Source organism: Pan paniscus, chromosome 14 (assembly GCF_029289425.2).
Source record: "Pan paniscus chromosome 14, NHGRI_mPanPan1-v2.0_pri, whole genome shotgun sequence".
In the NCBI taxonomy this organism is placed as follows: Eukaryota; Metazoa; Chordata; class Mammalia; order Primates; family Hominidae; genus Pan; species Pan paniscus.
Genome location: NC_073263.2, coordinates 62,425,495 through 62,497,583, shown reverse-complemented (window position 1 = coordinate 62,497,583; position 72,089 = coordinate 62,425,495). Strand labels below are relative to the sequence as shown.

General features: G+C 35.8%; 1 long non-coding RNA gene across 1 annotated transcript; it reads right to left on the bottom strand.

Moving 5' to 3' along the window:
* Positions 1 to 27,224: 27,224 nt before the first annotated feature.
* On the bottom strand, positions 27,225 to 56,323 carry LOC130540713 (uncharacterized). The gene is made up of 3 exons (XR_008954706.2): positions 55,840 to 56,323; positions 32,331 to 32,674; positions 27,225 to 27,782 (listed from the first exon to the last, which is right to left on the bottom strand). It is a non-coding gene; the product is annotated as an uncharacterized LOC130540713 (long non-coding RNA).
* Positions 56,324 to 72,089: the final 15,766 nt, after the last annotated feature.

The window sequence follows — 72,089 nt, the reverse complement described above, 5'->3', positions numbered from 1 at the left end:
GCACTTCTATCTCCTGCATTGTTCAAGGCTCAACTGTATCTCAAAGAGATAGAGAAAGAATTTGTAACTACACATTTTTCTAGGGTAAATGCTCTAAGAAAAGGCCAGGGGCCTGTCTAAAGTTTGATGCAGCTGAGAGAAACAACAAGGCTCTCTTGGTCAGTTGCTATTATCATCTCTGCCCCAAGTAATGACTACAAAAGAATGAAAATACTGACATTACCAAATTCTTTTGAGTGATCTGCATTTTATTCTCTACCTCAGCATGTCTTACTATGCTGAGATTTCAAGATTTTCGTTCTATTCAAATGTTGATTATTTTTCAAAGTTCTAGAACAGAGGCATTACCAAGTATAGCAATTAACTGAAATATAAGATCATTAACTTACAATAGTAATATGAAAATAATAATATAACAAGCTTAGGTATGTGTGTGTTTGCATGCATGGGTACAGATATATGTGTGTGTATATACCAATTTACCTTTGGAAGAAAAAAATGTTGGTAAAAAGAAATTAATCGTAGTGAATTTTTGACAGTTTATTCTATTAACATATTGTTAATATTAATTAAATCAAGCAAGGAATGACTCCTTATATTATGGACAAATTTTTTAAAAGTGGGTTTGGGCTTACCAAACATATAAATTAATGCCTCATTGTCACCTGAGAGACTGTTTCTTTTTTATGTTCAAAACAAGAAAACTAGGATGTTTGTTCACATGTTTCATCTCTGTCAAATAAGGTAATAAATCAACAGAAATTCATGCAGTATGAATTTGTAAAACTCAGCTAAATCTCTCTAGACTTTTGTCAAGTTATAAAGAAGCCACCTGCATCAAGTTCACAACCCAATGGCAATTGAGGATTGAGTCAGCTTTTAATATAAAGCTTTTGAAAATCTAGAAAACAGCATTAATTAATTCTATTTATAGAGAAATTGTTTGCAGGGTGACTTTTTTTTTTGAAAGCATACATTGAATTCATTCAAATGATATATTACCAGTAAGCCTAACTATCACTAATTTTCTCTGCCCTGAAAGTAAAAGGCAGCCATATTAACTTTAAAATAGTCAATAAGATGCAAAGTTACTGAGGTTAAAATATTGACCTTGCAAACTCATGTGAAATCTGAATGGAGGGATACTTGTGTAATTTAAGTAAAATATATACATATATATATATGTATATATTATATATATATATATAGAGAGAGAGAGAGAGAGAGAGAGAGTTGTATTAGTCAGCTTTTACACTGCTAATAAAGACTTACCCAAGACTGGGTAATTCGTAAAGGAAAAAGGTTTAATGAACTCACAGTTCCACATGGCTGGGGAGGCCTCACAATCATGGCAGAAGATGAAGGAAGAGCAAAGGAATGTCTCATATGGTGGCAGGCAAGAAAGAAGTGCCAAGTAAAAGGGGGAAAACCCCTTATGAAACCATCAGATCTTGTGAGAACTCACTCACTATCATGAGAACAGAAGGAAGGGTGGGGGTAACCACCCCCATGATTCAATTACCTCTCACTGGGTCCCTCCCAGGACATGTGGGGATTATGGGAACTACAATTCAAGATGAGATTCAGGTGGGAACACAGCCATATCATTCCATCCCTGGTCCGTCCCAAATCTCACGTCCTCACATTTCAACATGTAATCATGCTTTTCCAAAAATTTGGAGAGAAATTGGCCAAAATAAAGGGGTTACAGGCCCCATGCAAGTCCAAAATCCAACAGGGCAGTCAAAACTTAAAGCTCCAAAATGATCTCCTTTGATTCCATGTCTCACATTCAGGTCACAGTGATGCAAGGGGTAGGCTCCCACAACCTTGGGCAGCTCTGCCCCTGTGGCTTTGCAGGGTACAGCCCCTCTCCCAGCTGCTTTCATGGTCTGGTGTTGAATACCTGTAGCTTTTCCAGGTGTGTGGTGCAAGCTGTCTGTGGCTCTACCATTCTGGTGTCTGGAGGATGGTGGCCCTCTTCTCACAGCTCCACTAGTCAGTGCCCAGTAGGGACTCTGTGTGAGGGCTTCAACCCCACATTTCCCTTCTGCACTGTCCTAGCACAGGTTCTCCATGAGGGCCCCACCCCTAAAGCAAACTTCTGCCTAGTCATACAGGTGTTTCCATACATCCTTTGAAATCTAGGCAGAGGTTTCCGAGCCTCAATTCTTGACATCTGTGCACCTGCAGGCTCAACCACATGGAAACTGCCAAAGCTTGGGACTCGTACCCTTAGAAACTATGGCCCAAGCTGTACCTTGGCCTGGTTTTAGCCACAGCTAGAGCAGCTAGGACACAGGGCACCAAGTCCCCAGGCTGCACACAGCAGGGGGTGCCTCAGATCTGGCCCAGGAAACCATTTTTCCTTCCTAGGCCTTTGGGCTTGGGATGCGAAGGGCTCCCACGAATGTCTCTTACATGACCTGGAGGCATTTTCCCCATTGTCTTGGAGATTCACATTTGGCTCCTCGTTACTTATGCAAATTTCTGCAGCTGGCTTGTATTTCTCCTCAGAAAATGGGTTTTTCTTTTCTACTCCATAATCAGGCTGCAAATTTTTCAAATTTTTATGCTCTGCTTCCTCTTGGACACTTTGCCACTTAGAAATTTCTTATGCCAAATACCTAAATAATCTCTCTCACATTCAAAGTTCCACAAATCTCTAGGGCAGGGGCAAAATGCTACCAATCTTTTTGCATAGCAAGAGTGACCTTTACACCAGTTCCCAACAAGTTCCTCATCTCCATCTGAGACCAACTCAGCCTGGACTTTATTGTCCGTATCACTATCAGCATTTTGGCCAAAGCCATTCAACAAATCTCTAGCAAGTTCCAAACTTTCCCACATTTTCCAGTCTTCCTCTGAGCTCTCCAAACTGTTCCAGCCTCTGCCTGTTGCCTAAACTACTGATTTTTAGAGAACTAGCCCAAACTAAGATCCATTTGACTTGTAGTATTTTTGTATCTAAATGCCTGGTATAATATACCTGTAAACTTTATCCTTATCTAAATAGGACTGAGAAAAAAATACTTATTGTCCTCAGGGATGAAACAGAAATAAAATATTATCAACACAATTTCACTCTGTTAGTTTAAACATGTCAGGAAATATAATATCTTTCTGTAGTGTACAAACCTTGTTAATTACTTATATTATCTTGTTATCCAGGTTTCACAACAGATAGTAGATAAATTATAATTGGCACATCCCTAAAGACTGCAGATGAAGAATAAATACACTAGAAAAAATATATCTCCACTGATTACCTTCAAGATCCTTAATAAATGTTGTTAAGAAGTGATTTAAAAACCTTTTATCTGACCGTAATGAATCATTTGTCAATTGTTATTGTGAAGTGATGATAGTTATTGCATAGCAAAGTGTTTAGCAACCAATGCTGATGTTTTGGAGCTATTTATACTTTGGCAAACATTGGAGATAAGGACTGGGAATTGGCACCAAAACGGAACTCTCAGCTACTTCAGGAGAAAGCTATTTTATTCTGCAATTTTTCATTGAGCAGCACAACCCAACAGTAACTATTGGAAGCCAGAAACTCTGTGATAACATTCAGATCTAAAAATCGAAGACCTGGGTCAATTCCTGCTGCTTTCTTTTCAGGAACCACAACAAAGTAAAATAAGCTACAGAAATATACTAAGATACTTACCTTTGAAGCCATTTTTCATTTCAAGCAATATTTTATTTATTTTGCAAATACTGATACGTGAACCTGTAAGATCATAAATAAAGTTTGTTTTAAAAGTATGAAGATATTCAAAGTTTGTCCTTCAATAAGGAAGTAGTTATTATTTCTTTTATGTGTAGAAATTTATGACAGGGAAAATTGATATAGATTCGTTTGCATTGTGTTCATGTAATATTTCTTTATTTTATATATGTATATTATAATTTTAATTTTATTAATTTATTTCTCACATCTCAGAACAATCTTATCTCACAGTTAACAGCTTGATTTTTTTCCTGTGAGATGAGACTAACAGATTTGGAGTTCTGAAATAGAAGTTTTATGGCTTTTTAAATTTTGTGTTTTTGTTTTTGTACATCCCAAAACACAACTTAACCCCATAGATCAAAAGATTAACACATATATAATATGTATGGGTACATTCAGACCTTCCAACAAAATAGGTAATACCAATCTCAAACAGAATATAAGACGTTTTATGTCTAAACTGAGTCAAAATAGCAACATTTTAAAGTGGTTTAGGTAAAATGACAAAGCCAAACTCAACCAACACCTGTGTAAGCATTTCATTTCAACTATGGATTCCAATAGACTAGTGGTAGAAAAATATTTCAACAAATATTCAACATTTCACCTGACTTTTAAACACTAAAATTTTTAAGAAATATGGCAGTTGTTTCTCATGGCCAAAAATTATAGTAGAAAAAAATAGAAAACAAAATTCTAGGTAAAATGTTAACCCTTTGAGAATTCTCGAAGTCAAATCGACTTGTATTCCATTGTCTAAATAATTCACCTTTAGCCTCAGGGGTAACAAAAAAATAAAGACTGTCTTTGATATATACATGTCACCCAGAGGCAGAATCTCAGAATGTACAAAAGTTATTTCGCTCAATAATAAAAAATGGAAAACTTCCCAAATGATGTTATAAAGCTAACATGGCTTTGATATCCAAACTTGGCAAATACTGTACAAGAAAAAAAAAAAAAAACTGAAGCAATTTCATTAGTAAATACAGATACAAGTGCCAAATAAAATATCATGCAAATCAAATCTGACATTTTATTAAATAGATAACATACCAGAACAAATATGTGGTTTGAAAAGATAGAGAGATGCCTCAAAATTAGGAAATCAATTCAGAAAATATATGTTATCAATAGGTTAAAATTTCCAAAAACACACAATTATCTTAATAAATGTTAATAAATAAATAAATCGTGAAAGTTTAATATCAGCCCTGATTTTAAATTCTTAATAAAATAGAGAAGGAAGTTTCCTTACAATGATTATGACATATATCTGGCCAAAATCCAACAGTAGTCTTTACAAAGAAATGTTAAAGAAATTATAATAAATGGAATAAGGCAAGATTGCCAAGCAGTAACACTCTTTTTAAAATTTTTCTAGCCAAAGCAATAAATAAAAAGAGGGAGGTATAATAGAAGATATAACTATCTGAAAAGAAGACAAAACTTTCATTATCTGTAAATGATACTATTATCAACCTAAAAATGATTATCAACCCCCAAAATGATTGAATAATCAATTAAACTTATAAGTGTTTTCTATGTTTAGATTTTGAAAGAGTATATAGAAATCAGCTCTTCCATAAACCTCAAATAGCTCATTGAATTAATCACAAAGTAATAATAATGTCAAAATGACTTCACATATAAAATTATTTGCAATACTTTTAATAAGAAATATAAAATAACTTTAATAAGAAATATGAAAGAAAACTTTACTTAGTAATATAAGAAAAATAACAGATAAGGTTGCATTATTCCTGAATGGAAGTATACAATATTTTAAGGATTATAATTCTCATCAAAATAACTATATATATAATATACATGTTTACATATACATGTACCAGAATGAACAGAATATTTTTGAAACAGAAAACTGATGTTGGCTTCTGTATTTCAAATTACTAAAAGCACATTTTAAACACCAACAAGAAAAAAAAATGCCTGTCATCTACTACTGTCCAACATTCTATTGTCCCTCCTAGCCATGGCAAGAAGATAAGGAAAAAAGTGAGAAATAAACATTGGAAATAAAGAATCAAATATTTCACTGTTTGCATGTGTTATGAATGTTTTGCTATGAAATCCAAGACAATCATCTGAAAAACTATTACAACTGTTAGAATATTAGCAAGACACAAAAATGACAGAAAACATGTAATAGTTTTCTATACACACAAAAATCAACGTATGTAATGAGAAAAAAATTCACAACAGCAATAAAAACCCACAAATAATGAAAAATAGTACTTTCAAGAAAAGAGAAAATAGTAATACAGATTGAGTCCTTTCTGCCTAGAAAAAAAAGTATCATAAAAGTCCAGTAAATAAAGGAGCATTGTGTTAGCTCAGAATGAATAAATAGATAAATGAAATAAAATAGAGATTCCAGAATAAATCATGTATATAGGAGAATATGTTAGCGGTTGCAAATCCAAACAGGTCTGCGGCAACCTCAATTCTTGTGTCCTCAGAGGAAAAAAATCAACTGAGGAGCATAAGGCAGAAGGAGACTGAGGGAACTTTTAGAGCAAGTTTATTAAAAAGCTTTAGAGCAGTAATGAAAGGAAGAAAAATAAAAATACACTTGGAAGAGGGCCAAGCAGGCGACTTCAGAGATCAAGTACACAGTGTGACCTTTTGACTTGGGGTTTCACACAGTGGCATACTTCTGGGGTCTTGCATCACTTCTCCCAACTCCTGAGATCTTACCGGGGAGCTGCAGATCACCAGTTTCAGTTTTTTCCTATGTGTTTATTAGGAGACTGCCTTTTCCTAGCACAGGCTGTGACCAGTTACTTTAGAGACAGTTAACAACCACCTGACCATGACTTGATGGTTGCTGGACTCTCCTGGTGTGTGGGTGGGGGGAAGGAGCTCTCTGCTGCCCTGCTTATACCTGACTAGCTACCTACTGTAACAAATATAGTATACAACAAAGGTGAAATTTCAAGTCAATATGAAAAAATGGAGTTTTTAATAAACAGTGTTGGAGCATTTGGAAATCCATATGGAAAAATTAAATCAGAGCTTTACCTCACATCATGCACTCATGTAAATTATAGCTGAATCAAAATTTCCAATGTAAAATTATACAAAATACTGGAAAACTTATAGAAAAATATCTGTATAACGTTATAGAAGGAAAGATATGAAGCCTACGAATAACCAAAAAATTGGACGGATTCTACTACATATTTTAAACAACTGTATAATAAAATGGACCATTAATAAAGTTAAAAGACAAGTAATATTCTCGATCAGGTTGAAAATGGTGGCCCATGGACTGCCTGCTAGTTTTTGTGAATAAAATTTTACTGGTGCACACTCATACTCAATCATTTACATATTGTCTGTGGTTGCTTTTATACTCTGGGGAAGGCTGGACTATTGTGACAGACTCCATATGGCCAGCAAACTCTCAAATAACTTGCCAACCCCTGCTCTAGGAGAAAATATTTGCAACTTACATAATAGATAAAAGATTAATTTTCAAAATGGTCACCAGAATAAGATGTCGATCATGCCCGAGTCTACCACTCACAACACCAAAAGAAAATACTGCTTCAAAAGAGTCTCAGTAATGTCTCAGAAGTTGGTAGTGAAGAGTGGATATTAACAGCGTTTTGAAGTCTGGGTTCTAGTGCTTAAAGGCAAGTCTTTCAATGATGAAATCTGGTTGAAATTTTAAAAATATACTACTAATAAAAATGTTATTAAAGTATAACTGTCACATGATAAACTACATATATTTAAATATATAATTTGATGTTTAGACATATATATAAAACCCATGAAACTGTCCTCACAATCAAATAATGAACAGGTCAATCACCCCCAGAAGATTACTGATGGCCCTCCCTGCAACACTCTCCTTCCCCAGTCAACCACAATGGATGTTGCTATATTAATTTAGATCTACTGTGTTTTCTCATAGCAATGTTTTATAGCTTTCCATGTACATGTCTTGCACATCTTCTGTCAGATTTATCTCAAAGTATTTTGTAACTTTGATGTTGTGGGAAAACATATTATTTATTTAATTATAATTTCCAATTGTTCATTAGTAGTATATAGAAATATAATTAACTTTTCTACATTGATCTTGTACTCTAAAATCTTGCTAAAATTACGTATTAGTTCTAGCAGCTTTTTTTGTAAATTTCATTAGGTTTTTTTTGATACATGTGATCATGTCATCAGTAAATAAAGACCATATAATTTCTTCCTTTTCAAGGTGAACGCTTTTCTTTTTCTTGCCTATTCACTGCCTAGAAACTCCACTGTAATGTTGAATACAAGTGATATAAATGGATATCCTTATTTTATTCCTGATCTTATGGGAAAAGTATTCAGTCTTTCATCATTAGGTATGATGTCAGCTGTAGGTCTTTTGTAGATGCCCTTTATCACATTAGAAACACCCTTCTACTCTTAATTGGCTTAGAGTTTTTCATCAGGAATAGATGTTGGATTTTATCAAATTCATTTTTTCAGTGTCTATTCAGATGATCAAATGCTATATATAATACTTAAAAGAGCAATCCTGTTTTTCAGAAAGTCACTCTATTGACGATGATTTTTACAGAAGTGATAAAATGTAGATTTTTATATGTCTCAGTAACCAAAGCTCTATATTAAGTTCATACAGCTTAACTATGTCCTATTTTTGTTCAAAGTCTAAAACACAGGAAGCATACACTATAAATTATTTTCACTCTTCATCTTACTTGAATCATTCCTTTCAAATAACATTTCTAAACATGTTGAAGAGAGAGGGAAAGAGAATGAGAGAGAGGAGAAGACAGAGAGGTAGATAAAGTGGGAGAGGGAAGGAAAAAAGGAGATGAGTTAGATTAAAAACAATCTAATGAAATATAAGCAATGCACAGAAAAAAATAAAATGTCTAATTAACATATGAAAATGGACCCTATATGATTAAAATTTACCTTTCAGAATATTACTTTTCATTAGTATTTACCTGTGGAACCTGTATATAAATTTTGTATTATGTTCTATTAATCTATTCGGTCTCAGGCCAACATTGAAGTACTGTATTTGTTTTATCTTTAAAAAAAGTTTATGTTAATACAAAATAAAATAAATCCTTGGCCAGGCATGATGGCTTATGCCTGTAATCCCAGCACTTTGGGAGGCCGAGGTGGGCAGATCACCTGAGGTCAGGAGTTCAAGACCAGCCTGGCCAACATGGTGAAACCCTTTCTCTACAAAAAATACAAAAATTAGCTGGCCATGGTGGCGGGTGCCTGTAATCCCAGCTACTTGGGAGGCTGCAGTGAGAGAATCACTTGAACCTGGAAGACAGAGGTTGCAGTGAGCCAAGATTGCACCATTGGACTCCAGCCTGGGCAACAAGAATGAAACTCCATCTCAGAAAAATAATAAAATAAAATAAAATAAATCCCCTTTCATTATTCCTCCTTTAGGAAAGTCTTGTATTTTTGCTCGTTTATTTTTCTAAAAAAGCTTTTAAATGTTTAACTAATTATGCATTTTGCTATATTTTAATTTTGAAAATTTCACAAAGTTTGTGACATCCAATCACATGTTTATTATTCCTGCCAGTGTGGGAATTAAGTACCTATTGTTGGTGAATTAGATATCTAATCCCATTAGTCACTGTTATTCAATAAGTACTTCCCTGGTTTCTAGCTTAATTTTAAAATGTTGAAAATGTTCAATGATTTCTGTTGGTACTGATTTTCAGCTTGAGCAGAAGAGATAAAGAAATCCGTTGAGCAAGCAAAACAGCACACCTGCAACCTAAACAAAAAATCATTTTGGCAAGAGAATTCAAGAAAATATTCAACTGTGAGAAATGTATAAAACAAATCCCAAGTTAATTATACAAGTCATTCATAACTTACACATCTAATATATCTTAAATGTTAAATAAATGCAAAAGGAAAAAAATTAACATGGAGACTTACATGAAGACTCTTTGAACATTTGAACGAGTTTTGGAGATGCATGTAATCACAGACCTATTCATTTTCAATGATTTCACATTCTCTTGCCCTTGGCGGCCTCTAGAACCAACTGTGTTTCAGTTTTATATATGTTAATTAAATGATTTCTGAATCTACATATCTTTTATCTTATATTTCCTTGTATCTGTAGACCATAGTCTGCATTTATATATGCATAGTATGTATAGTCTGAATGCAGGAAATTTAGCATTACCCTGATACCAAAATGAGACAGTTACACAACACCAACAAAAAAGAGATTATAGGCCAATCTTCATGATAAACATCAATGCAAAATTACTCAACAAAATACTAACAAATCAAAGTTAACAACAAATTAAAAAGATTGTTTACCATATTCAAGTGGAATTCATACCAGAGATGAAAAGATGTTTCAACATTATCAAATCAAGAAATGTGATATATCACCTTAACAGGATCAAGGGCCAAAAAACAGGATCACGTCAATAGGCACAGAAAAAACATTTGATAAATTTCAACATGGCTTCATGATAACAACTCTCAACAAACTAGGTATAGAAGAAACATACATCAACACAGTAAAGGTCATATATGATAAACCCACAGCTAACATCATATTGAATGGCAGTTGAAAGCTTTTCTCTAAGAACTGGAATGAGACAAGGATTTCCACTCTTACCACTTCTATTCAACATGGTACTAGAAGTCTTTGCCAGAGCAATTAAACAAGAGAAAGAAATAAAGTACATCCAAATAGGAAGAGGAGAAGTCAAATTATCCCTCTTTGCAGAAAATATGATCTTATAGCTAGAAAACTCTAAAGACTCTACCAAAAGAATTGTTAGAACTAATAAACAAATTCAATAAAGGTGTAGGGTACAAAATCAACATACAAAAATTAGTAGTGTTTCTTTACACCAATAGTGAACAATCTAAAAAAGAAATCAAGAAATGAACCCCATTTACAATAGCTACAAAAATGAAGAGACCTAGGAATAAATTTAAGCAAGGAAATAAAAGATATCTACAATGAAAACTATAAAATGTTAGTGAAAGAAATTGAAGACACACACAAAAATGGAAAGATATCCAGTGTTCATGAGCTGGAGGAATTAACATTCTTAAAACGTTCCTACTACCAAAAGCAATCTACAGGTTAATTGTAACCCCTATTAAAATACCAGTGACTTTCTTCACAGAAATAGAAAAAATAATTCTAAATGCGTAAGAAACAAAAAAGATCCCAAAGAGCCAACATATTACCTGACTTCAAAATAAACTACAAAGATACGGTAACCAAAATAGCACAATACTGTCATAAAAATAGACACATAGACCAATGGAACAGAATAGAGAACCCAGAAATAAGTCCATGCACTTACATTCAACTGATTTTTGATTTGTGATAAGAACACAAATTAAGGAAAGGACAGCCTCTGTAATACATGGTACTGAGATAACTGGATACACACAGGCAGAAAATTCAAGCTATACCCTTATCTCTTACTATACAAAAATCAACCAAAAATGGATTAAAGACTTACAAGTAACACTTGAAAGGATAAAACTAGTAGAAGAAAACATAAGGGAAATGTTTCCTGGCATTGGTATGGGCAAGGATTTTTTTTGATATGACCTCAAAAGTACAGGCAAAAAAAGCAAAAACAGATAAATGGGGCTACCTCAAACTACAAAGCTCAGCACAACAAAGGAAACCATCAATAGAGTGAAGAAACAACCTACAGAATGGAAGAAAGTATTTGTAAACTACGCATCTGATACAGGTTTATTATTCAGAACACATAAAGAACTCAAACAACTTAATAGCAAATCATCATCATCATCAACTGATTTAAAATGGGCAAAAGACTTATAGACATTTCTCAAAAGGAGACATAGAAATGGCCAACAGGTATATGAAAAAATGCTCAACATACCTAACCATCAGGGAAATGCAAATTGAAACCACAATGAGATATCACCTCACATTTGTTAGGATGCTGATTATCAAAAAGACAGAGATAGCAAGTACTTGTGAGAGTGCGGAGGAAAAGGGAACTTTGTATTTCATTGGTGGGAGGACACATTGGTACAGCTGTCATGGAAAACAGTAGGAGATTCCTCAAAAAATTTAAAAAATAAAACTATCATATGATCCAGTAATCCCACTACTGGGTATATATGCAAAGGATATAAAATCAGTGTGTCAAAGAGATATCTGTATTCCCACATTTATTGCAGCTCTATTCACAATAACCAAGATATGAATATACCTAAGTGTCCATCAACAGATGAACAAATACAGAAAATGTAGCCTGTATTCACAATGGAGTACTATTCAGTCTTTAAAAAAGAATGCAATCCTGTCACTTATAACAACATGGATGAGCCTGGAGGACATTATGTTAAGTGAAATGAGCCAGGCACAGAAAGATAATGATCTCACTCATATGTGGAATCTAAAAGAATTGATTTCATAGTAGAAAGTAGAATAGTAGTTACCAGAGGCAGGGGAGGGAAGGAAGGAAAGGTAATAGGGAGAGATTAGTCAATGAGTACAAAGTTACAGTTAGGAAGAAAAAATGCTGATTTTCTATTGCACAGCAGGGTCACTATGATTAACGATACTATATTATATATTTTAAAATAGCTAGAAAATAGATTGTATTAGTTCGTTCTCACACTGCTAATAAAGACATACCCAAGACTGGGTAATTTATTAAGGAATGAGCTTTAATTGACTCACAGTTTAGCAGGGCTGGGGAGGCCTCAGGAAACTTACAGTCATGGTGGAAGGGGAAGCAAACACATCCTTCTTCACATGGTGGCAGGAGAGAGAATGAGAACTGAACAAAGTGGGGAGCCCCTTATAAAACCATCAGATTTCATGAGAACTTACCGTCATGAGAACAACATGGGGAAAACCACCCCCATGATTCAATTACCTCCCACCAGGTCCCTCCCATGATACATGGGGATTATGGGAACAACAATTCAAGATGAGATTTGGGTGGGGACATAGACAAACCATATCAGAAGTTTTGAATGTTATCACTACAAAGAGACATTAAATGCATGAGGTGATGGATATGCTAAATATCCTGATTTGATCTTTACGCAATGTATACATATACGGAAATATCACACCATACCACATAAACAAGTACAATTATTATGTGTCAATTCTAAAAACTCTCATTACTATATGCTTTTCATAGAATATTTATGATGAGCATTTTAAGCCTTGATGTCTTGATGTTTTCCATGAAGACTTGACTTTGACATGTTGATAGTCTCTTCTAGGTCTGAAATTGTGAATTTTACTACGGGTGATTTTAGAAATCATGAACCTCTTGCTAACTGATGTTTCAAATTTTTAATTTGCTTTATATAGGAAAAAGTCTCTAGTTGATTGCAATAGCTTCAGATACATCAAGGAACCCTTGTGAAAAAGGTTAAAAATTATACAAATCATTTAAAACTCAGAGACTTAACGTATCTTAAATATTAAATAAATGCAAAATGGATAAATTAACACAGTAACTTGTATAGAGTCTCTTGGAACACTTGAAAGAGATTTTAAGATGTCCTAACATAATGGAGGACCAATTCATTCCCTATCCCTCAATGATTTCACCATACATATTCTTGCCCTTGGAGCCTCTAGGACCAACTATGTTTCATTTCATATATTAATTAAATGATTTCTGAAACTATATATCTCCCATATCATATGTCCTGGTATCTACAAACCATAGTCTATGAAACTTAAACCATTGTTTTATCATCAAAACCTTTGTTTTCACTTGCCCAATATGCTTACTGTTACAGGATTACTCCATTTACACAGGATGAAACATGTGTCATACATATTTTTTAGCCACTTTCACTCTTCATTACCTTTTCAAGTCTTTGTTTTCTATCATTTTGGAAGCTATAAAAGTGAATCATAAGCTGACCTGCTTTTTAATCATAAAATACCTATGATTTGGATAGCATCAAACTGTTTCAAATTCCAACCTCACCCTAAAAAGTACACATTATCTTCTATTTAATTAAGATACTAAAACACATAGAATTTGTCACCCCTTCTCATGGGCCCCCTTCCCAAATTCTTTAGCTATTAAGTGGCTTAGCTGGGATTTGGACCAAGGTCTGTCCAACTCCACAGTCCCTGAGGTATCCAAAAGAACTGCCATCTATACATAAATACAACAATGACAAAAGTCATTTTCTCTAAGTGCTCTTGATATGATCATTCCCTGTCATAGTAATTCATTTTACTTTCAATCATCATTTACCTATGTTTTACTCTCCCCAAGTTGCACTACTCTTACTGAAGTGTGTTTATATAGTTTTGTAGTCTTTACTAGTATCAAGTAAACCTATTTCATTAATTGATTTAACAATGAGTATTAATCTATGTGCTGAGTTCATCCATTACTATTCTTGGTTTCTTTTATTCATAACTTGATTAAAGTTTTTATTTACCCTTTTATGAAACTTTTCTTAATATATTCTAACAAGCTTCAAGTTCATCTATTCTAAACACTCAAAAACCATTTAGATTCAGGAACATAATCTCTGTACAGTTGCAATTGTTGTATACATGTTTGTTCACTTGTATTAATTCTTCCTCCCTTGTTCTCCAATATTGCTATGTGCATGGAATTTTCCAGAGAACTTGGTGGAGTGGCCCATCAATGAATGCATATGCTTGACTCTTGCTATATGCTCTGAACATGGTAAAAATCAGGTGTACTAGTCAGGGTTCTCTAGAAGGACAGAACTAATAGGATATATGTATATATGAAGAGGAGTTTATTAAGGAGAATTGCCTCACATAATCACAAGGTAAAGTCCCATGATGGGCTGTCTGCAAGTTGAGGAGCAAGGAAGCCAGTAGTGAATTGGTCCAAGTCCCAAAACCTCAAAAGTAGAGAAGTCGAGAGTGCAGCTTTCAGTCTGTGGCCGAAGGCCTGAGAGTCCCTGGCAAACCACTGGTGTAAGTCCAAGAGCCCGAAGACGAAGAACTTAGAGTCTGATGTTCAACAGCAGGAAGCATCCATCACAGGACAAAGTTGAAGTCTGGAAGACTCAGCAAGTCTGCTGATGCCACCTTCTTCTGTCTGCTTTTTCTAGCCCTAGCCCTAGCGCAGAGTGGATGGTGCCCACCCAGATTAAGGGTGGGTCTGCCTCTCTTAGTCTACTGACTCAAATGTTAATCTCCTTTTGCAACATCCTCACAGACACACCCAGGAACAATGCTTTGCATCCTTCAATCCAATCAGGTTGACACTTAATATTAACCATAACATCAGGGAAGCCATAAATGCTGAGGATGGTTAAGCAAAGAAAAAAAAAATGGTTTATCTTCAAACTTTAATTACCTGTCCGAAGTGAGAAGGTAATATATCAGAATACAAAAAGATAGGGTCTCAAACAATTACAGTCTACCTTCTAGTAAGTCACAGATTGCACTGCACCCTTGAGGTGGGGTTGAAGGATTACAATACTAAAATTTAATTTCCTATAGTAATATCCTATAGTACACATGAGACAAAGAAAATTGGCACAGAATTAAAATATGACAAAGTCGGCTAACTCTTGGGAGGCTTTCAAAAAATGTTTATTTATTGAAAAAATGCCTAAAACATTGTTACTTTTTTAGTTTTAATGCTGTTATTCTATTTATACAGAAGTGAGATGGAGTTAAGGTGAAGGGAATTTTGTTCTCTGTAAACCATCCATCCACTTTATCACAAAGTTGTACTATGTAAATAAGTCAGAAATCCAAACTTAACAATTTGGTCATAAAAACCACCAAAAAAAATTTTTAATGTCATTGTTTTAGTTCATTTGGGCTGCTATAACCAAATACCTTAGACTGGGTAGCTTCTAAGCAACAGAAATTTATTTCTCACTATTCTGGAAGTTGGGAAGTCCAAAATTCAGGCACTGGCAGGTTCAGTACCTTGTGAGGTCCTAATTCTAGCTGTGTCTTGACAAGGTGAAAGGAAAAAGGCAGCTCTCTGGGGCCTCTTTTACAGAGCATGGATCCCATTAATGAGGGTTCCACTCTCATGATCTAATTGCCTCCCAATATTCCACCGCTAACACCATCACGTCGGCGATTAGGTTTCAACATACGAATTTTGGAAGGACACATTCAGACCATGGCAGACGTATAATAAAATAGCATATTCTATATATCTTCTTTATTAACATTGTATTTATTTACAAGGCAAATATAATATTCTGGTTTTATTAAATACTAGTGAATTCACCAAAATATCAATAAATTATATAATTGAAAGTAATAACTGATTTCCTCAATTTTATTGATAAGCATTGAAAATAAATATATTAATGCATTTTAAATATTAAAACTTCAGTAACTGTGTGGTGTTTTGCACAACCTGCAACAAATCTTTTTGTTATGTTACTTTTAAGCAAAGATTACAATTTCCAAAGACAAAAATCTTGTTACATATTGTTAAACCTGTTTCCTCCCAAAATTACCAAAAAATAAAACAATTTTAATGTGCAAAACTGAAAAGTAGCTACTTGTGCAGTTATTACAAAACTTTATTTCAAGCGAAAGTTTTATCCCTTTCTATTGCTAAAACTGATAATTTATTATGTGCTTCCTAATTTATTTTCCTTAGTGCACTCTTTAAAACTCAGCATAATATCTTTAACACAGTAATCATTTTTCTTTACAATGACAAAGCTAAAAGCTGCTCAAATGTAGGGCTAATTCTTTTATTTTTCTCTTTGGTGAATAATTAGTAAGCACCAGGCCCTGAGCTAGGCAAAATGGTTACAAAATTCACAGTCACCGAAGGATTCCATTTATCAAATAAAGTTTCTTGATTACAAACTGTCCTCTGATTGCAAACACTGACTTTTCTGAAATTTTATTACATTTAGTCAAAATAGTTTCAGATCAGAATCTATAACGTTCAAACAAGAATCATTCAAAATTCTCTTTAATGGGCATATCAGCTTGGATGGTTATAGATTCATCTACTCTTATTCTGTTGGCAAGTTGTATTAATAATTCTCTTAAAAATTGGTAATGATGACTGAGACCCTAAAATATGACCCATCCAATAGCCCTAATAATGCATTTCTTTAGACGGGACCTGCCTGTACCATGAGTGTATGGTCGAAAACAGGGATGCACCAGTAACCACAGTGGGAAAACTGCTAAAGGAATGATTAAAGGACCTTGTTCATCACAACTTGAGTAATTTATCATAGCAGTAGACAGTTTAGGAAGTATAGTCCAGGACAACAACCTTGCACACAGCAATTGGAAGTAGAATAGCATGAAGGAACTCAGAACATTTCGGTGAAGAAAAATGTGTAAAAGAAAACGTCTGAAGTGTTGACTTAAGTCATAATGACTGTGAATATACATATGAGATACCGAGGTCTAAACAAGGATGAACCTGCATTGACTTTGCCTTAGATAATCAAGTGTTCTTAACCACTGTTTTTAGACTTAGGAAAAATTAGAAATTCTAGTATTATAAAAAAGTCCTCCTCTTTAACTATGACACTTTTTTTGCTTGCTTATTGACTGATTAAAACGTCGTGCATTCACATGCCTCAAAATTCCAAAAGTGCAGAGAATAGAGTAATAAATTTTCCTTAACTCCTATCTTGCCACCTAGTTCTCCTTTTCAGAGGCAACTAATAACAATATCATATATAATGCTCAATGCATATATGAGCAAATATATTCCTTCGTTTTACACAAATGATATTCTATTTACCTGGGAGCTTATTTTCCAAGGAAAAAAATACCATGGAACTTATCCCCTAACAGCAATAAATTTACTTTCTCTTTTCAGTAGATAGTATTCTATTGAATGGATGTATCATAATTTATTTGACCAGCTCTATGTTGATAGACATTTAGTTTGTTTTCAGTCTTTTGCTATTTCAAACAATGCTGCAATGACTTGTATTATACATGTCATTTTGTACATAGGTAAGTAATCTCTAAGATAAATTCCCAGAAGTAGAGTTACTAATTTGAAGAGTATGTGTGTTTGTAACTTTGATAAATGTTGCTAAATTACCCTACATAGATTTTTTTAAATGCCTCTTTCACACACACTCACTAATGCTCAGTGTTACCAAGCTTTGTGATCTTTTCCAATTTAATGGGTCAATCAAGATATTTCAGTATAACTTTCATTTGTATTTCTCATTATGAATGAGATTTATACCTTTCCATGTATATTTTAGAGCCATTTATATTTCCTTTCATGTAAACTGGTCATAATCTTTGCTCATTTATCTTTTGGATTACTGGTCTATCTAGAGTTTTTTATATAAGATTCTTTATATTAAAAAATCTTATGTATCTGTTCCTTACAGATACATAAAAGTTGGCACTTTGTGATATGAATTGCAAATATTTTCCTAGTATTTTCAGAGTTAATGAACATTAAAAATTATTTACTGCTTTTATATTTGAATGAAAATTTGGATGATATAAGATACTTGGGTCATACTTTCTTTTCTTGAAAATTTTAGAGACATTTCTCCACTGTCATCTAGAATTAAATACTACTGTTGAGAAGTCTGATGTCAGCCTGTTTTGTTTTTACTCTCTAGAGATGAATTATTGCTTTTGCCTGATTGTCCAAAGGATTCTTTCTTTATCTTCAAAGTTCAGCAGTTGTATTAGGATATGTCTCTGTGTTGATCATAACATGTTAATTTTTCCTAAGACCTGACATGCCATTTCAAAGTTAATATTTTCTTCAATCATATTTCAAGTATTTATTCTCATCTATTATATAGGAATTTCCAATAAGCGTAGGTTAGATCTCCTTTGTCTGTCTCCCTAGATATCATTTTATCTCTAATCATTTTAAGTTATATTTATTTTCATTCATTTTGATTGCTTTCCTCATATTTAATCTCTATATTCCTTTTTGCATTCTCATCATGATGAATCTTTTTAAATTGCCATAAGCACTCTCTTATCTATCTGTACACTCTGAATTATTTTTCAAATATAGGACAAATCCAGGAAAATTTCAGCAAAAAGAGAGATAATGATGTAACGGTTTTTAATTCATGGAATAAAATAAGAATCTGCAAGTCCATAGAGATTTAAATAGGCAGAAAGATACTTATTTACAGCAAAATGCTAACTAATAAACATAGAAGGATTGCAGAAATAAGAAAATCACCTATGGCTTTCAAAGTTAATAGGTAAAAGTTTGGTGAGGAAGTGTATATTTACATGATCTCAAAATAATCTTGGCTTAAAATCTCCTGGGAAAGAGTTCTGGCTAAATGAAATGATATACTCATTTTTTTCTAAGGAAATTAGACCTAAGTGCCTTGACACCAAAGTAGAATGAGGTTTTCTTTGTTATTTCACATTTTTTCCTTCCTATCTCTTTCCCTACCATCACCATTTCCCTGCTTAAACCAACAGTCTTGATGGGATGAGAAAGTCAACTTGCTCCTTTTGCATTGTAGTAGAATAAAAAACTAATTCTTAAATACATTAATAAAGAAGACATAGAGCTTTGAGAGTTTCCAAAGCAATGAATATGGAATAATCGGGGTTCTTTGTCTATAGCTGGAAACTTTTGAAGGGGCATGTAATACAAAAAAGTTACAAGTATCAATTTCCAGAGTATCAAGTGTCTTTTGTATTTTTTTCTCAAACACTTGATAAACCAAAGAACTTATGATGTTGGTTCTCCTGTCCCAGTTGCCCTTCTCCCACTTGACAAAAAAAAAAAAAGACACATATTTCCTACATCCAGAAACTTGTTGTGGTGAGTTGCCCCAAGCTCTGAAAACCACCAAAGCAGCAAAGGGTAATTTCAATAGAGGATGCTGAAAAGGCAAAAGGCATTAGTAACTGGGAAACAAATCCATTTCCAAGACAGGTAATTACCAATTATTTGCTTAAGACAAAATTGAAAAACAAAAATGGCCTAAAGCTATTAATCGGTAGAGATCAAACATAATTTTTGATGACAGTTCAGTCTGTGATTTTTAACAAATAAGGTAGGAGTTCAAAGTAACTTATTTATTCGTATCTATTTCTATGTGTTTTTCAGCACTTAATAAAAAAGAAAAACAGCATAGAACTAGTGCTGAATTATCTCATTCTCACATCAATACATCAATTAACTTTTTAAAATCATATAAATATAAATTTTGATTATTTATCAACAATTTTAGGTTTCTGTTCTTATGGTCATTTTGAACTGATAATAATTATAACGATAACTCAATGAAGATGTTAACCACTTAGAACATTACTGATCACAAGAAATAACATTTTAATTTATATACATAGTTTTGTTGAATAAAATATATTACTCTGATCTATCAAGCAAAAACATATGTTACATTAATGTAAAATTCTGTTGAGTAAGAGGAATAAATATAAGATCACAGGGAAAAATGAAGTAAAAATTGTTAACTGTTGAAGAATATTCATGTGTGTTTTTTTCAACAGCTGATGATGAGTATCAAATTGCTCTGGCATTTATTTCCATTGAAAACTTTTTAAAAGGTAATTTGATGGTTTTGTTTTAAAATATAAACATATGCAATGTGATAAAAGTTACATCTTAAATGAAAGTTTAATATTGTAGGTGCGAATATACAGTTTTTCAACATCTTACAAGAGTTGCACAAAGAAAGTTTGAGAATAATCAACTCAAAAACTATTAAGTTGAAATTTGGAGAAACAGATTTTCCATTTAAGAATATGTGATAACTGTTGCCTAGAGCTCATCTAAAGAAACTCTTGTGGAATTAACTATGAGAGTTTGCAAGTATTTGTGCTCACTTCTCATGTCAATATTAAGATTGCATAGCATTTTGAAGTCTGGCATGACTTTTCATGAGTTGAATAAAGACAGCATTACAGCATTACAAAAAGTAGGACGGAAAAACCTTAATATCTACAAAATTTAGGAAAATTGTTAAAGACTTACAAAGATGAGCAAGCAACTTGTCAGTAATCAATATAGACCAATTTGATATCTGTTGTACTATCTGCACAGTAGGAACAATGTCTTTACACCTTTATTCATTATCGACTGTGATCACTGATTCTATAACCTTTCAATGAATTTATTAGAATTCCTGCTTTTAAAAAAAAGGAGGAGGGTGGAGGAGTGTCTAAATAATTTCACAGTACTTTACTTTTCTGATCATCTTTACAAAAACAAGAGATAGGATATCTAGCCTTCCAGTCCATTTAAGTGGAGAAGAGGTAAAAGCAAATCTCTTAATACTCTACTAGAACATTTTACAAAATATGTAAATAAAATGTACACATCATGAAGTCACTTGCATAACTGAAGAGATATTTGCTCCAATTTTAAACTTTATATTCATGTAATTTCATTTTCTCAATTGCATGTATGATCAAACTCTAGCAAGTTAATATTGCGTTGCAAATTAAATTGAAGAGTGGAATGGACTCTTTCCACCTGGTCTAAAATATTTATCTTATGATGGTCCAGTAGGCTATTTAAGAGTATTTTCCCTTGGCTTAACTTGTATCTTTTATTTCACACTAGTAGGTTGAGAGTATACATTTTTTTTCCTTTAGTTTAAATAGTGTTCCAGAGAAATAATCCATATGGAAATAATGTTTTGATCTCAAAGTTACTAATGTACTTAGTAAAAAGTACATTATGAAAATTCAAGTTCCTTAAATTATTGTTAGCTATTAAGTTAGCTACTAAAACAAAAACTGCTGAATGCTGTGAAACCACCTTCACAGGTGCCATAGGGTTTAAGGACCAAAATTAACCCTTTTTTTTTTTGAGACAGAGCTTTGCTCTTGTTGCCCAGGCTAGAGTGCAATGGCGTGATCTCGGCTCACTGCAACCTACGCCTCCTGGGTTCAAGTGATTCTCCTGCCTCAGGCTCCTGAGTAGCTGGAATTACAGGCGCCCACCACCATGCCTGGCTAATTTTTATATTTTTAGTAGAGACGGGGTTCACCACATTGGTCAGGCTGGTCTCGAACTCCTGACCTCAGGTAATCCACCTGCCTGGGCCTCCCAAAGTGCTGGGATTACAGGCTTAAGCCAACACACCCGGCCCAAAATTAACCTTTCTGAGAGAGACAGAGAGAGAGGGAGGAAGAGAGAGAGAGATGTAGTTTACATTGACAACAAGGTAAGTATTAACAGAAAAAAAGTTATTATGCATTTCAGGGAGATCAGAAGTTCAGCCTCTGATATTAATGCATTAATGAGGTTATTCTATCTTTGCCTTTATCAAAATTGTTTTGCTGGAAAATAAATAGGGAAAACGTATAAACCCTTGGAAAATGAAGCATTTAGTTCTTAAAATTCAATTCTTTTTAAATAATATGTCAGTAACCTCAGCCAGTAAGTTGAGGAATTTTTGTGTTTACTTTTCCATACGATCCCTTTGTAGTTCTTCTCTTGGAGAAATTTAATACCGTCAGAGGTGATGTGCTTCGAAGGCTAAAAGGATCTCTTCAGGGAGCAGAAAGTACTTTAAAAGGCAAGCTCTTAACTGGACTGTCTTTCCTAAACTAGGGATTATTTTTCTCCTTTTAAAAACAAAAAAGTTAATAAATTATTGACCAATATTATTAAAATACAAAAATATATATAATAGAAATATTTTTAAAGAGAGAGAAACACTCTCTTAGAAATATACTTTATTGCAATAAAAGGTTAAAAGCTGTTAACAATTCATCAGGCAATGTAGAAATAGAGCTATAATGCCCTTAATTTGAACCATGTTTTGATTTCTTGCCCAAATTCAAGTGGATCTTTTCAAGCTTCGCAAGGACTCTTCCTTCCTCAGGTAGGAGCCTGTTGGCTAATCTACTATATTCTTAGTAACTTTTTTTTCACTGCTCTTTCTATCAGTACTAACTTTAATTTCTGTCTACTAATTAAGATTGAGAAGAGTTCTTTCCACTATAGACCCAAATAAATATTTCGACATAAGTTATGTGAAAATGAATGGAAACCTGCAAAATTCTAATTTTAGTCAACAGATTTAAGCAGTTATCATTTTGCCTTTATCTATTTCTTGAGAACTATAGTTAGAAGAGTTACACACCAATAATTTGTTCCTGGGTTATAGATCAGCAATGAAAGCTTCCATGAATATTGATTTGCTCTGACCTAAAGGTAATGACATTTATTTTGCTTATCAGCAGAACTTTGAACTCTATTTCATGATTCTTCACCTGAAAATAGCTACCCACTTGTTCTACTTTGGAGATTCTCATCTTAACTCTATCTGAAATAGTTCTTTTCTGTATTGAATCTCAGACTCACCATTAAAATCACATTTGGAGACATTTTGGTCATTCAGTGTCCTAGCTCATTTTCTATTGCTATAAGTGAATACCACAGACTGCGTAATTTATTAATATAAGGAATAGAGGTTTATTTAGCTCACTGTTGTAGAGGCTGAGAAGTCCAAGAGCACCGCACCAGCATCTGGTGAGAGCCTTAGCTGATCCTAATTATCTCCTAAAGGCCTCATCTCCAATCAACATATGAATTTTAGGATTAGATTTCTAACACATGAAATTTGGAGAACACATTCAAACCATAGCACTCAGTATTCCAGCAAAGGCAAAAAGGTTTCAGCTATATTCTTATATAAACTGGTATTCAGATTGAGGTCACCTTTATGGGAGATTATTCCTTGTAAGTGAGCAAACAATATGCAATGAATTTAAGAGGTATAGAAAAAACAGCTCTGGAAATGATTAACTTTATTGCTTTCAATCAGGTGTGTGGATCAGTATGACAGAAAATTGAATTGGTAGCCAATTCTTAAGAATTGGATGAAACGGGCAGACAAAACCTGGAGAATCTGATAACAGCAAGTTGGTATAGGAAAACCTCCCCAAAAATGAGAACCAATGAGTAACTCAGAACAGTTTCCAGAAAAAAAAAGGAAATAATCAGAGTACCTGGTTATATTTAAGAGTGAAAACCCAATGCAGAAACCTAAACTTTTGAGTATGCCAATATAAGTTGTATTAGCAAAATGTTTGGCTGCAAATCACATATATTCCAACTAATAGAGGCTTAAACAAATAAGAGTTTCTTTTCCTCATGTAAAAAGTCTAGAGATAGGCAGTTGCTGGAAATACTTTATCTGTTCATGGAAACTACTCTGCTCACTGCAGCCTCCACCTCCTGAGTTCAAGCAATTCTCCTGCCTCAGTCTCTCAAGTAGCTGGAATTATAGGTGCATGTGACCACACCCAGCTTATAGCATATATATATATATATATATATATAATTTTTTTTTTTCTAGTGGAGATCCCCATCTCTACTAAACATCTTCACCATGTTGGCCAGGCTGGTCTTGAACTCCTGATGATTCACTTGCCTCCCAATGAAACTACTCCTAACCTAGTGTGTTATCGTTCTGTTCTGCCATCTTATATTGGCTCCCATTCACATGGGTGTTACCCAATGGTTGCAAGACGGCACTACATCTTCAGACAACATGTCTGTGTTCAAAGTCAGATTAGTGGTATGGGTGGTTGTATCAGCTCATATGCCCCTTTGGAATGTAAAAACTTTCCCAAGAAATCCAGGAGAAATCAATTTACATGTCAATGGACAGAACTGTCATATAGCCACTCCCTAGCTATAAGATAATCTAGAAATTCAGTACATTCTGATTTGCTATGTGTGTTTTTTTTATTTTGTTTTTAAAAAGTGGCTATATGGGTGTCTGTTACATAAATTAGCTAATACATGATTGATAAATAAGGCAAAAATGCCATTATAAAACAATTAATATGTTATTTCCTATGTAACTCTCATATGCAAAAGGACCCAAAATATGAGAAGTAAATTCATGTTATATTAATTTTAAAATGTACATTTTTTGACATTTTAACGTTTTTGAAACCAATGGAGTTTATAATTGTTGTGGGCCAGATGGAAGTCACTATAAGTTGCCATTTCCTGTGCATGCATATGCAAACTTGGTCACAGTAGTATACATCGTCATGCATTCAAATGAATTATGCACTGTTGGTACTGCATGCCAAGCAATGCACCTGAAGGCAAGAGAAAGTGAAAAATTCCTCAAAGTCAATGAAAGAAATTTCACGACGAGAGGCTGACTGATACATCTATTAATCACATAAAACTATCATTAAGACAGAAAACATCAGTTTGTCAGAAATTTAATGCTGATTTTGAACAGAAGCTGTTTAATATTCAGTGATGCATGATTACATAAGGTTAAATGAAGCTATAAATTAGTCAAATACAAAAACAGCAGCTTCAAAATTCGTAAGTTAGTAACTTGGAAGAAAACTTCAAAATGCTTTTAAGAAATGCTATAATGCTCTTAATGGCATAGGTTATAATATCATGTGCAAAAATATGGATGACTTTGCTGAGTTGAAACGTAATATAAAAGAGTTAGACTCCAAATGTAAAGAAGTTTTAAAAATATTTAACCAATTCTCTTTATATGTAATCGTCAGTTTTAGGTATACACAAGAGTGATTTTTTTTTAATTCCATGAGCAAATTAGTCTAAAAAAACTCTTCCAATGAGTATACAACATAATTATAGCTTTGAAAATAAAATATTGTGTCATTGTTTAATTAGCATGTATCACTCTTTCTTATTAGCTGATAAATTGAGTGTTTTGTACTACAATCAAGGCATCTTAATGAATTTGATATAATCAGCAAGAAGGTGGGGGGAAGTCTTCAGATTAGCTACTCTACTGGAATCAAGAACCCTCTCTGAATATTTTTTAAAAAGATAAAAGTGAGGTCTTCATGAGTTGATCCCTCTCCAGAGACACTCACCAAGCCTTGAATGACTCATGTTTGACTCCACTACCCTCCCTCCTTGGTTTTGAAAATGGCAGCCCCACTAACCCAGAAATCTGTTTTCATCTCCATTGACTCAGTACCTACTACTTTTGTTTTAGTTGATGTTTTGCCATTATTTCCTGTTTCATTTTTTGTTTTGGGGGTAAATTTTAATATACCCAGTGGTAGCCTCTGTTTGCATCTCATATTCAAATATACAATTGATCACTAATCATCAGGGAAATGCAAATCAAAACCACAATAAGATATCATCTCACCCCAGTTACAATAGCTCTAATCAGAAGAACAAAAATAACAAATGCTGGTGAGGATGTGGAGAATGGGGAACATTCAGGCACAGCTGATAGGAATGTAAAGTAGTATAGCCATTATGGAAAACAGCATGGAGTTTCCTCAGAAAACTAAAAATAGAACTACCAGATGATCCAGCAATGGACTGTTTAGTATATAGCCAATACTAGCTTTTCTTTGTAGTTTCTTGGCCTTTATGGATTTGGATATATTTGACTTCCTTTTTTGGTATACTTTTTTTTTTTTTTTTGGATTGTGTAAGGCTGGTTTCTCCTGGCTTTCTGCTAACATCACTGACTACACCTTTTCTGTCTCCTTTGCTGAGTCTCAATTCACTTCTAATTGACTTCTAAATGTCAGTGCCCTATTCACAATCACAAAGATATGGAATCAAGCTAAGTGTTCAAGTGTCCATCAATGGATGATTGAGTATACAAAATGTGGTATGTTTATATACCATGAAATACTACTTGGCCATAAAAAAGAATGAACTTGTGTCTTTTATAGCAACTTGGATGGAACTAGGAGCCATTATCCTAAGTAAAATAACTCAGAAAGTTAAATATGCATATTTTCACTAATAAGTGGGAGCTAAACAGGGTAAACACACAGACATCAAGTATGGAATAACAGACATCAGAGACTTAGGAGGATGGGTGGATGGGAGGGGGATGAGTAATGAGAAATTACCTAAACAGTGGAATGTACATACACATTTGAGTGACAAATACACTGAGAGCCCAGGCTTCACCACCATGCAATAGATGCACGTAACACAACTGCACTTGTCCTCAAATTTGTACAAATGAGGAAAACAGAAATCTATATATTTATATATAAATAAAGACCAGTCAGGCAACCTGATTGGAAACCTTTGGTTTCAAGAAAATAAGTAAATCAATGAGTGAATGAATGAATGAATGAATGTTGGTTCCCAATACTCTTTCCTAGACCCATTATTTCTGTTTTCTTTTTTAGTCTCATGGTTTGGAACACCATCTTGATCCTAATGAGTCTCACATTTTTCTCTCCTATAATTCCATACTTATTTTATTCTAAATTAGATATGTAATAGGCATGTCTCAGAAGCAAAATCTTGATTTCTTACCATCTGCGTCCACCAAGCTTATTTCCCCCTCAACTTTTCCATTTCAGTAATTAATGCCAAAAGTCTCCCAAGTGTTCAAGCAAAATGTCCAGAAATTATCTTTGTTCATCTCTTAACTCTATCCTTCCCAAAGTGTATGTATTCTCATATATGCACGGACATACACACACACACAAACACACACACGCCATGTAATAAATTGACAAATGTCATCAATTCAGCCTCAAACGCATATCCACAGCCTATATATATACTCCACGTTTCCCATAAACATCATTGTTCAGGCTGTTATTACCTATAGGGTGAACCATTAAAAGACCTCCCAACTGTTTTCTGTGTTTCCCTGCTTGCTTTCCTATAATCCACCCACCAAAGAAGCAGAGTTATTTTTAAAATAAAATAATTCAAATTAATATCATTATTCTATTTAAAACACTCTAAGGCATTCCCATTGCACCTGAATAAAATCCCAATTTCTTAATCTGGTTGGTAAGCCCTATACAACCCTGCTGCCTGCCTACCAGTCTGTCTCATCTTGTTCATGCTTCTCTCTCACCCACTGTGCTCCACCTTCTTGCTGTTTCTTGGACACAGCCAGTTTATTCCTGTTTTAGTGCCTTGCACTAGCTGCTCCCTCTGTCTGGAATGACTTGATTCAAGGTCTTTGTGTGGCTGGTTCCATCTCTTCTTTCAGATCTTGATTTACGTCACCTATTCCGAGAAGGGTGATAACCTAATTCAGCCATGAGGTCACTTTATCACATTGATTAATCATAATTCTGTGAAAAAACATTTAACATCTTTTTTATTATATGCTTGTTTGCCTCTTCTAGAATTTAAGCATTTGAGAACAAAGATATCGCCCATCTTTGTTCACTGCTTTATCCCCAGAATCTAGAAAAGTGCCTCTCACAAGATATGAACTTAATAAATGAATTTTTAAACATGTATCCCCAAAACAAAATATAGAAAACATTAAGATTATTCCCTAAAGTAGCTCAGAGAAACAAAACACAGTGACATTGGAGGTGGCCTTCCTTAATAAAATACCTTGCTTACTTCCTTTTCCATCTGGCAGTAGTTGTTTTGGGGACAGGACTCAACAGGCCCAGTGAGAAGGCACAGCAGCTTTTGCTTAGTCCATTCTGTTAATTCCAGAATGATTTGAAGGCTTAGAGAAGAAATCACAAAACCAAAAACATATGACCTCTGACACAATCATCTTGTAGTAACCATATTTCTGAAAAAAACTGCCACAGGCAATTTAGGAGAAGACCCCGAACTAAGAGGTGGGCTCAGTCCTCATCAGGAAATATCAAGAAGTACCCCTTGCCTTCTCCTTCAATTCTTTTAAACCAGATAAGTAAGAACATTTAAGCTGTGTTTGTGGAATCAGTTGAAAATGGTTTAGCCAGGGAAATTATTTTTTTTCCCCCTTTCTAAAATCCTTTTGGTTTTGCTCTGATTTCACTTTTTCTCTCATTCTCTGATGACACTGTTCAATGACTGATTTTATTTCTCTAAAAGGTTAAAGCTAGTGCTTGGACAGGGCAATCTGGGGGCATGAGGAGCATCTAGACCAGATACCAGGTGACTTCCGCCCTGAGTTGGCTAGGCAGTGAAAGTGCCATGACACCAGGTTTGACCCTAATGCACAGAGCAGCAGGTGGGGCTTAGAGGGCCTCTCTAAACTGCCTTTGCCCAAAATGCCCAGGGTGAAATGGCCACTTGCAGTGCAGGGCGGTGGGAAGAGGAGAGGCCTGACCACTGTGACCATTAAAGGTTTGCATTTCCCTTCCTTTGAAATGGAAGTTTCAAGAAAACCTAGAAGTGAATACAGGTTAAGAGTCAACTGAAAATATTGATTGTACAAACTTTTATTCTACATTTTAGATCCAATCAAGTAAATTAGGACTAAGCAAAAGCTGCTGTGCCTTCTCACTGGGCCTGTTGAGACCTGTCCCCAAAGCAACTACTGCCAGATGGAAAAGGAAGCAAGCAGGGTATTTTATTAAGGAAGGCCACCTCCAATGTCACTGTGTTTTGGTAAGGAAGAATGCCTTAAGATTTTTCAACAGAAGGAATAATAGAGCTGTTATGACAATTACAATTATGCTCCGATGATTTTGAGTCCAGAAAATCTTTGATTAAACTGAATCTTCTCCATTGGAAGCAGGAATCTAAAGAATCATTCACACATGAAGGTATAACCAATTCTTTACTCACAGAACTTAAGAACTAAAATTATTGACTGCTCTGGGAAGTCCATTATGCATCTTGTTAAAATTCTGCCCTTGTTAAAATTCTCCCCTCTGTTAGCCTGTTTTTGCTTTGCTATAATGAAATACCTTATAACATAAGTTATAAAGAAAAGTGGTTTATTTGGCTCGTAGTTCTATAGGAAGCATGGCCCTGGCATCTGCTCCTGGTGAGGGCCTCAGGAAGCTTCCAATCATGGCAGAATGTGAAGGGGGAGCAGGCATGTCACTCAGTGAGAGTGGGAGCAAGACAGAGGGAGCAAGGGCGGGGGAGGCGCCACAGTGTTTTGAACAACGAGATCTCACATGAACTCAGAGCAAGAACCCACTCATTACTTCGAAGACAGGACTGAGCCATGAGAGATCTGCCCCCATGACCCAAGCATCTCTCACCAGGCCCCATTTCCAACATTGGGGATCACATTTCAACATGGGATTTGGAAGAGAAACACATCCAAACCATATCACCCTCTTCACAAGGTCAGGGCCCAGAGTGTGAATTACCTGCTACAATCTTCAAAGTGCCATAAATTGTGGAAGCTGCTTGATTTCCTGCTCTGTGGTCTTTGGGTAAGAAGTACTAGAGGTCCATTCAAAATAGCTTATGCTTAAAAGTAGAAATTTGGTGTAATGGTATGGGATTTGATTACACAAGCTAAGGGGAGAACACATCTGATCCCTAGAAACAAATAGAAGCAGGGACTTAGGCTGGCTTTCATATCTGGACTCTTCTTTTTTGGTGGGGGGCGTGGCTAATTCTTCCCTCGCTTTCTTTAGAGTGGCCTCCTCTGCTTCTCCAGTCACCCAGGTAGAGAAAGTGATCCCAATAGTTCTAAGTTTAGATATTATATTTTCTGCTACTATGTCAGAGAATGATCTCTCTCAGTTCTGATTACAAATTCCTAAGAAAGAAATAAGTGTGCTTTGACCATTTCCTCCAATCTTAGTGTAGCTCCTTGCTACATACCAGCTGATCCTTCTAAAGTTTCTCCCATCTTTGAAAGAAAGCCTACCATTTCTCTCATATCAAGAAATCAGTCAACTATGATCACTTTAATCATAGCTTCAGACTATTTAATGTCTGAAGAAGGAAACCAATGGTTACCGAATATCTACTATGTGTTTGCTAATTTTATGTGAAGTATCTCATTTAATCTCCACAATAAATATGAGGATAGGCCTTAGGCCTTTGTAATAAATGAAAAAAAGCATTTATACATACAGACCTTAATGTAGCACGCTCAGTAACACGGCCAGCATGTGTCAAGGCTAAGCCTCTCTGTGAAATTCAGAAATTTTTTCTTACATTCTACTCCCCTCAATTTTTAAAATTTTTTTTAAATATAAGGACACCTTATAATCTTTTCTTGAGATTTTTGGTCTAAGAGATCTGGGTTTTCCATATCTCACCAGACTGTGAGTACTTGTGATATTGTAAAATAATTATTTGGTCTTCTTCCCCATTTTCTCACATACAACTCCTAAAATCCTCAGAATATCCAAAGTGATATCTTTTTGTGTGCTAATGAATTGACTGATGGCTGGCAGCTCCTAAGTAGCTTCAGTATGGGGCCTGGTCACTGGAAAGACTAAGGCAGGGTTAGAGGGTTGGGACTTTTCCTCCCCTCAACCTCCAGGGAATGAAGAAGGGCTAAAGGTTGAGTTGATCACCAATGGCCGATGGTTTGATTAATCATTCTTGTGTAATGAAACCTCCATAACAACCCAAAGGGACAGGGTTCACAGAGCTTCCGGACAGCTGAACACATGGAGGTTCCTGAAAGGTGGCATGCCCAGAGAGGGCATGGAAGCTCCATGCACCTTCCCCTATACCTTGCCCTCCCCATGTCGTTATCTACATCCTTTGTTATGTTGTTTACAATAAACCTGTAAACCTAAGTGTTTCCCTGAGTTTGTTACCCGTGGAAGGTATCCGAGTTGCCAGGAGTGACTCCATGCAGGTCTATGACAACCTCAATTCTTGCCTCCTCAGAAAAAAGAATTCAACTGAGGGGCAAAGGCAGAAAAAGAGACCTAGGCAAGTTTCAGAGCAGCAGTGGAAGTTTATTTTAAAAAGCTTTAGAACAGAAAAGAAAGTATGCTTGGAAGAGACCCAAGCATGTGACTTGAAGAACAAGTGTGGTCTTTAACCTGGATCCTAGGACTTTATAGGCTGGCCCCTTTCCCATGATTCTACCTTAGGGTGGGCTGCCTGCATGCACAGTACCCTCCTTATGCTTGGGAAATGAGCACATGCAGTGTGTTTAAGAAGTTGTACACATGCCCATCTGAGGCTTTTCTTCCCTTTTCTGGTGGAGTGTGCCTGGAATATCATACTCAGCCATTTTGTCTCTTAATGTGCATGCCCAGAAATTTGCTCCCCACTGGCATCTGCATTCAATTAACACTTTAGTGCAACCGGTGTAGATCATGAGGAAGTGGCCTTTCCCTGGCACTGGCTGGCAACTTATCACTTTTAGAGAGGCAATGTGATAATTGCCAAACCATCACCCAACATTCCTAGTAGGTGAGGGAGGACCCTCTCCTGCCCCACTCATGCCTGTCTAACTACCTGTAACAAGTTCTGTGAGCCACTCTAGCAAACTAATCGAACAGGAGAAGGAAATTTTGGGAACTTCTATTTATAGCCAGTCAGAAGCACAGATAAAAAAACCTGGGGCTTGTGATTGGCATCCAAAGTCGAGGGCAGTCTTGTGGGACTGAGCACCCAACCTACGGTATCTGATGCTATCTCCAGGTAGATGGTGTCAGGATTGAAGTGGAGGATACCGAATGCTGGTGTCCACTGCAGAATTGATCACTTGCTTGGTGTGTGGGGTGCAGGGGAGGACCCACATTTGGTCACAGAAGTCTTCTGTGTTCATTGTTGTGGGATGAGAGCAGAGGAAAATCTATTTTCTCCACAGTTTGTTTTTCCTCACACAGTACTTATGTGCTTATATTAAGTTGAGCAATCCACATTTCATTGGCTTATTAACCCCTTCACTATTCAAATCCCATCAATGACTCTGGCCTACCTTCTCCCTAGTGGCCTCAAGGGCATCTCACCTGAGCTCACAGGCAGGCCCTCCTAGACTTGCCTCCTCCCATCCCCTGAGCAGTGATCCATGGCCCAAGGAGCCCTTTGAGATGGCAGTCTCCAGATTTTCCTAATGCAGACGCTCATGGCAAAAATGCTGCTCACTATGCCATGAGTCCTACAGCTTGCTTTCTCCAAAGCTGCAAAATCTTGAGATGATCTGGAAGCTCTGTTTCAGTTTCAAAGTTAAGGGCACTGAGATATCATTTTGTTCTATTTAGAAGTGGATGGAAGACTCCTCTCTCTCACTTTCTCCTGTTCTTTTTTAAATGTTTATGCAGGAAAGATGCTATGCTTCACTCATCTTTGAATCCTGTGAGATAGAGATAAACAAACCAAGTGAGCACTAAGTAAACGCTTGATGAATAAATAAAATCTGTGGGTGTTAAGTGCCTGATCTCAACTCAGTTGTTGGATTGTTTTGTTTTAATATACCTTCTAACTGCTGCATGAAACCGAAATAGCAAAACGGGGAATGGTTCTGTTAGACCCTCATCCTCAGGAGGCTTGTCCTGGAAACGTGATCCTTATGGACCAGCATTTCTCAAAGTATGTTTCATGGAACATTATTCTGGTAAGATCTAAGCAGATAGCAACTCTGAAACCCAGTAAGAGTTGACTTTGTAAGAAAAATGCATGCACATTCCTCTATCAGAGAGCAATGTGTAGAGTAGCCTATGAAGGACTGTTAACTTTGAATAACAAGTTCTTTTCCAAATGCATGTGGCCATAGAAATACTTGCTCACTTAACACCTATTAACATTACTTGTAACTAAAGGCATATTAATAAGGAAATATTCCTCTTAATGTAGTGTTCTTAAAGAGGAAAATATTTCATCAAAATCATATCTGGAGAGCCATGATGTAAGACTGCAGCGCTCAAGGAAAACTTCATTCCCATTCCCCAATGCACGATCCCCTTTGGTAGTTATGTAGTAGCTGGGCCTTTCCCAGATATCTTCTCCAGTAAAATTGACAACCCAGTCAGACTGGAAAGAAATCATGTGTCCATAAATCCCCACTTTCAGGCCTACTGCACCCTTGGCTCTCCGTCTCTGTGGCTGACTATTCACGTAAAACATGGTGCAGCTAGAAGGTAAAGAAAGTAAAGATAAAGTGAAATCTAGTTTGTCTCCAGCACTTTTTAATGGTCCAAGATGGTTTCAAGTCTTTTGCTCAATTTTGGAAACATCTATTATCAATGGATCACAGTAATCCTGATCATGGGAATAAAGTCAAAGCCAACAATTTTAGCAAAATTAACAATAATTGTACCCCAGGAAGAGACAGTTACTTATTTTCTTTTTACATGTAAGTAGTCACATTTAAGTTTCTGTAACAGTCATTTTCTAGGAACAATAGGAATGATTACACCTGAGCTTAGCTATACAGTGATATCAAATACAAGTTTTGGTATCTCTCCAGATTATCTAAACTACTAAACCAAGCTAGTAGATTTAAAGCAGTGGCCTCTAAAATAGGATGTATTTATGTAAGGGGTTTTCAAGATGATGTACTGGGATACTGAGAAGAATTCTAACACTGGAGAAAAATAATAGAACTTTAACTTTTATCCTTTTCCTATTAATGCTTCTACTTTCTTTGTATTTTCTAAGGTACATAGCACCATTTCAGTAAGTTCTTTTTTTTTTTCAGGCTAAGGAATTCTCTTTTTATGGCATCTACAGCTTTAATGAGAAAGAACTAGACATTGAACTAACATCTGGCCTGTCCCAAACCACACTGAATAAAGAATCAGGTTCTAAAATTAAAGTGCCACCAGTTAATTTTAAAGCAGGTAGTCTATGGAACACTGACTGCTAGTCCTATTATGGATTATTATGCAGAATGCTCGGTGTTCCAAATATCTTTAGAAACTTTGTTTTGTAATTTTTCAATCCGTTAACGATCTTCAGTTCCACATTGTTGAACAGGAGATGTTCAGTTCTATTGACTTTGAACATTGCCTGTTGTTCCTCTGACATTAAATGCAGGCCTGGGACCCCCAAGACATTTCCACAGAAGAGCCACTGATGGTAGTTAGCTATAACTTATCTATAAAGAGAAAGACCTTTAAGAAGACAATAACTGCTGTTTATAAATCACTCTGTAATTTGTCCTCAAATTAAAAGTTGTTATGATTCAACATTAAGATGATAAATTCTGAGTGGGAAAATTGAGACTATCATTAATTTTTTATAATGAAGAAGATTCATTTTCAAAATAGACTTGGAGTGGCTTTGCTGATTAGCATAATAATAAGATGGTATAGTCTCAAATATCATTATTAACCTTCTAAAAAAAAATTGGAAACCAAAGCATTGTCAGTCTCTATAATTTCACCAGTGCAAGGAAAAAGGTAAGCCATAGGTTTCATGAAATCAATGAATGAGTTATTGTTTCTACAAAACATTCATAATTTGTGTGCATGAGTCTGTGTTTGTTTTCCTTTTTCCCTCATTATTTGACCATGCTGCATGTGAAACAGATCTGTGAGTACATCTGTAACAACATTGCTGGGACTTTAATAAATATAAATAAGACAAATTAAATCAGGTAAAAACTTAATCAAGAAAATGGGATTTGTTCAGTATCTTGAAGGCTTAGCACCTTGTGGAAGCTCAATAAATATTAAATCAAGGTAACAACATTTAAGACCTGTTGAATCACAAGGAAAAACTAATTTCAAAGTCCTCAGCTATCTATAAAGGACCCCCCGCTTCCAGGCACTGAATTCTAATTTTAGGTTTCTACCAGGTATGCTTTAACAGATAAGCTTATAACAGTCTGCATAGGGAAAGATATTATTTGTGATGCAAAGAAGAGTGAAAGCTTTTTGAATATAATGAATAAAACTCCTAGAATAGAAGACTGAAAACCCCAGGAAGAAAATGATTCATCAGATCAATCGTTGAATAATTTTCTCTACTCTCTAATTGTAAAAATGCTTTGAGAATCTCAAAGCCAAGTTTCAAATCTAAAGCCAAGTTTCAATAACTTCATAGGTGAATTGAGAGCTGTGTGTGGGCTAGAATAACTTGAAGTAAAGCCAGTGAACACAGATTAGCTCTGGATAGTCTTACTCTGCAACTTTCTGGAGCCTCCTCTAGAAAAGTTAGGTTTACCAAATAAACCTAGATTTCATAATATTACTTATATAAAAAGATGCTCAACAACATCCTGTATACTTTGGAGTTGCTTCTAGAAAAGTCCCATAAAGATTTTTAATAAGACCAGGTTCCTATTGTAGATCAGGTGCCCAGTGTTCAAGTCAGGGTCCTGGCCTCGGCATTTAGTAGGTAGTTGTGTGACCTGAGCATTTCCTTTAACCTCTCTGGTCCTCAGATCTATTGTAAGTAAAATAGCGATGGTAACACTATGTCAAAAGGTTTCTGTGCAGATTAAGAGAGAAAATATACGGGAAATAAACTGCATATAAGAAGCTTGGAATAAATAATTGTTAAATCTAAAAGGGATCTAAAAGAATCTACAATCTAAGACTCTCCAAGTGAAGCAGATGAAAGCCTTTGGCTGCTATATTGGTTAACTACAGAATGCTGGAGAGTATCCGCAAGTAGCATCAGGCCATAGGGTATCTACCACCAATTCCCATCCATGGATGGGAAGAAGATTTTAGAAAGACTCTGGGATGGCTTCAGAAAGTCCAGAGGGCACTGGACTGAGTCAACACACTCAGGTACACTTTAATGCCCCCTTTGGAAGTCAATACCATATTCAGTTTCCCAACATAGAAAGGCTTTTGAAAGATGAACCAATTCTGCACCACCTACAAAGCTTCAGATTACTTGAAGTACTCATTAATTCCCATGACATTTTCTGCCTGTTGAAATTGTTCAATGCTTACCTCAAACTTGGCTTTTCCCAAATATTTCCCCATATCAAATGTTTGCTTTCCCACCATTGAAAATCATATTGCATTTTGCATCTATACACATATCTCAATTTATCTTAACTTACATTTATTTGTATGATTGTCTTACTGTCTATGTTAATCTGCTATTGCCATCATAATGCTGCAAGAAAAAAACCCCAAATATTAATGGCTTCCAACCACAACCACTGAGTTTTCTCCTTTTACTGTGTTTGTCATTTTCCTATGACCGGTGACTATCAGGTGCATGTTCTTTCCATGGTGGGTCACAGTAGTATTAGAAGATAAGCCAAACCACACAAACACATTTTGAACCTCTTCTACATCATGCACAATGACATTCCAGGGGCCAAGAGAAGTCACGTGATCAAGCCTAACATCCATTGGGCAGGGGCATATATTTCATATACACTAGTGGAAGGCTTGTCAATGGCACAAAGGTGTAAAAAATTGAGAACAATTATCCGGTATCATATTATGTATAGCATATAGCAGGCTCTATTATGCCAAATAAGTATTGCTCATTTATGGAGTCTAAACAGCTGTGTGCTTTAAAAGCATTTGCTCCCACCCAGATTCATAAAGCAAGTCCTTAGAGACCTAGAAAGGGACTTAGACTCCCATACAATAATAATGGGAGACTTTAACACCCCACTGTCAAAATTAGACAGATCAACGAGACAGAAAGTTAACAAGGATATCCAGGAATTGAACTCAGCTCTGCACCAAGCAGACCTAATAGACATCTACAGAACTCTCCACCCCAAATCAACAGAATATACATTCTTTTCAGCACCACACCACACCTATTCCAAAATTGGCCACATAGTTGGAAGTAAAGCACACCTCAGCAAATGTAAAAGAACAAAAATTATAACACATTGTCTCTCAGACCACAGTGCAATCAAACTAGAACTCAGGATTAAGAAACTCACCCCAAACCGCTCAACTACATGGAAAGTGAACAATCTGCTCCTGAATGACTACTGGGTACAGAACGAAATAAAGGCAGAAATAAAGATGATCTTTGAAACCAATGAGAACAAAGACACAACATACCAGAATCTCTAGGACACATTCAAAGCAGTGTGTAGAGGGAAATTTATAGCACTAAATGCCCACAAGAGAAAGCAGGAAAGATCTAAAATTGACACCCTAACATCACAATTAAAAGAACTAGAGAAGCAAGAGCAAACACATTCAAAAGCTAGCAGAAGGCAAGAAATAACTAAGATCAGAGCAGAACTGAAGGAAATAAAGACACAAAAAACCCTTCAAAAAATCAATGAATCAGAAATAATGCCACATATCTACACCTATCTGATCTTTGACAAACCTGACAAAAACAAGAAATGGGGAAAGGATTCCCTATTTAACAAATGATTCTGGGAAAACTGGCTAGCCATATGTAGAAAGCTGAAACTGGATCCCTTCCTTACACCTTATACTAAAATTAATTCAAGATGGATTAAAGATTTAAATGTTAGACCTAAAACCATAAAAACCCTAGAAGAAAACCTAGGCAATACCATTCAGGACATAGGAATGGGCAAGGACTTCATGTCTAAAACACCAAAAGCAATGGCAACAAAAGCCAAAATTGACAAATGGGATCTAATTAAACTAAAGAGCTTCTGCACAGCAAAAGAAAATACCATCAGAGTGAACAGGCAACCTACAGAATGGGAGAAAATTTTTGCAATCTATTCATCTGACAAAGGGCTAATATCCAGAATCTACAATGAACTCAAACAAATTTACAAGCAAAAAACAAACAACCCCATCAAAAAGTGGGCGAAGGACATGAACAGACACTTCTCAAAAGAAGACATTTATGCAGCCAAAAAACACATGAAAAAATGCTCACCATCAGTGGCCATCAGAGAAATGCAAATCAAAACCACAATGAGATACCATCTCACACAAGTTAGAATGACGATCATTAAAAAGTCACGAAACAACAGGTGCTGGAGAGGATGTGGAGAAATAGGGACACTTTTACACTGTTGGTGGGACTGTAAACTAGTTCAACCATTGTGGAAGTCAGTGTGGCGATTCCTCAGGGATCTAGAACTGGAAATACCATTTGACCCAGCCATCCCATTACTGGGTATATACCCAAAGGATTATAAATCATGCTGCTATAAAGACATATGCACACGTATGTTTATTGCGGCACTATTCACAATAGCAAAGACTTGGAAGCAACCCAAATGTCCAACAATGATAGACTGGATTAAGAAAATGTGGCATATATACACCATGGAATACTATGCAGCCATAAAAAAATGATGAGTTCATGTCTTTGTAGGGACATGGATGAAGCTGGAAACCATCATTCTCAGAAAGCTATTGCAAGGACAAAAAACCCAACACTGCATGTTCTCACTCATAGATGGGAATTGAACGATGAGAACCCATGGACTCAGGAAGGGGAACATCACACACCGGGGCCTGTTGTGGGGTGGGGGGAGGGGGGAGGGGGGAGGGATAGCATTTGGAGATATACCTAATGTTAAATGATGAGTTAATGGGTGCAGCACACCAACATGGCACATGTATATAAATGTAACACACCTGCACGTTGTGCACATGCACATGTACCCTAAAACTTAAAGTATAATAAAAGAAAAAAAAAAAGCATTTTCTCCCTCCATCAATTAATTCCCAGTTAAGTACTGAAAACCCAAAGCAATCCCATTCCTAGCACAGTGTCTGGCACTTAGGAAACACACAGCAAATGTTTGCTGAATTAATTTCTTGAATGAAGAAAAGTTCCCTTAATCCATATCAGGCACTTAAGTGGAACTTCTTTACACCGTTTTTGTGCTTCTTGAAGCCACAAAAGATTTAACCTGAAAACCTAATCAATAGCACTTCAATAGCACTCCCATCAATAGTACTCCCAAAACTGTGGGCTCTAAGAATCAGGCAGCGTCTTGAGTGATTAAAAAGAGGATTATCACCCTTATAGTCTTTATTAAATGCATGGGAGCTGAGTCATTTCTGTGGTTTATTACACAAAGCAGGGCACTACATCAAGGAGGGAGACAAACATTTAGCTTTGCCTTTTTGTGAATGAGCCTTAGAATAAAGCCAGATCTGCTTTTCTGGAGGACGCTTCTTTGCCATTCTCATTTTTTATTTTATAACTTCCTTTAGGCATTTAAAGTCTATGAGATCTGAAGAGTTGAATTTGGTAAGTAGAAACAAAATTATTGAGTCTTCATTTGCTGATTGTATCCATGGAAAAAGAAATTTTACTGCCTTTCTCAGAGCATTGAATTTTTCACTCTTAGGCTATAGCAACAAAGTGGAAAACTTATTCCTGGTCTCTTCCCTATAGAGTGACAGTCAAGTTTCAACTACAAAGATGCCTCAAGGCCCAGTGATTATTTAATTATCTCCTGGAAAATAATTTCCGAATGTGACAAGGGCATCAACAATCTCCTCAAGCCTGCTAAATTTACTTCTTCTGTCACCTTGTCGACTGTCTCCTCATATTACTTCCCCTGCAGGGTCATATCTAAATTTCATGGAGCCTCAGGTTTATATAATTGGGAAGAAGGCTCTAAAGAAAAGGCTGGAAAATTACCAAGACAACATTAGATTTAAACAAAAGCCTGCCAGTGAAGACACCTGAAAACTTAAGCTTCATTAGCTTCAGGATTAATCCACTTATAGGCTCCCCTTATAACGAATGTTGCCAGATAAAATACAGGATGCCCAGTTAAATTTGAATTTTAGGTAAACAATAAATAACTTTTTTATTATAAGAATATAGTCTTGGGGACAGATTTATACTAAAATATTATTCATTGCTTATCTGAAATTCATATTCAACCGGGCATCCTGTATTTATATTTACTAAATCTGACAACTCTACTTAAAACATGGAGAGAAAAGGCAGACACCTAAGTTCCTAAAATAAATCTATAATACCCATGTGGGTCTCTTTAGGCCTTCTCTGACTTTCCTAGATAATTAGGATCTTGGTCTTTATATGAATAAATATTGCAGAATTGAGTTTCATTCACCCCTGGTTAAATGCTATAAATTTTTAATTAATTTTTATATCTAAAAATTCTATGTGGAAGAGATATGGCATGAATGAATGCTTTTCATTCAAAAATAACTTCAGTAGCAAAGAGACAATGGTAATTAGAAATAAATGCCAATAGATTGTCATATGAAAGAAAAGTAACTTTGTCACACTCAAATTCCCTCGGTAACATATTCTAACCTCTCCTAGCCTTTACAGTGAAGATGCCCTATCATCTTCAAAATTTGCAACCTAAACCATCCTGCTTGAATTTAACCCTCTTGTCCTCTCCTTAATTTAATGGGAAATATCAGTAATTAATATATGGCTTTCCAGACTGGAACACTGTTGTCTTTCTCAGGCTACTCTTCTCCAAGTAAAACAAACAAACAAAAAGCCTGCATTGCATTAGTGTCTGCTCCAGGGAGTGTCTCCCAGCACTCTCACAGAGCGGACTCCTCCATGCACAGATACTCCCCACACCTCAAGATACTTTAGTTTTAAGGTCTGGCCACAGGAAAGAATGTTAAGGAAAATTTTAACTGAATGTTGAATATAATTTGAAAATAATCTCATAGATACAAATTTCTGTACTATTTTTAAGATGTTTTGGGAAACTTCATGTGTATTTCGAATTTGTCCTCATACTGACAATAAAATGGAAGTCCTTGTCAGATAAAAGAGAGCGGAAATGTGTTTCTATGAGCCATATAGTAACCAAAGAATGAAATTCTCTATCGATGAGTCACATGCCTAATAGTTTGGTTAGATATGTATTCAGGTGCACAGAGCAAATATTGAACTGAAAAAATGACTCTGAATGCAATCCAAAAATGTTCACAAGACTGATATTATTAAAAGAAATATAAAATTCAGTACATTCCTTCTGAAGTTACAATTTTGAAAGCAATACACAGTTTATTTATAAGTTCTATTAGTTTCTTTTGAAATGCTTATCTCTTTGTAATTGCAAATTTTTTTCTTCATATGTAAATGGAGAAAATAAAAGCACTTATTTCATTGAGGTGTTGTAGGGATTAAATGAGACTATATTTAAAGCACAACACAATGACTATAATACAATAAGCACTTGATAAATATTTTCTATCAGTATCATTTTCACTACTCATTTTTAATAAGTTACCAAATATATATATATAGGAGATATTCTTTTCTGCCCTTTCTCTTCTTTTAGTTTCTTTCTTATGCCTCTGAGTACTTGCCATATTGTCAATTATTTAATAGTTGCATGAGTATAAATATAGATTTTTAAGTAGGGAAAATCAATAATTTTGTATTTGATCAATATTTTTATATCCTACAAATGTATGTAATATACCTCAGAATTCTGATAGTATTGTACAATTGATTCTTGAACAACTTGATTTTGAACTATGTGGGTCCACTTGCACGTGAGTTTTTTTCAATAAATATATATATAAATTTAATATATAAATATATTTCATATGATATATAATATATTTTATATAATATAAAAATATATAAATTTTTGGGGGATTTACAACAATTTGAAAAATGTTGCACACAAAACACCTAGCCTAGGAATATCAAAAAAGAAAAAGGTAAGTATGCATTAATGCACAAAATCTATGTAGATATTAATCTATTTTATCATCTACTATCATAAAATACACACAAATCCACTATACAAAGTTAAAATTTATTGAAACATGCACCCAAACACAAACCGTACATGGCACCATTCATGGTGGAGAGAAACGTAAACAAACGTAAAGATGCAGTATTAAATCATGACTGCATAAAATTAACTGTAGTACATACTGTACAACAGTAATCAATTCATAGCCACTTCCTGTTGTTCTTGCAGTGAGCTCAAGTGTTGCAAGTATCCATTTAAAATACTTTGTGACACTAATCATTTCTGCATGAGGAGTTCATTCCTCTAATAAATTGCAGTAAAAAGGGATCTCTTGTGTTTCTCATGTATTTTTCATTTTGTTTAGTGCAATACTTTCAACCTTGCCTAACAACATGGAACACACACGAAGTGCCACTAGTGATGCTGGAAGTGCTTCCGAGAAGCAGAGAAGTCATGGCGTTGCAAAAAAAGCTGAATTGCTTGATATGTACCATAGACTGAGATTTGCAGCTGCAGTTACCTGCCATTTCAGAGATTCATCTTGTAAACAAATGACTAAACTTGTGGTATCAATAAATACAATACAGTACTATAATATATTTCCTCTTATGATTTTCTTCATAACATTTTCTTTTCTCTAGCTTTCTTTATGGTAAGAATATACTATATAATACATATAAATTGCAAAATATTTGTTAATTGATTAATTGGTAAGGCTTTTGGGCAACATGGTCTATTAGTAGTTAAGTTTGTGGGGAGTCAAAAGTTCTATGTAGATTTTCAAGTGTTGAGGATCAGTACCCCAATCCCCATTTTGTTAAAGAGACAATTTTATTTACAATTCTATTATAAAATACATTCATTTCAATGCTAATCAAGTTGATTTCAAGAATTATTGGTGCTAAATAAGTATAAATATCGTATTAAAATTTGACCTTAAAATAAGGTGAAATCTATGCCTCCATAACTTTTATTCATTGCTATTAGTTCTGCCCTCTGAAGAAGCATTCTTTCTTTCATTGAGTAATCCAATACGATTCTTCCTTTGGCAGCTCTTCAAGTACCATCAGAAAATGTCTCCTTAGTAGCTGCCCACATCAGGTCGTTTTTTTCCTCAGCTTAGTTTACTTTACCTTATAAAAACATTGAGAGCCTACAGTACACTAGGAGTTATTCTGCACACTAAAAACAAAAAGAATGAAACACAATCCCTGACTGCAAAAAGAATAATTTAATGGGAAGGCAGATGAAGACAGAGAAACTTAATACAAAATAAAATTATTGAGTTGGGACAGTTCTAGGAATGAGACACACCTACCCTTATTATTCTTCATGATTATCCTTCCCAGCCTTTTACTTTCCTTTTACCTTCTTTTGTATACCCTGCAGCACAGAGGTTCTCAATCAGGGCAATTTTGCCTTCCAGGAGATGTTTGGCAATGTCTGGACATTTTTGTTGTCTTTCTGGGTGGGAACATGGAAGTTCTAGTGGCATCTAATGGATAAAGGCCAGCAACGTGCTAAAAATTCTCAGGAGACTGCCCATGCCGCCCTCAACAAGGAATTATCTGATCAAAATGTTCCATAGCTTGAGAAACCCTACCTAGCTTTTTTTTTTTTTTTTTTTTTTTTTTTTTTTTTTTTTTTTTTTGAGACAGGGCGTTGCTCTGTCGCCCAGGCTGGACTTCATGATCATGGCTCATTGCAGTTCAGCCTCCTTTGCTCAAGCAATCCTTTCTCCTGGGCATCCCAAAGTGCTGGAATTGTAGGTGTGAGCCACCGCACCTGACCCCTACCTAGCTTTTCAATGTCCTTTGTAAAGTGTGGAATTTAGCTTAAAAAAAGGACACATAATTCTAGCTGTCATCTGACCAATTTGAATACAGAACAACTCTTATATTGCTGAATCTACGCTTTGCACTTGAATTAATTAGCCTAAAATGGAACTTAAAAAATTGAATATCCATTCACAGTATTGGCACACAAGGAACTTATAAAACTACATTGTTCAATTTTTTTCCATATAAGTTGTTTTGTTCACTTCTACCTACAGTTCTAGCCTACTGAGAACTTCTGAACCTAATTTAGCTATTGTCAAGTTTGATATGTTCGACTTTTACATCTTTATCCAAATACTGGCAAAAACATCAAGAAGACTAAACCCTATATTATTAAACTGCAAAAGTAACTTGAAAGCTTGAAATTGGTCAAGAAAACAGGACTCCTAGGAACAGATTTTCAATAATGAGTCTGCTACATGACACGAACATTATTACTTGCCCCCAGAAACAATGCTGTGGGAGTATGGGTTAGTCAGGGTTCTCCAGAGAAACAGAACCAATAAGTATATATATACACATATATATGTGTGTGTATGTGTGTATATATATACACACATACATACATATATATACACATACATACATATATACACATACATATATATATACATGGGAATTGGCTTACATGTTGGAGGGAATGGTATAAGTCCCAGAGTCCGACGACCCCATAACAAGAACCTCCTATCCAAGGGCAGGAGAATCTGGATGTCTCAGCTCGAGAACATAGACTTTGCTCTCCTTCTGCACTTTTGTTCTATTTAAGCAGATTGACTAAGGTTGAACCACATTAATGAGAGCAATCTTCTTTACTTAGTCTATTGATTCAAATGTTAATCTTTTTCAGAAATGCTCTCAAAGATACACTTAGGAGGAATGTATACCAGTTACGTGAGCATCCCTTAGTTTAGTCAGATTGACATATTAAACTAACCATCATGGAATAAATAGTATTAGACTCATTTCCCAGCTAAAGACACTGAGGTTCTGTGAGACTAGGGGACACACCCAGGGACACACAGCAAGTAAGTGAGCAGGAAGGATTGTTATACCACCTACATATAATTTCAAACACCATGAACAGTCTTTCTAGTACATTGTTTCAAAAAACAACAACCAGATGCCAATATTGAGTACGTACAACAAAGCTTTACCTATGTAGCTAATCTTCACAACACGTTTGCAATGCAGGCATTACTGCATTCATGTTACAGAGGTGGAAACACTGAAGGTTTAGAACAGCTGTGATTTGACCATAGGCATGTAACTACTAAAAATCAGACCTACAATTCATGCCTCATTCATGTGGCCCTAACACTGCCACATTGCCTCCCACCAGAGGCCATATATCCACTTACTACACAGCCAGCCAGTCCTCATTTCCATTTTGTACAAAGAGTTGTCCTGGAGTCTCTTTGCCAAATGCTTTCTAGAATAGCAGTATATTTTGCTTTTGCTTATTGAGACTCTTATCACATTCATGTATTTAGGAAGAATGTAAGTTTATGGGTAGGTGATTTTTAAAAATTCCAGGGAAAACCATAGAAGCAGTCTAGTTCTTCACTCATCATTAAAACATACGGAAAGAAGCTATCAATTTTCCCATATGCTAGAAAAAACAAATGTAAAATCTCTTCTGCCTTTAAATGTTCCACACTTATAGCATTATACTTGGAAGAGTTAAGATTTATTTTATATCTAGTTAAAATGATGCCTTGGCTGGCCACAGAGGCTCACCCCTGTAATCCCAGCACTTTGGGAGGCCGAGGCAGGTGAATCACCTGAAGTCAGGATTTTGAGACAGCCTAATTTGGTGAAACCCCGTCTCCACTAAAAATACAAAAATTAGCCGGACCTGGTGGCAAGCGCCTGTAATCCCAGCTAGTCAGGAGCCTGAGGCAGGAGAATCACTTGTACCCAGGAGGCGGAGGTTGCAGCGAGCCGAGATCGTGCCACTGCACTGGCAGGTGCCAGTCCAGGCGACAGAGTGAGAGACTCTGTCTCAAAAAAAAAAATTAAAATAATACTTTAAAAATACCGATGGAGGGTGAGTTTAAAATTGAAGTTCAAAAGAGATAAGGCAAATATTATAAAATATTAATACATTTTAATATAAGTGATGGATATATGGGTATAATGTTATTTTTTCTACCCTTAGTGTGGTTGAAATTTTTTATAATAAAAAGTAAAACAAAATATAATGTTCATGATTTGATAATACTTGTCTTCTCTTTAGAAAGTAATTTTCTTTAAACTATTTTTATCGTTCATTAATTCAGTTCAATATAATTTACTCCAAAATATTTTTCTCAAATGTAATTTTTAAAAATCATTAGATCTCTACCTTTAAAAGATAATCAGAATCCCAATAAAACCCTCACTAGAGTCAAATCATAAAATCCGCCATTTTTACTTTCAAGACTTACTAAATATGCTGTCTTTGAGTACAACATTAAATTCGTATTTGATTTACTATCAAATGCAGCGTGCTTCAATTTCATTTTAGATCCCTCACATTTAAACCACCTTTAACAGGGCTGAAAGCTGTTGCTGAGGTTGACAAGTGTTGGCATAACAAGTAAATGAGACAACGGTCATTTTTACATGTATGAATTATTTGACAGTATTATGAGTCAGGCATACCCTGAAATGATAGTTACTTATTGAGCTCACTGTTAAGTTAAGTGAACTACTCCTGCAGTGAGTTCAAAGGAGAGGTATAAACAAATCTGCCTTTCGGTTTTTCTAAAACCTTTCCAGTTTTTGTAATATTTTCTTTAAAAAGGAAACACTGCCAAAAAATAATAAAAGACCCTTCATAGGTATTTCATCACTAGAGGCTGCTCCAGATGGTAGCAAGGTGTCTGTAGGTAATTCCCCTGTCTCATACATGTGAGGCAGAGAGCATATTTTCACAGAGCCTTGAAATAGGCATTAGCAGAGAAATGACTTAGCTGATCATGCACTACGTAAGTATGACTGCTTCCCAAGACCAAACATCAGACAGAGCGTCACACCAGGAAAGGGCCAAAACTACTGTGTCAGTATTGGAGAGCTCTGATTCTATTCCTAATACTGAAGAGGGGTTTGAAAAATACTTTATGCAAATAATAGCTATCTTTTCTTAAGAGCTCACTATGCTAAGCCCTTTATGTACAATAACTCCTAACATCCTCATTACTATTTGTGATGGTTAATTTTATGTATCAAAGTTGAATGAGTTGACTGCATAAAGCAGATGGCCCTCCATAAGGGGAGTGAACCCCATCTATCCCTTGAAGATCTGAATAGAATGAAAAGACTGACCCTCCCCAAGAGTAATAGAGAATTCCTCCTGCTTGACCACCTTCAAATGTGAACATCAGTTTTTTCCTGACTTAGGACTCAAACAGCATTGGCTCTTGCTGCGTCTTGAGCTTGCTATTTTCCAGGCTGGAATTACTTCGTTGGCTCTCCTGGGTCTCTGGCTTGCCAACCTACCCTGAAGATCTTGGGACTTAGCCTTTATAATGATATGAGTTCATTCCTTATAAAAAATATCTTTATTTATTATAACATATGCATTCTTTTGGTTCTCTGGAGAACCCTGATAAACAAACCATATATCATAAAGTAATACATTTATTCCTATTTTTCCTGTTAAGAATATTAAGGATTGTAGAGCGTATATTTCTTTTCATAGGTTTCTTTTCCTGCTAGACTATAAGCTCCTCCAGGATAAGTATTTTTGTCTGTTTCATTCACTGATGAGTCCTAAGTGCCTAGGATAATGTGTTTCATAGTAGGAGTTCAGTTTGTTAACCAAATGAATAAATTCACCTGGAAAGTGACAGAGCTAGAGCTGGAAATGAGGTGTGGCTGCTGCCCAGATCTGTTCTTTTAACCTGTATTATGAAATGTCTCTTAGATTTCCTTGATATTTTCAGAAGGCAATCTTCAAAAGAATAGTCCTTTTTAGAAAATTACTGGCCTATTTGAGTTCAGTCTTAAAGCTATTAAATCCTGATAGAGGATAAAATCAGGATCCCAAAATATCCCAATGGGTGGAACACTGGACTTGCAAGATGAAATTTAATTACGAAAAAAAAAAGTAATGTCTTTTTATTCCAAACAGCAACTAAACTTATATAGATGTCAAAGGCGTAGCTTAGCAAGAGAATAAATAAAAAAGTCCCTGGAGGATTAATTGACAGGGAGCTTGATATAAATCAGCACTGAACAGTGGTTGCCAAAAAAGCTAATGCAATTCTTGGCTGCATTAATAGAATATTTTGTCCAGATCAAGGGAAATAATAATTCCATTCAATTATGCCTGTATATCAAACCACATCTAAGCCACACACTTCAAGAAGAGAGGTAAACTGGAGTACATTCAAAGGAGAGTCACCAAAAAGATGAAGAGAATCAAAGTCATGTTATACAAAGATTAGCTAAAGGAGCAGAAGATGATTGCCAGAAAAGTCAGCAAACATCTGAGATGTCTTCGACATTTGTAAGGCTGTTATGTCTAAAAGATATTATTATTTTTTCCTAACTGGCCCCAGAATGGACTTTGGCCTAAGTAATGAAAAGTTAATGCTATAGTATACTGTCTCAGTTTTCCAAAAGTGATATTGACAACATCATGGCAATAGTTAAGATCTCACTCTCTGGTTGTTCAAAACTGACAAAGCTACAATTTGTACTTAGTTGGTAGGTAAGCTTCAGATGAACTGCTGGAGTAGAAGACCTTTATGGTTCCTTCTAGACATAAATATTATGATGCTCTAACAGAATATTAAAGCTAAAGGTAAAGTGGTCAGAATGAGAAAAAATACACTGAAATCTATTGTATGGTTAATAGCATCAGCACTGTGTAGAAAGCATCCACTTACATTATGTTACTGAAACTGCATTGTCACAGAATTAGTGAGTAAGAAAACTAGAGATTCCTATGATTCCAAATATCTTTCTTCCAAAAGGGAAAACTTCTTGTTTGGTGACTGCTGACACTTTTCAGTTGTGCTTATCAAATCATGAATGATCCTTTCTACAGGGGGCGGTTGGTGCCAATATACATGTAGCCACCCAGGAAAGAAAATGTGCCTCTACCTGAGACTGTAAGGATCACTTGCATCAGAGATACAGCCTGTCTCATTCCATTAGGATCCTCTATATTTTGATCTACACTATGACTGTTAAAAGAAAGTAACATCAATATTATAAAATTATCTGAATATGACAATCTTTTAAAATTTTATTGCACCTAAGGTTTGCATAAAATATGAGATTTTATATAATCTATTTCTGATAGTAATGCCAAGAAAAGTTTATAATAAAGCATCACTTCAAAGAATTTAGAATATTAGTCTAAACGTACATTCTTTCTTTACTATGATTTATTTAATAAGCCACTGTGTTTAGTTATTCTAAATTCTATATAAGCAACAGTGTTTGGTTAGTCTAAGTTCATTCAGCCTGTATAAGCAATGTTCAAAATCCTTCTGGGGCTTTTCGCCTCATTTGGAGTAAAAAAAACAAAAAGTGCTTGAAATGGCCAGGACAGCTTTATACAATGGGCCTCCTTTACACAATGGGCCTCCTCTTTGACCTCTCCTTGGTCTGCTCTCCCCTGTCTTGCTCGGCTCCAGCTCCACTGGCCTCTTGGCTAGTTGTTGACTAATTCCTACCTCTGATTACTTGCTGTTCTACTGCATGGGATGCTCATCCCCCCGCAGAGGACTGAATCCTAAGCTCTTCAGGTCTTGAATAAAATGTCACCTTCTCAGTAAAGCCTTCTTTGCTCCCCCTGTTTAAAATTACAGCCCCTCTATATGAAGCTTCCTATATCCCTTACCTGGCTTTATATTTTTTCCCGGAGATTAAAAAAGTTTACATTGTATGTATTTTATTTTGCAGAAGTGCTTTTATTCACTGCTACGTTCCAGAGTCTAGAACGAATGCTTGCTGAATAAATGAGCAAACAAACAAATGGTGGTCTTTACTTTTGGAAAAAAAACTCATGTAGCTTCACTCTTAAAGATGGTGTGATACATTGTGTTTACTGCCCCTGTATAAAACTTCTCACTTAACATTATGTAGACACCTCTAAAAAATGTCTTGGAGACCATAAAGAAAAAAAGATTAATATGTAATAATATCTCTAAGATTTAAAAGAAATAATATAATTTGGGTCTTTTCTACATACTCGAACAACATAATTACAGAGATATATGGTGGCTTTCTGTTAAAAAACATTGCTAAGAGATAGACATAGTAGATTAGGTAATGCATATTTTAGCCTTATGATCATAGTCTTTCCAAAGAGTGAGAGAAAAAAAAGTCTTATTCGTTCCCTCACTTAGAAAATGTGTCCTCAGAAATATTTCCACTCTTATTATTAAATGCATTTTCCAATTCCTCTAGATAGAGCCCAGTGCCAGGTGGTAGGAATATAGGTTGAACAAGTGAACAAGAAAGTCCTGACCTGAAAGGGCTTCTGATTCCTGTTGGGGAGAGGAAAAAAAGAAGAGATTCATACTAACAGCTGTCCCCTTGGAATATGCAGAAATACCGCCAACATTCTTACAGATGAATGATACACAAGAGGATCTGAAAGATTGTAGTGGAAACAGAACTTTGAATAATTGAGAAGGGATTATGAGTGGATGAAACACATCCGTATTCATTATAACTTGTTCTTAGTTGTTAGCTATTTCCTCTAGTGCCTCTGAAGGATTAATAAGGTTATCAAGACACAGTGTCACAACTGATAAGTGTTTTAACCCTTACTGTGACCTGGCTGACAGCAACTGTGAAATCTTAATAGTATCAAATTGTAGTGCTGTAGCATGCTACACTATTTCATTCTTTTATTCCCCATGACTAAAGAACTTGAGGATATTTTTTTATTGGTGTCACTACGGTGATAATATGTGATGCTGTGACATTATGAAGGTTTATTTTACATAATTTTCAGTCTCTACTTTTAAATCTCTCACTTAGTCATACTTTCAGATCTTCATCTAAAATTCTCACCTTCTCAAGTTCATTTCCTAGTCAATCCAGTTATAGAAAGCAAATGCCTAAAGCACCATTCAGTAAAGCCAAGATAGGCATATTGGTTTTAAGTTACATCCGCTTCTCCAAGGAAATACCAGAATCACAATTTAGAATCAACACTTTTTTTGTTCATGAATTTAGGTATGCATTTTGCTTGATTGGATCATGCCAACAGGTTGACATTATTTTAGGCTGCTTTAAAATGCCAATGATCTGAGGAAAAAAACATGATTATTTTACCCTTTCATGACATGGAATAAGAATCAATGGTTTAATTTTGTTTGGCCTATCCTACTACACATCCTGTATGTAGCAAACCATAGTTCCAGGATTTTATAAGAGTCATCAAAGGCTGTGGAGAGAGTAAAGCCAGCCGTTGCTGCTTAACAGCACCTGTCAGGGAACGTTATGTTGCCAGCATATATGCACCTTCCCTGCATTAACAAAGCTTGCAGATGAATACAACATGAGCTTCAAAGGTAATAGATGCTGCATTTTGATAAGGTTTTAATGGACATGGACATTTCAACGAAGCTATAATGGGTGACAGCTTAAATTCAGGATCTGAGAAAGCCTTTAATTAAGATTTATAAGGCCAGCTACTGGAAGCAAATATAAAATGATGGTTAGACATGGTGAAAAAGGAAGATGACTGATGGTCCCAGTGCTTTATAACTAACCCTCATGCTAACTTAGATGATTTCATAACATTTCCAAATATGGAGAGTTTTGTAGCTCTGTGTCACAGGAGATAGGGAGGAACAACTCTGAAATTGCCCAGCCCAGATCCAGAGTATTAACAAGTGACAGGCTCTTTGTGTGGGTGATGAATACCAATACCACAGTGTCCCACTGGCTTCTGATGACCAGAAACTATTATTCCCAGCAGCAGCAATGCCCAACAGAGTTTTAGGCTCATACCCTTTAATGTCAAATAGGCCTCTAAGCCTCTTCCCTATCCTCTGTTGTCCAAAAGCAGGTTCAAAACGGCCTGTGCAATCACCAGTGGAAATAACACTTCTACAGATCCAGTTTAGTATCAATGCTGTCACTCTTCTTCAGAGACAACTCAAAAGCGGTGACCACAGCCTCACTGAAAGAGCATTTAGAGTGTAGTGTTAGCAACATTCACTATACAAAGAGTCCACATGTTTCTTTCTACAGCTGGGAGATCATAAGGAAAAGGCATAATGTGTATACTTTTGATAGGATCATGTTGAATGAGTGGCCTTTATTTCAACCCAAAAGAAGCCAGTGCCAAGAAGGCAAAATGATTGTAAAAACTGAGAAATATAAGTGGGAGCTAAATGCTGAGTATACATGGTCATATAAATGGAAACAAAGGCACTGGGGAGGACTATCAGGAAAGGAGGGAAGGGGACATGGGATGAAAAACTACCTCTTGGGTATAATGCTCATCACCTGGATGACAGGATCATCCGTACCCCAAACCCTAGCATCACACAATATGCCCATGTAACAAACCTGCACATGTACCCTCTGAATCTAAAATGAAAGTTGAAATTATAATTTTTTTTGAAATACTGAAAAAATTCTGGGCACTAATTTCCACTATCCTCAAGCTATAGTAAAAGTTTCTTTGTGTATCTTAGAATCATAGAATCTCAAGCTGGGAAGGACACTAACATATCTTGTTTAAAGACATTTTGGATCATAAATAATTCTACAAACTGAAATTAAGTACAATGTCTTGAGCCCATAATATGTTCAATGCAATAGCTTTTTCTGCCAAGATATGGTTTATGTTTTTAAGTAAAATTACGGCTGTGGAGAGGACAGTATAACCACATAAAACAGATGTTAATTGTTAATTTCATTTCAAATAATTAAGGTAACAGAGTTAGATATCAGAATTATAGTGCTTAAACTTGGGCAGAAGTTAGAATTAGTAAATCTAAAGATTAGCATGCAGCTACTCAATATATTTTCATAGGTACAATGAAGATAATAGAATACATACTTTTATTGTTTATACAGATCAGTTGATAATGAAGACAAAATATTTAGCAAATACGATTTACTTTTTTACTCAACAAGCACAAATTCAACACACTTCCTACATTGCAGTGTCATACACAACCTTCTCTCAGAACATTTTATTGTACTTATTTGCCTACAGACTAATTCTTCAATTAGTCTACAGCTTTGCTGCTATGGTCTGAATGTGTCTCCCAAAATTCATATGTTAGAAACTTAATCCCACTGCAACAGTGTTGGAAGGTGGGGTCTTTGGGGAGGCATTCAGTTCATGAAAGCTCCACTCTCACTTATGCATTCATGCTGTAATCAAAGGGCTTGATGGAAGGCATCTGTCTCTCTGTTCCCTTCTGCCTTCTGCCATGTGAGGACACAGTGTACCAGCCTTCTGGTGGGTATGGCATTCAAGGCGTCATCTTGGAAGTCGATTGTAGTCCTCACCAGATGCTGGTACCTTGATCTTGGACTTTCAAGCCTCCAGAATAATGAGAAATAAATTTTTGTTCTTTGTAACTTACTCTATGGTATTCTGTTACAGCAAAGACAAAAATTAGTACCAGAGAAGTGGGGTGTTACAAATACCTAAAAATGTGGAAGTGACTAAATAATGGATAGAGGCTGGAAGTCTTTTGAAGTGAATACTGGAAAAAGCCTATGTTTTCATGAACAGAGCAGTAAGAGTGATTCTGGTAAGAGCTCAGAAGAAGAGGAAAGCTGCAGCCCCAATCTTCTTAGAGATAACCTACATTGTTGTGAACACAATGCTGGTAGAAATATGACAAGTAAAGGATACTCTAATGAGGTGTTAGACAGAAGTAAGGAATATCTTACTGAAAACTGGGAGAAAGGCTAGCCTTGATACAAAATGAAAAAGAAGTTGGCTGAACAATGTCAATATCCCACAACTTTGTGGAAGGCAGAACTTAAGAGCAATGAGCTAGAATATTTAAAAAGAGAAATCTCTAAGCAGCAGTGTTTACTGCTTATAGTCAAATGTGAGAACAGAGAATGATTCAAAGACAGAATTTATAATTAAAAGAGAAACAGTATGAAAAGATTTGGAAAATTCTCAGCCTGGCTTTGTGGAGAATTAAAAACTATGCTTAGGAGAGAAAACCAAGGGTGTGGCCCAATGACCATTTATTAAGGAGATTAGTGTGGACAGAAGGAAGCCAGTGCTACTCATCAAGACAATGAGAAATTGACCCCAAAAGCATTGCGGATATCTAGGGCCTTGAGGGCAGAACAGTTTCATAGGAGGGGCCTAGGGTACCCATGGGTCCTTGGAGCTCACTGCCCATGGCCACCTCAAGTCTCTGTTCCCTACATTCCAGCACAGCTTTTCTCAGGCACCAGGCTGTGACTCAAGCAGGACCAGTACAGCTCAGGCTGTCACTCCAAAGGGCACAAACTACAAAACTTGGCAGCATCCAGACAGTTCTAATTCTGCAGGCACACAAAGTGCACAAACTGTGGAGGTATGGCTTTCTGCACGAATATTTCAAAGGATGCTATAGACAGCCTCAGAGTTCCAACCAGAGACCTGCCACAGAGGCAGAGACACTGCAGAAAGACTGCACTAAGACAATATTTAGTGGACCTGTGGAGCAGGACTACCCTTGAGATACCAAAACTGTAGAGTCCCTGGCATGCAGTACCAGCCTGGGAAAGCTGCAGGCATATGACTTCAAGGTATAAGAGCTGATACGTGGGCTATGTCCAACAAAGCCATAGGGATGGAGCTTCCTGGGGCCTGGGAACCTCAACCTCCCCATATCCCAGTATGTCCAGAAGGCAGGACATGAAGATAAGATTATTCTCTAGCTTTAAGATTTAATCTTCTTTTTCCTGTTAGGCTTTGGACTTACTTGGTACCTGTTACCCCTTTTTTCTTTACTATTGCTCCATTTTGGAATAAAATTGCCTATCCTATTCCTGTCTCACTATTACATTTTGGAAGTACATAACTAGTTTGATTTCACAGACTCACAGCTGGAGAGCAATTTGCCTCAGGGTGAATTATACCTTGAGTCTCACCCTCATATTTAGATGTGAGTTTGGACTTAGACTTTTGGGTTGATGTTGGAACAAGTTAAGACTTTTGGGAATATTGAAATGGAATGAATGGATTTTTCATGTGAGAAGAATATAAATTTGGGGGCCAAGCATGAAATTCTATAATCTAAACATGTTCCGCCAAATTTTTGTGTTGGAAACTTAATCCCCAAAGCAACAGTACTGGAAAATGGGTTTTTGGGAGAAGTGTTTATGTTATGAGGGTTCCACCCTCGTGAATGGATCGATGCCATTATAAATGGGCCTGATGGAGGGAGGTTAGTCCTTTTTTTCCCTCTGCCTTCTGCCATGTGAGGACACAGTGCTCCCTCCGTCTTCCCTGAAGCAAGGTTCAAGGTGCCATCTTGGAAGTGGAGACCACACCTTCACCAGACACCAAACCTGATGGTGCCTTGATCTTGAATTTTCCAGCCTCCAGAACTGTGAGAAATACATTTCTAGTTTTTACAAATTATTCAGTCTATAATGTTCTGTTATAGCAGCACAAATGGACTAAGATACTTGCCAAAAGCAGAGGTTGTTTCTTAATGATTTTTGAATTTTAGTGACTAAAGCAGTGCCTGGAGCATAACAGATAATAAATGTTTTTTGGATGAAGAAGAGATAAAAGGAGCAATAAATGCCAAAACCTGAGCTAGGCTTCCAGGACAACAAGATGATGAACTAACCTGTAATTCATGTACTGCCTTTATATGTTAGTTGGGAAATGGAAATGTAAAAATATATATGCAATTTATATAGTGAGAAAAATATTTTAATAAATGTATAAGAAATATAATCAGAACACCAAGATCAGCAAATAGTCAAGTCCAGGGAAAATTTTCTATGTTCTTTTTAAATTTATTCAACATATATTTATCAGGTATACATATATACTAGCATTGTTTAGGATACTGTAAATGTCATACTGAACAAAAAATGTATTTGCTGCCCTTGTGAAAAAGTAGTTGAGATATTGTAAAAAGTTACCTGTGCCTACTTGAGGTGATCTCTCCCCTCCATGTCCCTCGCCTTCCCAGCAGTAGAGATTGGAGGAAAATATGAGAAAGAGACCTAAGATAGATAGTGAGGAAGAGACCTACTTTTAACTTGTTTGTGCCATAGTATAAATTTGGAGAAGATTTTGGAGACATTAATATTTATTCCATATCTATGACAAGATTTTCAATCAGCTTTAGCCGTAGTAAAGGTATTTTGATCTCCATGTGATTCTCTTCTATATCTTCTGTTTCAATTGGTTCTAAGTTCTAGACCCTTAAACAATTGGTAGTCATGACAATGGGGAGAAATAGAAATATTTAGATTATTTTCTCAAAGTAGTTCTTATTGCTTAACTGAACTGAGGAAAGAAGAGAAAGGATGCTACCATCATTCCTGGCTCTAGCAGCTTGGTGGATAATGATGTCGCAGTGAGACAGGGAAGGCTGGGAAGCGGACTAAGAGCATGACAGCTCTGTTGACAATGATAAGGAACAAGGAGGAGAAGCAGATTTGAGTGAAAGAAGCCATTTTACTTTTAGGCATGTTAAGGTTGAGACATATAAAGTAGCATTTGCATGTGAAATGTTTTAGCATACAATCAGAAAATAGCTCTCTGGAGCCCATAATACTGACTTGAATTTTTTTTTATGTATAGGCTATATTTGAAATCACCAGGGTAGACAAGATTGTCCAGGTAAAATACATAATGTGAGAATTGAAATTTAGAACTTAAGAGGTCAGCACTAAGGAATGAATAGAGAGAAAGAAACAAACAAAAGAAACTGAAGAGGTTTATTCAGAGATAAATGGCAAGCCATTGAAGAAATGTGGTGGAAATTAACGGAAGACAAACTTTTAAGAAAATAAGGTTGGTTGGCATCAATGAATGTTGGGACCAGTCACTCAATGTGAGATGCCTAAGCATCACTTTGACTTTTTAATTAGGGAAATGCCAGAGGCCTTAACAAAGGGAGAGATGAGAGTTGAGTAGTGAATGGTGTTAAAGGAATAGTTGAGGAAATTTGGACTCAATCAGGAGAAAATAAGGACCAGACAGGAGCATTTAATATGAAAGTGTTCTTTTCAAGAACACCACTAAAATATCAAATGTTTTTAAAAACATACATTTTAAATACAATTGTCAGTTAAAATGAATATTTTCAATTCCTTAAATATTTTTCAAGTTACTTTTATAATTAAATTTATTTTGTAAAATTCTGTTTTGTATAAAAGGGTTTTCTTGTTTTTCCTTTGTCAATTTATCATAACATATATTTTGGAAACCCATCAAACCCACAGAAATGTTGAGGCAGAATAACTGATGCCAACCATGAAAAAAATTATACATAAGAATCATAAAACTGCAAAATATCAGTTGCAGAATAATATGTAGTTGTAATTAACATTAATGACATTTATGTGAGCATTTTGGTTCAAAATAGTTGCTACTGAAGTAGGGAAAATTGTTTAGTGTGAAGAATGTCTTTTTTGAAGATAATATTACAAATAGACTGGAAGCAGTTTCAAAATTATTTCCCTTAGTCTGTATGCAAAAATTCCCATCAGAAGATTAGGCAATTTTCTACCATAAGTAATTGGCTCTTTGCTGCTAATTAATTTGAACTACCTTTTCATTTGCAAAAGTGTTTCATTTTGTTCTAATTAAAAACCTTCTTTATCAATTCATTGTCTATTTTGTCTGAGTATATACACTTCTACCTTCATCCTACTGGGCTTTTAGTTACTACACAGTTTTTGTTAGAGATTACTTACTGTTCAATTTCAAAGGAAAATTAGAATGAAAGTCAGCAATAATAACAACGAATTCACGAACCATGAAATTGGTGCGTTGAAATAAATTGCACTAATTTGGTTGAAGAGTTGAACACTGCCAAATGAATCCTCTTAACACGAACTATAAGATAATAAAAGCCCTCATTTTTGACACTGCTCAAAAACATAAGGGTTCAGTCTTTGGAAATAAAGTGACATAATAAAATAGAATACAAATTGTAGATAGGGAAGTGAGATTCGGTGTTTGGGCAAGTCTCTAGTAGAACCAGTGCTCTCTATGGCAGCTCAGGACCTTACAGTTTGTGATCAAAGTGACCCCATGAGAAGAGATTCATACATTTCCAAGTAAATCTTCAAGAGACACTCTCATCACGTCCACAAGAAAGAGAGAAAGAGAGCACTTCCTAATCCTGGTTCTTGCTGACCACTCTAAAAGTGAAGTTTGATTTCAATTGTCACAAAAGTGAAATGCCCTTCACATACTTTGAGTTTGTTTTGAAGAACATCAACATGGCCTCGGGGAAAGTTTGGCTTGTGTCTGGGGGACCTGAATTTCTCCCACAGATAAATAAATAATTTCCTTTCTAAAGAATTAATATGACTCTGCTGTTCTGGAATATGCATCATTATTGTAAGAAGTAGCTCTGCATTTTGAAAAGAGAATAAAAATGTCTTGTGAAGATATAGAACATTTTTTCCCTTTAAAAACACATAAAATGTGAGGCTGAAACCATCTGTCCCTGCTCCCTTTACTGATTTTAAATCAGCTCTAACCCATTCACTCTCCTCACATGCTAAATTACCAGTAACTCCTCTATTTCTCCATCCTTAAACCTGGAGTCATAACTAATTCTTTTCTCAAGCCTGAATTGATATTTAAACAAATTGAGGCATATGAAGAATATATTTTCCTCTTTTAAAATGTTATAATGTGCATCCTTGAGGGTCTGCGATAAAGTTAAACTGATTTCACATAACTCTCCAGATCAGTCTCTATAGGCCTATCAGTGAAGAGAGGCTACTCTGACATCATTCAGGTCTGAAAAATACACAGCAGCGCACAATCTGTAACAATTCAGCTTCTTCCCAAATATGGCTATGTCTCACACTCATATGTAGAACTATTTTGAAATGTTGACTTTGAGGCCCCACTCCACATCCACTGGCTAAAAATTTTCAGAATTCTGTTTTTTAAAAAAGATTTGCTAAAGATCCTAATGCCACGAACCCAGCAACAAGTCTCTAACTACTCTGGGCTAAGGGGAGGCAATTCTGGGAAATTCTCAAGAAGGAAGAGTATCCATACAGTGTGAGACCTTGAGCATTTTAAAGAACTTTTGAACTACAATAAGAGAATATCATTATACAGAAAAGGAAACCAAAGCCAAGAGAAGCTGAATGACTTTCTCACTGCAATCAACCTAGTAAACGGCCAAATGGATGATCAGAATTCAACTCTGGGTTGGCTAACCCAACCATCAAATGACAATAAGTGAGTTGAGATAGCAGAGATAAGCAGAAAGCACTTATGAGTTTTGTTGTTGTTGTTGTTGCTGTTGTTATCTTCCAGTTCATGGAATTCATTGCTTAATATCCAACTGTCAAGATAATTTTAATGTGAACTGTACATTAAATGCCTTGGTAGGCGCTATTCAAGTTAAAGGGCAAGATTTTTAAAGGATAAAATGATATTGACAAAGTAGTGTTCTTTTCAAAGCAAGTAAAACTAGGTGCTGTGGGAACATATTGCTGTCTGAATCCTATGGACAAATCAAGAAATAATGCCAGATGCGCCCCACTCCTCACTGCTACGTGGCATAGAGAAGCTCTGGCTGGTACCTGTTTCACCTTCTAACTCATTACTCGATACGCTCTTTCCCCAGCTCTACCTTATGTCATTCAACTCAGGGGTAAGACAGAGATAAGAGAACTGCCCACCCTTGAAAGGTATGTAAGTACAGTGATGACCAGAATGAAACTTTTTTTCCAGAGAGAAGTGAAAACATATGAGAATAATGACTATACTACTCCCGGCACATCCTTAAAAATTTATTTTGACCCAAACAAAAATATATTAGCCCTAGGTCACACCATAGTCTTAGAATAAAGGGGCTTTGTATGGTCTGTAATAATGCCAAGATTTAGGGTGGGATGAGGTGAGTGTCAGGTTCTGCATGTCTCCCCTATTTCATATTGTGAAAAATGTGAAATTTATTCACATATATTTTTAAGTAGGCCACCATTAAAGTGCTATACAACTATTAATAGCAAGATCAGTGACTATAACGTGAACATCTTTAACTAAAGAGCAATTTTGATGACTTTGCTATTAGAATCAAGGACAATTATATACAGCCAGGTGTGCTTTATTTTCTTCCTTTTAATATTTGAATGTGTAACAAGGGACTTTAATAATGACACATTTTAATAAGGTAAGAAGTTCTAAAATAAGTAAGTGATTTTCATTTGTGATAGCATGGTGTGCTGAACCTACACCCAAAAACATTCGTTGCAAATTCTATTTCTATGGAAATCTTATACTTCAAATCACAATAATGCACTTTTTATTTTAAAAAATTGCCTTAGGCATTAAATGAGTTAATTTTCAAATGACTCCCTTCACTTGCCTACTTAGATTTCACCCAGTAAACATAATCTGGATTGCAGATAAGACATAATATTGTAGTTTAGACATGTCAAATTGTGTATGATCAAATATGAAAGCATTCAATACGATTTTAATCTATTTAATCAGTATTTTATGTCATTTAAAATATTCATTACTGGTTTCTACATTCTAATTTTTTATTCTTTATTTCGAATACATTTGCTGGCCCCAAATCACAGTGTTTCTTTTACTAATGTTCTTATAGTCAAATAACCAAATGTGGATTTAAAAGTAAAAAACAAAAAAGTACAAAAGCTATAGTAACTGTAGAGAGATTGTGTTTTACTCATAATTTGAATGCTCTATTTGCAATTATTGTTGCAATGTCTTGCAAATAGTAGGTGCTCAGTATAGATTTGTTGAGTCAATTCCCAAACCTTCCAAGAAAGCTCAGCAAGCATTTCAGGAAGAAATTATCTCACCAGATTGCAAAGTGGATTACAGCATTCAAAGACTAAAATTCTAATTCTCACAGTGTAGAGCCAGGGTCTATCCATCTCCAAAGCCCATGCGCTTTATGGCTATTCTGTTTTGCCTTTAGGAGACATTCCTAGTGAATCTAAAATGTAAAACATAAAATCTTATTCTCTTTTTGACTCTCCTATGCTTTGTTGTGACACCGCCCTCTGTAGTGTAATGTTGTATAATAGATCAAACTGAGAGTCAGCTAAGCTGAAGTTGGCCATGAAATGGCTGTGCATCTTTGAATAAGTCACTTTATCTGAGCCAGGTTTGTCCCATGCTATCATCTGTAAAATGTGATGCTTAAAGTAAATGATCCAGTTTTAAAATTCTATAAATTAAGTAGATAGGCCAATGATATAACTAGATTCAAAATAATTTACACCAGAACAAACAAGTTAGTGAAGCTATTTCCATAACATGTTCATAAATTGGGTCATGTTTGTTATGAGATAGTTTTAGTCACTAAACAGTTCAATTAATATTAAGTTTCTCCCAGTTCAGTAAGTAATTTCTCTCTCTTCCAGATTTCAACAGGAAGGAGTTGTCTTTAGCTAGTTACACAAGGTTTAGAAGGTTGCATACTACATGGACTTGTTAATATCTTGGTATATATAAAATCAAATCTTTTCAAAGAAATTTAAAAAAGGAAAAAAAGAAATGAGGAGGTGAAAATAATCTGTCATTGGATACAAACATAAATGGAATTCCACTAAATTAGTGCCCCTCCATGAAAAACTTTGTAACACACATAGATTAATTTTCATTGTCAAAATCCAAAAATTTAACAAAATCTCATATTTCCAACTCTGGTGCTGATGAATAATCACTGGTGTGTATTTTGTCTCTGAGCATGATTAATCCAACTGTGTAAAATCTTTCAACACAGTAAGAAAAAGAAAGGCGATAATGGTATTTTCCCTCAGAATCCTCCAAAAAGAAGGACTTCTGAAAACCTCATTTTTCTAAAATTGCCTCCTATCACCTCTGGTTATTTACTTCAAACTCTGTTAACTAACAGAGAATTTATCTTTTCAAGGAATATAGCTGTCCAACTCATGACTAAAATGACAGAAAAGTTTACAGCCTTGTTCAGAGACATGTTTGCCTAAAGGGGATAAATGCCTGATTGTTTATGTTGCTCTTTATATTTTTTTCTAATGCAAACTGAACACATGATGAAAGTCAACATAGAAAAAGATGTAACCTTAACTGGAGATCTTCTGACAGATAAAAGTTAACAGACGAGCTGAGGCCCTACAACTTGATGGGTCAAACTAAAACTATGAACACTGTCAGACACCAAAGTATCTCTAGGATAGACGGCAAGAACCCAGGATCTTGATTCAGCTGGTTAACTTGATTTCTTAACTTGTAGCATTTAGTAAGAGATACTATGCTGCAACCTCATTCACTTATTTTTTTTTCAACAAATACTAACTGAGCATGTTCTACATGTCGGCAAATGTACCAAAATGTTTATTTTGGGGGGACCACTAGCCTATAAGTTCCCTTTTAGGTATGGGTAATTTCATGTTTTCAGAAATATTATATTAAAACATCTCTGAAAAGTTGCATGAAAGTCCAACTATCAGCTTCTATGCAAAAAGAAAGATTCCAGCCCAAATAGCTAAAACATTTTCTGAAATCCTTAATTAAATATTTTTTCTTCACAGTATTTGACAATATATTTCTAGCATTTTGTTCATGTTTTTACATCAGTCTCTTCATTCTCAATTTAATTCCAATGAGCTTTTAGTGAAGCTAAAGATTCGTTGCTCTCAACATGGCTGATGACTTCCTAGCATCTTTCATTTACACTACATATATGAGGCCCCCTTTTTTTTTTTTTTTTAATACAGAGTCTCGCTCTGTTGCCCAGGCTGGAGTGCAGCAGCGCAATCTCGGCTCACTGCAAGCTCCGCCTCCCAGGTTCACGCCATTCTCCTGCCTCAGCCTCCTGAGTAGCTGGGACTACAGGCATCGGCCACCACGCCCGGCTAATTTTTTTGTATTTTTAATAGAGACGGGGTTTCACCGAGTTAGCCAGGATGGCCTCGATCTCCTGACCTCGTGATCCACCTGCTTCAGCCTCCCAAAGTGCTGGGATTACAGGTGTGAGCCATCGTGGCTGGCCGGCCCCTTAGAACTATTTTTATCAATTTTATTTTTCCCCTTTTTCTCTCTAAAGTAAGGTAAATGCAATTTAAAAATTCAAGCATATATGCAAACACTGCCATTTGGACAAAGGTAACAATGGCCTTAAATACTACACTCTTGACAAGCAAGCAGTGCCATCATTCCCAGTCATTTCAGCTACATATTCATTGGAACTCTGTGATTCAGCTTTGAGGCCCATATAGCCATATTGCTGCTGTTTTGTTCTTTCTGAAATTGTCAACCGAATCTTTCTTTTTTCCAACTCCTCTCCATTTATTTAGCCCCTTAGAAATCTATTATCTGCAATTAGCACTCCTCTATTTCATCTCTTTAGCATCTTTGGATAGGCACTAGACACAGATGTCTCTCCACACCCTCCATACTCCATCATCTATTTCCATCCTGCATTCTTCACCAGGAAAAAAAAACTAATCAGAAAGAGGGGTAAATGTGTGAGCATTAATGATTTATCAGACTTCAAAGTAAAAAATGTCTCCTTCCTAAATTGTAGGAAATTCTGAATTCTCTGTATATTTAAGATCCCTACTTTGCTAGCTTTATTGTATGGGATAGTATCAGTGGAATATCAGCAACTAATAAGGCATGATCTTGGAGATTAAAGGGTTGCTATTCCTTCCTATACATTAAGATTCCAGTGACACTGAAATCATTATCAAAGGTTGAATAACCTTGATATTTAACTCATGAGGTGTATGTAAAACACTACTGCTGAAATTCCTAATTTCATTATTCCTCCTTCACTGTATGGCAGATGGCCATAATAAAATGCAACTTCCTTCCCCGCGAGGAAAAGAATCAATATAGCAGAAAGTTTAAGTGGACATGCTATGAAAACAGTAGGGTATGGTAACAAGTTAAATTGAAAAGATCAAAGAAACCCATACCATAGAGATACCTTTTTAAGCTCTGTCACTAAAAGTGGTTCTATAGTAGGTAGCAGCAACATTACTTTTTGTTCTCACTCTCACTTGTACTCTTATTTGGTGGATTTGATCTCAAGTAGTACTCTCCACAAAAAGAAACCAGAATTCAGAGGAGGATAACTGCTTCCATGATGAGTTTAGAATATCCTAGTGATGCTAGCAAAGAAGTGTGAGTCGTGGCCAAAAGGGAAATGGAGTCAAATTAAAAGTGATTCTTCTGGCCAAGTAACAGTCATTTATACATCAAAATATATCCTGGAACCAGTTGAATCTGCAAAAGTGCATTAGCACATGGCAACGTTCACACAAGAAAGGTTAATATAAATGGCCCAGATGAATGGTTGTGGGGAAAAAAAGACACATGAATAAGTTAGAATAAATTTCACTATTTATTTTTAAATAGAGGAGGGTCATGTGTGCGTGTTTATTTCTTCCATTAGTTATACATTACTATAATATAGACTTGGACTCACTCCTCTTTGCAGAAACAGGAACAAAACAGTAAGGATAAACAAACCAAATAGACTTGGAAAGAATGGAAATTTACCAAGAACAGAAAACATTGATCAGTTCCATTGATCACAGATAACAGGTGAAAAAAAGGAAGCATTCAACACAATCAGTTCAGTGAAAAGTAGAGCTTTGACCGTGTGTTCCAAGGTGATTAATAAAATAAATGTACTAATGTATTAGCAGGAACTAAGTCAATCAACTCAATCCTTAATCTCTATGAAATATAACAAAAACTGTACAAAACAATTAAGACACACATATGTTTTTAAAAATAAAGTCAGAAGATCATTTTGATGAAACAGGACTAAAGCCTGTATCAAAGTGATGAACTTTGAAACAACGAAAAAAATACCTTACTGACCTAACAGTGAAAATTTAACAATAAAAAAAGCTCAGTTTGAAAATCAATGGCTCAATTTTCGGTTTTTTTTTTCATTCTATTTTTTAATTTTATTGTAAATTGATAAATTATATATATTTATGGGGTACGAAGTGATGTTATGATTTATACACAAAATGTTGAATGATTAAATCTATCGGATTAACATATCCATCACCTTAAATACTTTTTGTGGTAAGAATATTTGATATTTTTCTCTTGGCAATTTTGAAATATGCAATACATCATTAACTATAGTCATCATGCTATGCAATTGATCTCAAAAGACTTATTCCTCCTACCTAACTGAAACTCTGTACCTTTTGACCAACATGGCCCCACTTCTTTGGATTCCATGTATTAGTGAGAGCATGCAGTATTGGTTTATCAGTGCTTGGCTTATTTTACTTAGCATAATGTCTTCCAAGTTCATCCCTATTGTCATAAATTACAAAATTTCCTTCTTTTTAAAGGCTAAGTAGAATCCCATTGCATAGATATTTAATGGCTCAATTTTGAATCACCTTGGAAGAAGCAAGGAAAATTCACATTCCAACCAACAACCCACTGGCTAATAAATCAGGCCCTTAAAACTATTTGGCATGCCCTTTATTCTTCTGGGTTAAGTAAGTCAACTATATTTCTGAAAATATATCAAAGTAATATATCTGAAATCTTTGAAAACTATCAAAATAACTGAAGCTATGACACTTGAAAGATATTCAAACAGAGAACTTATGCAGAAGTGATTAGATCCCAGAAATGGTTTGACTATAAATGAAGTAATTAGTTAAGTGATAACTGTGTGTGTCCTTTGCCTTCTGCTTAAGTTACATGAATCAGTCATAATAATTTCATTAGCTTAATTTTCAATGAAATTGAAAATATGTAATCCATTTTTAAAAGCTAAACATAGTTCTAAATGTTTTATTACATTTGTGTGGTTAATACACCGAGCATTAAACAAATAACGAATAATTATGGATATTCCTTTCCATGTACAAAAGCCTCTCAGACATAAAACTAAAACCTTTTTGTCAGGTTGTGAGGTGTGCACATTAGCATCTATTTTCACATTAGCAGAGATCATATTCTTGGTAAGAGCAGACAGGAAAATTCTCAGAAATGCAATTCTTAGAAAAGTTTTAATGAGAAGCGAGAGTTAAGAGCCAGAAGTATTATCCAAAGAGGGCAGAAATGAATAGAACAAAGCCACATAAATACTGTTTTCGTCATTGTTTTGATAGACAACCATGTTTGTGATTTTTTCTTTATTATACTTAAGTTCTGGGATACATGTGCAGAACGTGCAGGTTTGTTACATAGGTATACACATGCCATGGTGGTTTGCTGCACCCATCAACCTGTCATCTACATTAGATACTTCTCCTAATGTTATCCCTCCCCTTGCCCCCTACCCCCCAACAGGCCCCAGTGTGTGATGTTACCCATATGTTCTCATTGTTCAGTTCCCACTTTTGAGTGAGAACATGCAGTGTTTCGTTTTCTGATCCTGTTGGTTTGCTGAGAATGATGGTTTCCAGCTTCATCCATGTCCCTGCAAAGGACATGAACTCATTATTTTTATGGCTGCATACTATTCCATGGTGTATATATGCCACATTTTCTTTAACCAGTCTATCCTTGATGGGCATTTGGGTTGGTTCCAAGTCTTTGCTATTGTGAATAGTGCCGCAATAAACATACATGTGCACGTGTCTTTATAGTAGAATGATTTATAATCCTTTGGGTATATACCCAGTAATGGGATCACTGGGTCAAATGGTATTTCTAGTTCTAGATCCTTGAGGAATCGCCACACTGTCTTCCACAATGGCTGAACTAATTTACACTCCCACCAACAGTGTAAAAGTGTTCCTATTTCTCCATATCCCCGCCAGCATCTGTTGTTTCCTGACTTTTTAATGATTGCCATTCTAACTGGTGTGAGATGGTATCTCATTGTGGTTTTGATTTGCATTTCTCTAACGACCAGTGATGATGAGCTTTTTTTCATATGTTTGTTGGCTGCATGTCTTCGTTGGAAAAGTGTCTGTTCATATCCTTCATCAACTTTTGATGGGATTGTTTATTTCTTGTAATTTGTTTAAGTTCTTTGTAGATTCTGGATATTAGCCCTTTGTCAGATGGATAGATTGCAAAAACTCTCCCATTCTGTAGGTTGCCTGTTCACTCTGATGATAGTTTCTATTGCTGTGCAGAAGCTCTTTAGTTTAATTATGTCCTATTTGTCAATTTTGACTTTTGTTTCCATTGCTTTTTGTGTTTTAGTCATGAAGTCTTTGCCCAAGCCTATGTCCTGAATGGTATTGCCTGGGTTTTCTTCTAGGGTTTTTATGGTTTTATGTCTTACCTTTAAATATTTAATCCCTCTTAATTTTTGTATAAGGTATAAGGAAGGAATCCAGTTGCAACTTTCTGCATATGGCTAGCCAGTTTTCCCATCACCATTTATTAAATAGGGAATCCTCTCCCCTTTGCTTTTGTCAGGTTTATCAAAGATCAGATGGTTGTAGATGTGTGGTGATATTCCTGAGGCCTCTGTTCTGTTCCATTGGTCTATATATCTGTTTTGGTACCAGTATCAAGCTGTTTTGGTTACTGTAGGCTTGTAGTATAGTTTGAATTCAGGTAGTGTGATGCCTCCAGCTTTGTTCTTTTTGCTTAGGATTGTCTTGGCTATACGTTCTTTTTTGGTTCCATATGTAATTTAAAGTAGTTTTTTTTCTAATTCTATGAAGAAAGTCAATGGTGGCTTGATGGGAATAGTATTGAATCTATAAATTACTTTGGGCAATATGGCCATTTTCACGATATTGATTCTTCCTACCCATGAGGATGGAGAGTTTTTCCATTTGTTTGCATCCTCTCTTATTTCCTTGAGCAGCAGTTTGTAGTTCTCCTTGAAGAGGTCCTTCACATCCCTTGTAAGTTGTATTCCTAGGTATTATATTCTCTTTGTAGCAGTTGTGAATGGGAGTTTACTCATTATGTGACTGTTTGTCTATTATTGGTGAAAAGGAATGCTTGTGATTTTTGCACATTGATTTTGTATCGTGAGAGTTTGCTAAAGTTGTTTATCAGATTACGGTGATTTGGGGATGAGACAGTGGTGTTTTCTAAATACACAATTATGTCATCTGCAAACATAGACAATTTGACTTCCTCTCTTCCTATTTGAATACACTTTCTTTCTTTTGTTTCATTGCCCTGCCCAGAACTTCCAATACTATGTTGAATAGGAGTGGTGAGAGAGGGCATCCTTGTCTTGTGCTGGTTTTCAAAGGGAATGCTTCCAGCTTTTGCCCAATCAGTATGATATTGGCTGGGGGCTTATCACAAGTAACTCTTATTATTTTGAGGTACATTCCACCAACACCTATTTACTGAGAGTTTTTAGCAGGAAGGGGTGTTGAATTTTATTGAAGACCTTTTCTGCATCCATCGAGATAATCATGTGGTTTTTGTCATTGGTTCTGTTTATGTTATGGATTACATTTATTGATATGCATATGATGAACCAGCCTTGCACCTCAGAGATGAGGCCAACTTGATTGTGATGGATAAGCTTTTTGATGTGCTGCTGGATTCAGTTTGCCACTATTTTATTGAGGATTTTTACATTGATGTTCATCAAGGATATTGGCCTGAAATTTTCTTTTTTTGTTGTGTCTCTGCCAGGCTTAGGTATCAGGATGATGCTGGCCTCATAAAATGAGTTAGGGAGGAGTCCCTCTTTTTCTATTGTTTGGAATAGTTTCAGAAAGAATGGTACCAACTCCTCTTTGTACCTCTGATAGAATTCGGCTGTGAATCCATCTGGTCCTGGGCTTTTTTTGGTTCGTAAGCTATTAATTACTGCCTCAACATCAGAACTTGTTATTGGTCTATTCAGGGATTCGACTTCTTCCTGGTTTAGTCTTGGGAGGGTGTATGTGTCCAGGAATTTATCCATTTCTTCTAGATTTTCTAGCTTATTTGCATAGAGGTGTTTATAGTCTTCTCTGATGGTAGTTTGTATTTCTGTGGATGGAAATTCTTCCTGATGGAAGAATTTCATGGCACTGAATGTTTCCAAGAAAATTTGAGACAGATTTCTGGATATTTTGCCCACTGCTTGAGGATCTACCTTAGTGTTTGTCTTTCTTCCATTGTTACTGAGTTTCTTGTAAAATAAAAAACCACTCTTACTAGAGGTGATTAATTGATATAGGCATATGCATATTCCTTGCTCCTTAACGTGTCATGGGTCTGTCATATGGTAAAGCAGAAGCTGTGTGTACTAGAAACTTTACATATTACTGTTTTGTGAAGTTAAATGAAAAAAAAACCCTGATTACGTCTATTTTCTAACTGTTAAAAAAAATTTTTTTTCTTGGTTTACTTGGCTAATTTGGGGTACAGACCTCCACTGTTATTCCACACTCTCTCTTTGCTTTCACTATGCCAGGATGGGAGGCAGAGGGAGCAAAAGTAGTCAGTACAAAGTCTTAGACACCTGCTTGAGGATCTTCCTTAGCGTTTATCTTTACAGACATTACAAAGAAATCACTCTTCAGGCAATTCCTGCAGATGGCTGGTGAATCCACATAATGGGTTTCCAAATCTCTCCAATGAGGAGGACATGAAAGCAGAAACACTGGGAATAAGTGGTGATACCCCTTTATCATTTTTTATTTTGTCTATTTGATTCTTCTCTCTTTTCTTATTATTCTGGCTAGCAGTCTATCTATTTTGTTAATCTTTTCAAAAAACCGTCTCCTGGATTCATTGATTTTTTTGAAGGGTTTTTGTGTCTCTGTCTCCTTCAGTTCTGCTCTGATCTTAATTATTTCTTGCCGCCTGCTAGCTTTTGAATTTCTTTGCTCTTGCTTCTCTAGTTCTTTTAATTTTGATGTTAGGGTGTTGATTTTAGATCTTTCTTGCGTTCTCCTGTGGGCATTTAGTGCTATAAATTTCCCTCTAAACACTGTTTTAGCTTTGTCCCACAGATTCTGGTATGTTGTGTCTTTGTTCTCATTGGTTTCAAAGAACTTACTTATTTCTGCCTTAATGTCATTATTTAGCCAGTAGTCGTTCAGGAGCAGGTTGTTCAGTTTCCATGGAGTTGTGCAACTTTGAGTGAGTTTCTTAATCCTGAGTTCTAATTTGATTACACTGTGGTCTGAGAGACTGTTTATTATGATTTCTGTTCTTTCACATTTACTGAGGAGTGTTTTACTTCCAATTATGTGGTCAATTTTAGAATAAGTGCAATGTGGTGCTGAAAAGAATGTATATTCTGTTGATTTTGGATGGAGAGTTCTGTAGATGTCTATTAGATCCACTTGGTCCAGAGCTGAGTTCAAGTCCTGAATATCCTTGTTAATTTTCTGTCTCATTGATCTAATATTGACAGTGGGGTGTTGAAGTCTCCCACTATTATTGTGCGAGAGTCTAAGTCTCTTTGTAGGTCTCTAAGAACTTGCTTTATGAATCAGAGTGCTCCTGTAGTGGGTACATATATATTTAGGATAGTTAGCTCTTCTTGTTGCATTGATCCTTTTACCATTATGTAATGCTCTTGTCTTTTTTGATCTTTGTTGGTTTAAAGTCTGTTTTATCAGAGACTAGGATTGCAACCCCTACTTTTTTGCTTTCCATTTGCTTGTTAGATCTTCCTCCATCCCTTTTTTTTGATCCTGTGTGTGTCTTTGCACATGAGATGGATCTCCTGAATACAGAACACTGACAGGTCTTGACTCTTTATCCAATTTGCCAGTCTGTGTCTTTTAACTGGGGCATTTAGCCTGTTTACATTTAAGGTTAATATTGTTATGTGTGAATTTGGTCCTGCCATTATGATGCCAGCTGGTTATTTTACCCATTAGTTGATGCAGCTTCTTCATAGTGTCAATGTTCTTTACAATTTGGTATGTTTTTGTAGTGGCTGGTACTGGTTTTTCATTTCCATATTCAGTGCTTCCTTCAGGAGCTCTTGTAAGGCAGGCCTGTTGGTGACAGCATCCCTCAGCATTTGCTTGTCTGTAGAGGATTTTATTTATCCTTCACTTATGAAGCTTAGTTTGGCTGGATATGAAATTCTGGGTTGAAAATTCTTTTGTTTAAGAATGCTGAATTTTGGCCCCCACTCTTTCCTGGCTTGTAGGGTTTCTACAGAGAGATCTGCTGTTAGTCTGATGGGATTCCCTTTGTGGATAACCCAGTCTTTCTCTGTGGCTGCCTTTAACATTTTTCCTTCATTTCAACCTTGGTGAATCTGATGATTATGTGTCTTGGGGTTGTTCTTCTCAAGCAATATCTTTGTGGCATTCTCTGTATTTCCTGAATTTGAATGTTGGCCTGTCTTGCTAGGTTGGGGAAGTTCTCCTGGATAATATCCTGAAGTGTGTTTTCAAACTTGGTTCCATCCTCCCCATCACTTTCAGGTACACCAATCAAATGTAGCTTTGGTCTCTTCACATAGTCTCATATTTCTTGGAGGCTTTGTGCATTCCTTTTCATTCTTTTTTCTCTAATCTTCAAGCTTTATTTCATTAAGTTGATATTCAACCTCTAATATCCTTTCTTTTACTTGATCAGTTCAGCTATTGATACTTGTGTATGCTTCACGAAGTTCTTGTGCTGTGTTTTTCAGCTCCATCAGGTCATTTATGTTCTTCTCTAAACTGGTTACTCTAGTTAGCAGTTCCTGTAACCTTTTATCAAGGTTCTTAACTTCCTTGCATTGGGTTAGAACATGCTCCTTTAGCTCGGAGGAGTTTGTTATTCTGAAGCCTACTTCTGTCAATTTGTCAAACTCATTCTCCATCCAGTTTTGTTCTCATGCTGGTAAGGAGTTGTGATCCTTTGGAGGCGAAGAGGCATTTTGTTTTTTTTTTCCAGCAGTTTTACTCTATTTTTTCCTCATCTTTGTGGATTTGTCTACCTTTGATCTTTGATATTGGTGACCTTCAGATAGGGTTTTTTCATATGCGTCCTTTCTGTTGATGTTGATGTTATTGCCTTCTGTTTGTTAGTTTTCCTTCCAACAGTTAGGCCCCTCTTCTGCAGGTCTGCTGGAATTTGCTGGAGGTCCACTCCAGACCCTGTTTTCCTGGGTATCACCAGCAGAGGCTGAAGAGCAGCAAATATTGCTGCCTGCTCCTTCCACTTGAAGCTTTGTCCCAGAGAACCACCCGCCTGATGCCACCAGGAGCTCTTCTGTATGAGGTATCTGTCGACCCCTGCTGGGAAGTGTCTCCCAGTCAGGAGGCATGGGGGTCAGGGACCCACGTGAGGAGGCAGTCTGTCCCTT